At 48.4% G+C, this 72,089-nt stretch overlaps 2 protein-coding genes, 1 long non-coding RNA gene and 1 pseudogene across 8 annotated transcripts; 2 read left to right on the forward strand and 2 right to left on the reverse strand.

Moving 5' to 3' along the window:
• Nucleotides 1–17,901: 17,901 nt before the first annotated feature.
• LOC109768438 (uncharacterized) lies at nt 17,902–24,063 on the forward strand. 6 transcript variants are annotated; one of them, XR_012182030.1, is made up of 12 exons: nt 17,902–18,362; nt 18,568–18,621; nt 18,712–18,932; nt 19,027–19,231; nt 20,192–20,427; nt 21,078–21,149; nt 21,220–21,381; nt 21,659–21,749; nt 22,032–22,818; nt 22,895–23,002; nt 23,086–23,174; nt 23,503–24,063. It is a non-coding gene; the product is annotated as an uncharacterized lncRNA (long non-coding RNA). The 6 variants fall into 6 exon arrangements; XR_012182031.1 differs by having other exon boundaries at nt 18,021–18,474; XR_012182032.1 differs by having other exon boundaries at nt 18,037–18,362; nt 19,027–19,806.
• Nucleotides 24,064–27,164: 3,101 nt separating this feature from the next.
• Nucleotides 27,165–30,318, forward strand: LOC109768436 (uncharacterized; annotated as a pseudogene).
• Nucleotides 30,319–35,953: 5,635 nt separating this feature from the next.
• On the reverse strand, nt 35,954–36,615 carry LOC109768437 (ubiquitin-NEDD8-like protein RUB2). The gene has a single exon (XM_020327161.3). It carries the CDS (start codon nt 36,613–36,615, stop codon nt 36,148–36,150), a length of 468 nt encoding a protein of 155 aa, XP_020182750.1. The 3' UTR covers nt 35,954–36,147.
• A 7,264-nt stretch (nt 36,616–43,879) lies between these two features.
• LOC109768440 (EC protein I/II) lies at nt 43,880–44,494 on the reverse strand. Its single transcript, XM_020327162.4, has one exon. The coding sequence runs from the start codon at nt 44,403–44,405 to the stop codon at nt 44,160–44,162; it is 246 nt and encodes an 81-aa protein (XP_020182751.1). The 5' UTR covers nt 44,406–44,494; the 3' UTR covers nt 43,880–44,159.
• Nucleotides 44,495–72,089: the final 27,595 nt, after the last annotated feature.

Genomic DNA, 72,089 nt, shown 5'->3' on the forward strand with positions numbered 1-72,089 from the left:
CGTAAGGGGCCGAACTAGTATAACCCTCGTGTTCCTTGTCCCATTTAACCCCTTCAAGCTTCCTAGCTGCGATGGCTCCGCGACTAAGTCCTAGCTCAAGGACATCTGCCGTGACAATTCCACGACAGTTGGCGCCCATCGTGGGGCCAGCGCACGGTGGATTTGAGTTCTTGAAGGGCAGCTTCGAAGGGCTCAAGGGATACGCTGTGGGCGGCAAGCTCTACATCGACGATGCAAACTGGGGCCCCGATGCCGGCTCAATTGAGTACGGGTACCGGGTCCCCTTTGGCGGAATTCATGTCTTCATTGGCAAGATTGGTGAGCCGGGCCCTAAGCCTGATCTCTGCGCCGATCTCATCGAGACGGCTCAGCGCGCACGACCCGCCCGGGCCCTACCTGCCTTGAAGCATGCTTTTGTGGGATGTGTCCATGGAGGGCTCTCTGATGGATCTGGATCTGGTGATGGGACGGCCGCCGGCTCTGACGGCGAGTCGTCCACAGATGAGTCAAACTCGTTGTATCAACTTCAAGATGGCAGGCTCAGGGGTTGTTCCGATGGCGACAGTATTCCGGACCCTTTTGAGCCGCCGAGCCGGGTTGGAATCTTCATGGCCGGCGCACAGCCTGTTCAAAACCCTGCCGCTGGGTCAGGAAACCCGGTACCCTCGCCGGCTCAAGTGCTGATGGATCTCACGGACAAGATGACGGCCCTGTTGACCGCCATGGTTGACCCGGCGGATCAAGCTCAGCATGACGCGGAGGTGGCGCAGTTAAAGTCAGATCTAGTGAAAGCCAAGGAGGATCTGGCGGCGGAAGGGATCAGGATGGTTGCGGAGAGGGCGGCTCTCAACGCCCAGACTCAGTTGATTCAGGCGCAGTCCTTCCGGCTCACGATGGATCAGAACGCATCCAATGAGGTCATGAGAAGGAGGCATCAAAAGGCCCAATCTCGACTCCCTCCGGTCTACGATCCTCGAAACCTCTTCAACACGCCAGGTGCAGGGTCTAGTAACCCGCCAGAGATCATAGTGCCCGGGGCTGGGACACCTATTCAGCCACAAGTGATGGGGCCTCCCCGGGTGAACCCTGCCCCGCCTCAGTATGTGCCAATACCACCGGGTCATTATGCTAACCCGCTGGAAAACATGGTTGCCGCGGCAGCACGGCTGGCGGCTCTCCCAATTGATGGCGACTCTCCAACGGCTGTTGAAACCCGCCGGGTCAGAGAGCTCCTTCAGACAGCGCTGGCGCAGCAAGAGGCGTACTCTTACAGCTGGGACAGGATCCACTCAACCCCTTGTCCAGGCCAGAGCCCGAGTTATAGCAGACACATGGTCTCAGCGACCGGCTCAAGTAATGTCCGACGCCATGACTTGCCCCCTGGCCATGGCCCGGCTCATAACGGAGCCTTTCACGCAACAGACCAAGACAGAGCGCGGCAAGAGGCAGAGCAGGTGCCTCAGTTGACGGCTTACCAGACACCCCCGGCTTATCCGACGACTTCCGTCGACGTGGGTATCCCTACGAGGACTGGAGGTGTCCCTTGTTTAGAGCCGGCTCTCCGCAATGAACGTCTACCCAAGGACTTCAAAGGGCCTAGGAAGGTGCCTAATTACACGGCTAATTTACAACCCGGAGCCTGGATCGAGAGTTACGAGATGGCCATGGAATTGCTGGAGGTCAGTGAAGCGGCGATGGCCAAGTACTTCACCATGATGTTAGATGGGACTGCCCGCACTTGGTTGAAAGGGCTACCACCGAATTCCATCGGGTCTTGGGATGAGCTGAAAGCTCGGTTCATCCAAAACTTCAAAGATACCTGTAGGCAGTCTATGTCAATTGTGGATTTGACTAACTGTAAACAGCAGGAGGGTGAGTCTACGACACATTGGGTTCGCCGAGTCAAAGAGATAATACATTCATCTGATAAGATGGATGCCGGCTCTGCACTCTTAATGTTGGAGTAGAATTGTCGTTTCCTGCCCCTGAAGATGAAACTCGGGCGGCTTAAGCGCGACTGCAATGACATGGGTATGCTGATGGCGGCTCTCGTCAAGTACGCCGACTCTGATAGTACCAAGGACCCCGCTTCAGATGATGAAAGGACAGGGAAGGGAAAGAAGAACGGCAATGGCAAGGGTCCTCAGCATAACCCGGGGAACCAAGGAGGTGGCAAGCATAAGGCCGACGGTAGCCTAGAGTTCGTGGCCAACGCCAGCTCACAGGGTAATAACCAGCGACGCAAGGGGAGGCCACCTCCCCGAGCCGGCGGGTCAGGCCTGACGCTGGAGCAGCTGTTGAATGAGCCTTGTCCAAGGCATGGCTCTAGGGAGAAGCCAGCTACTCATCTATGGAAGGATTGCGCAATCATGAAGGCCTTTAAGAATTCCAATGCCTTTAATGGCAACAATGGCCCGGGCGGCGGCTCAGGCGCTGGCGGTTTTCATGGCCCGGGCGGCGGCTCAAATTCTAATCCTCAGAACGGTCAAGGGGGCTTTAATTAGCAGTCTGGCCAGGGTCATCAACAGCAGCAGGGGGTTATCAGACCAATCCAAAGCAGCTTAATGGTGGACAGTATCACATATTTACCACCAGTCTGTGTAAGCGAGATCAGAAGCTTCATAAGAGGGCTGTGAATGCTGTTGAGCCGGCGGTTCCACGCTATTTAAGATGGTCTGAGAAGCCTATTGTGTGGAGTAGGGAGGATCACCCTCCCCGGGTTGATAATCCAGGTCACTTGGCCCTGGTGGTGGCCCCTCAGGTGGGAGGATATAAGTTCACTAAGGTGCTCATGGATGGAGGCAGCAGCATCAACATCCTCTATTATGAGACTTTCCGTCGTATGGGGTTGATTGATAAGAACCTCAGCCAGTCCAATACTATTTTCCATGGTGTGGTGCCTGGTAAGTCGGCTTATCCAGTTGGTAAGATCGAGTTGGAAGTGGCCTTTGGGGACGAGTACAACTACAGGGTGGAAAAATTGACCTTTGAGGTGGTCAAGATAAGAAGTCCGTATCATGCCATATTTGGGCGGCCGGCTTACGCCAAGTTCATGGCATGGCCGTGTTACGTGTATTTGCAGCTTAAGATGTCGGGTCACAATGGGACCATCACGGTTCATGGCAGCCGGAAGGTGGCCTTGGAGTGTGAGGAAGGCGATGCGGCTTATGCAGAATCTGTTTGTGCAACAGAGGAGTTGAAATTTTACAAGGACAATGTCGACCCAACAGATATGACCTCTCTGAAAAATCCGACTACGGAGCATGAGCCGGCAATGAAATTTAAGTCGGCTGATGAGACTAAACTTGTTGATTTTGTTCCAGGTGACTCATCTCAGCAGTTTAGCATCAGTGCCAATTTGGATCCGAAATAGGAAAGCGCGCTCATCGAGTTCATCCGTGAGAACAGGGACATCTTTGCATGGAAGCCTTCTGACATGCCAGGTGTACCTAGAGAACTCGCTGAGCACACTCTCAATGTTGATCCGAAATTTAAGCCGGTCAGGCAATTCCTTCGGCGGTTTAATGAAGAGAGGCGGAAAGCCATTGGTGAAGAGGTGGCCCGGCTCTTGGCGGCCGGGTTTATTGTTGAAGTCTTTCACCCAGAGTGGTTAGCTAACCCGGTGCTCGTACTCAAGAAGAATGGCACCTGGCGGATGTGTGTGGACTACACGGACTTAAACAAAGCATGTCCGGCTGATCCTTTTGCCCTTCCCCGTATTGATCAAATCATTGATGCTACGGCGGGTTGCGAGCGCTTAAGTTTCTTGGATGCTTATTCTGGATACCATCAGATTAAAATGGTAGTTCAGGACCAGGAGAAGACGGCGTTCATCACTCCCTTTGGAGCCTTCTGTTATGTGTCTATGCCTTTTGGACTCAAGAGTGCACAGGCGACTTATCAGCGTTGCGTGCAGAACTGTCTTCATAACCAGATTGGGCGCAATGTTCATGCCTATGTGGATGATATTGTGGTTAAGTCCAGGGAGAAGGAAACCTTGATAGATGATCTGAGGGAAACCTTTGATAATCTCCGGGTCTACAAAATGATGCTTAACCCGGCCAAGTGCGTTTTTGGTGTTCCTGCAGGCAAGCTCTTGGGTTTCTTGGTTTCTAACAGAGGCATTGAAGCTAACCCGGAGAAGATCAAGGCAATCACCTCTCTGGCTAAGCCGGCGTGTATAAACGACGTCCAGCGCCTGGCGGGTCGTATCGCTGCTTTAAGCCGGTTTATAAGCCGTTTGGGTGAGAAGGCCATGCTGTTGTACCAGTTGATGAAGAAAACTGATGACTTTGTCTGGAATGATGCTGCTAATACTGCTTTTGAGGATTTGAAGAGACAGCTGGCTGAGCCCCCAGTCCTTGCTGCTCCGGTTGACAAAGAGCCCTTATTACTGTATGTAGCTGCTAACACACGAGCCGTCAGTGTGGCTGTGGTGGTGGAGCGCAAGGAAGAGGGTAAGGAGCATCCGGTTCAGCGGCCGGTTTATTACGTCAGTGAAGTGCTCATCGAGTCCAAACAGCGGTATCCACATTGGTAGAAGCTTGTTTATGGTGTATTCATGGCAAGCCGGAAGCTTAAGCATTATTTCCAGGGTCACCCTATCACTGTGGTTAGTTCTGCTCCCCTTGGAGATATCATCCAAAACAGAGAAGCCACAGGGAGAGTAGCTAAGTGGGCTATAGAGCTCGGGCCTCATGGTCTGAAATATGTACCACGCACTGCTGTTAAATCTCAAGCCTTGGTGGATTTCATCAACGATTGGACAGAGCTACAAGTGCCCGAAGAAAAGCCGGATAACACATATTGGACTATTCACTTCGATGGGTCCAAGTAATTGGAGGGCTCGGGGGATGGAGTTGTATTGGCTTCCCCTAAAGGTGACAAGTTTCATTATGTGCTACGGTTGATGTTTCCTTGCACTAACAATGCGGCTGAATACGAGGCTTTGCTCCGTGGTCTTCGGATGGCTAAGGAGATGAGCTTGAGCCGGGTAAGGTGCTTCGGCGACTCAGACTTAGTGGCTCAACAAGTATCAGGCAAGTGGGACTCCAAGGACCCTCTCATGGCGGCTTATCGTCGTGAAGTTGATGCCATTGCTGGACACTTTCAGGGTTACCAAGTAGAGCACATCGATCGCAGGAAGAATGAGGCGGCTGATGCATTAAGCCGGCTGGGCTCTCAGCGAAAACCGGTGCCGCCTAATACTTTCCTGGACGTCTTGCATAACCCTTCTGTTAAGGTACCTACAGAGGAAGATTTGGCTGTCCCTGACCCGGAGGCACAGTTGGTGGCGGCTCTCCACATCACCCCAGACTGGACGGTGCCATACTTGGCTTACATGACCCGGGGAGATTTGCCTGAGGATGAAACTTTGGCCAGACAAATAACCCGGCGGTCTAAGTCAATGGTTGTTATCAATGGTGAGCTGCATCGCCGCAGTGTTACGGGAACGTTCCAGCGTTGTGTCTCCCTTGAGGAAGGTCAAGAAATCTTGCGAGAGATTCACGAAGGGGATTGTGGCCATCATGCCGGCTCAAAATCCCTTATGGCCAAGGCTTTTTGTCATGGTTTTTATTGGCTGACGGCTCATGCTGATGCGGAGGACTTGGTCAGTAAATGTGATGGTTGCAAGAGGTTCTCGCGACGGGCTCATGTGCCGGCTCAGGAGCTGAGGATGATACCAATCACTTGGCCATTTGCGGTCTGGGGGCTTGATATGGTTGGGCCTTTTAAAAGGTCCAAGGATAAGAAGACTCACCTTTTGGTGGCAGTTGACAAGTTCACAAAGTGGGTTGAGGCAGAGCCCGTTAGCAAGTGTGACGCAGCCACGGCGGTTCAGTTCATGAAAAGGGTGATTTTTCGCTTTGGTTTTCCGCACAGCATTATAACTGACAATGGGACTAATCTGTCTAAAGGCGCCATGGAGGAGTTTTGTCAACGTGAGCATATTCGACTTGACGTTTCCTCAGTGGCTCACCCTCAATCCAATGGTCAAGCTGAGAGGGCTAATCAGGAGATTTTGAAGGGTATCAAGCCCCGGCTTTTGGTCCCTTTGCAACGGACGCCGGGTTGTTGGGTGGAGGAGTTACCCTCCGTGTTATGGAGCATCAATACTACTCCTAACAGATCTACGGGTTACACACCTTTCTTCATGGTTTATGGAGCGGAAGCAGTCCTCCCCAGTGACATCCGTCATGACTCGCCCCGAGTGGCGGCTTATGTTGAGGCGGATAATGAACAGGCGCGCCAAGATGCTCTTGACTTGTTGGACGAACAACGTGATGTGGCAGCAGCTCGATCAGCGATTTACCAACAAGACCTGTGCCGTTATCACAGTCGCCGGGTTAGATCCCGGGTCTTCCAGGAAGGTGATCTGGTGCTCCGGCTCATCCAGGATCAAACAGATGCACACAAGCTATCCCCGCCTTGGGAAGGGCCCTTTGTGGTCAGCAAGAATTTGCACAACGGGTCATACTACCTTATTGACGTTCGGGAGCATAAGGATTCACGAAAGTCGGAGGAAGAGACCCGTCGGCCGTGGAACATAGCTCAACTTCGGCCTTATTACACTTGAGCCACCGGCTCTCATAATGTACATATTTCTATAGCCATGTATATATTATGATAAGCAATAAAGCAGGACCTCTGTCCTTTTTTCTCCTCCAAAGGTAAATGTGTTGTTTCCATTACAAGATCACATGGTAACTTAGAGGTGGATCCGGCTTATGATCGTATTCGAATCTAGCCGTACGCAATATAGTCACTTGGGGGCTTCCTGTTCAAACATAGGTCGTATTCGAACCAAAGAGAACATAGCTGTCGATACCCATTTGATTGGCAAAGTGCCGAGCTCATTGGGGAGTTTTCTTTGATCATATTTGAATCATAGCTCAACACCCTTTGGGAACCGACGTGGATCGTATTCGAATCAGCGTCGTTAAACAACTCTTAAGGTCATTTGGGGGCTTCCTGTTCAAACATGGGTCGTATTCGAACCAAAGAGAACATAGCTGTCGGTACCCTCTTGATCGGCATCGCCAAACCCACTGGGGGCTATATGATCGCATTCGAATCTTGGCTTAACCCCTTTGGGACGGGTATCTGGTCGTATTTGAACCGGAAGCCCCTAAGTTTTGATTTTCTGATTTACAACAAGTTCCTCTGGTTGTATCAACAGTGTACACGGCGGTTCTTATTCCGCCGGCTTAACTTTCATTCACAGTGCTAGTCGCACATAATCAGCATTATCAAGACTGGTAAACCGGAGTTGAGGTACCAACCTTATTATCCGGGTTATATAAACCGGAAGTGTACTTGAAGGCCTGTAAGTATGTTATTACGGTTATATCAAGGACATAATTGAGGACCAGTCTTTGGTGACTTAGATTCATATTCCGGGTTATATGTATGAGACTATGATTCTCAGTGCGGTAAGCCACCTAGAGACTTGTGACTTGTTTTTCTATGCAGGATAGTTAAAGACAGCTATTTGAGCTTAAGGAAAATAAATGATCAATTATGACCCGGAAGAATATAAGGAAGCAACTTCAATGGAATTAAGCATTCAACACGTGCACGATGGCACGACAAAGTTAAAATGTTGGTCCTATTCTATTACAAGACTCCCTGGGTCCAAAAGGGTGAAGCATTGTTTAACAAGCCGCCTAAAGAGTCAAGATGCTTGCCGGGTCGAAGCTTCCGGCTCATCCCTCTCCGCTCCGCCGGCTGTTCCCAAGACCTAGAAGGTTGACGATTTCCAGTCAATGCCGCTCAAAGCTTCAAATTGAGCTTCCTCGTCAATTAACCCGGTCGGGTCAATTTCCGGGGCAAAGGTGTGCTTACGAGTTGGCGGGACTAAGCTGATGGCTTCATAACGCGGAGTGGGGATCCTCTGATTCTCTGCGTCGTAGCCCGGCTGGTACTTGGTCAGATCGGTGTCATTCCCAATCAGGGTGGCCACCGGGCGTACGATCTTCACACAGGCAGCAAAGTCCTTTTGGTCGAAGGGGGTGCCGTCTTCCTTCAAGCTGGGGTAACCAAGTGCAATGTCAGCCGGGTCTAGCTCTGGAAGGAAAGCCTTGGCCCGGCTCAGAGCAGCTATGGCTCCGGCTCTTGCAGAAGCTCGCCGCAGCTCTTGGAAACGCTGAGGAAGAACGGCAAGCCGGCGAAGCACGTCTGCCAGGTGAGTCGGAACCTCATTGGATAGGGCCACCACGGCCAAGGCGCGCTGTGACCCGGTGTAGAGTTGCTCCACCAGAGTGTACACGGCCTTCAACTTGGTCAGCACATTTTGATTGAGGTTGGCGCTTCTGGGACCTGTTTAACAAAGTAAGATAAGCAGCTGGCAATGATGGGAGTTTTGAGACATAAAGACTATAAACTTGTCGAGAGCTGGCGGAATGACTTACCGAAGATTGCGGCGACCATCTGTGACACGTGGCGCTTTAAGCCAGAGAGTTCGGCGGTTCTCTCCGTCAGAGTCTTCTCCGCCTGTTCGGCCCGGCTTACCAGAGCAGCTTTCTCTTCGACCCAAGTTTTCCTGTCAGCCTCAAACTTCTTCTTCAGCTTCTCTTGAGCAGCAATACTGGAATCAAATTTGGTGTTGGCCTTCCGGGTCTCAGTTTCCTGAGTCTTCAGGCGGTTCTTCAGCTCAGAGATATCAGCCTCAAATTTTTTGCAAGCAGCCTGCACAATTTCCGGGTTATAGTATGAACAATTATTATGCAATTTTAAAGTCCCAAGCACTTTCCAAGCAAAGACACTTGGCACTTGGGGGCTAATGCATGTCGAAAGTTTCTATCTACAAATTACCGGTTCATGGAAGTAAGCCGGAAATTAAGTCTACAACATATTCTATCATAAGTCGTAGACTTGGGGGCTAGTATGGTAAAGATGATTATGCAGTAAGCAGTAGAGTGGTACCTCAGACTTCTGCTGTATCTGCTTCACCATGTCAATCTCCAAGTCCCGGCTGTTGTGCACTTGATTGACATAGCCGGAGATGATCTCTCCAATGCTCAGATTGGCGTAGTTGGTGATGTCCAGCTTGGCCCGGCGGCGCTCTAGCAACTCTTCCTTCGCAGAGCACTTAGCCAGCGCAGTGGGTCTCCCCGGCTCGACAAACTCCGTCCGGGTGGTTACCACGTCCGGGTCATCGGCCGGCTGAGCCGGGCTGGAGATGTCCGGGTTCGTGGAAGTCTCCATGGCTGGCTCGTCGGTTGGAGTGGTGGCTTCAGGAGCAGAGGCAGCTGGCGGCTCTTGGGGCTGAAACCTCCGGCTCAGGCAAGACCGGCTCTTCGACCGGCTTATTCTTCTTCGCTTTCTTACTGAGCTTTGCCTGGGCACTGAAAGAACAAAAGGTTAGTACAAAAACATGAGTAAAGATAGGCACAACAAGAGATGATCATCATTACCCGGGTACGGTCTTGAAAGCCGGCATGTTCGATTGCATCGAGTCACCAGAGGAAGGTGAAGTTTCCTGATAGTTTGAATCAGAAGAATTGAGCGGTTGACGTGTAACACCCGCCAAAGGATGAAAAGGATATAAGTTGGAGATAACCTCGGTCCGGCGCTTCCTCGATGCTTCAGGTAAGCCGGAGGAGAGGTCTGCATCTTTGTTGGTCCGGGTGTGCCGCCGGCTCTCATGAATCTGTTGCTTCAAAAGAAATTGAGGATCTTGATAAGCTAAAGGATGTGAAAATCTTACTTTCCGGGTTACTCTTCGGACTTTCAGCCTTGGCAAGGGCTCCGAGTCGGAGGAAAGTGTCATTACCTCTTCAGTCACCGGGTTACTTGCTCCGGTGTCATCCTGTGGATAGTCAAGTTAATAAGGTGGCCAAAAGACAGCAGAAAAGCGGAAACAAAAACAAGAGCCTACAGATTCAGGGGTTTACCTCTGACTCGGAGCTATCGCTTAGCTGAAGCAGCTCGGAGGCAGTAGGCCTGCTTCCCTTCTTGCGAGGAGCGGCTCTCCTGGCGGCTTTCTTAGCCTTCCTGGCCTTCTTGGCTGCCTCATGGTCATATTTGACCTTCCAGAACTTGTCATTAGCCTGAAATATACAACAAAGATTTCTTAAAGTTCATAGGGAAATTATTCAAAGGAAAACCAAGGTGTTCAGGTCAGGGACTTACCGCCGGAGCCGGGTTAGCTTGGCAGAAGGGATTCAAGCCGGTCCTCCCACAGTCGGCTAGGCTCTCATTCAGGAGAGACTTGGTCATGTCGTCCACAACATCTTCAGGAAGATCATTGGGACTGTGCCGCAGAGGGTCATCCTTCCGGCCCGTATAAGCACACATTAAGCCGGGGCGGCGGCTCAAAGGGATCACCCGCCAGGAGATCCAAACCCGGACCAGATCAATGCCGTTGAGGCCGTTGCCCAGGAGAGCCTTGATCTTGTTGATGGTGGGGATCAGAGGTTGACGCTCCGCCTGAGATAGTTTGTCTGGCAGAGGGTGGTTTGGTTCCAGACGCATGGCACGAAAGCCGGGCAAAGGGCTCTCGTCAGCCGGAGACGTGTCCTGGCAATAAAACCACGTCTGGTTCCAGTCCTTTGGATGGCTGGGCGGCTCAGCGTAAGGAAAGAGGCAGTCTCTCCGGCGTTGAATGGAAATTCCACCAAGTTCCAGGCTCGGTCCGTTGGCGCACTCATTATTGCAGTTCAAATAGAATAGCTCTCTAAAGAGCAGAAGGCTGGGCTCTTCTCCAAGGTAGACTTCGCAGAATACTTGGAAGTTGCATATATTCGACACCGAATTGGGTCCTATGTCTTGTGGCCGCAGATCAAAGAAATTCAGCACATCTCTAAAGAACTTTGAGCCGGGTGGTGCGAAGCCCCGGCTCATGTGATCCGCAAATATCACCACCTCCCCATCCCGTGGTTGCGGTCTCTCCTCTGACGGGTCAGGGGCACGGTAAGACATGACATCCTTCTTGGGCAGATAACCCGTCTTCACGAAGTCCGCTAAGGTTTCGTCAGTAACAGTGGATCTCATCCAGTTGCATGTGATGGGTGCCTTGGGAGCTTTGGGAGGCATGGTGAAAGACGGAAGCCTATGATAAAAGGAAATGTCCGGTTCAATTATAAGCCGGAGGAAGTTTACAGTTCAATGTTTAAAGTGGCGGCTTATGAAGGGGCCTAATGACATATGGTTAAGTGCATCGGGTTATCTAAGCCGCTGGAGGTATCGAGAGTAATTCAAATTATCTGCAGCTTTATCATAAATGAGCCGGAAAATTTTACGGCGCGTGGCTTCTTTAAGCCGGAGATATGAGCTGCCATAGCTAAACAGATGCAATTTTTGACTAAGTGTGGCGCAAACAAGTTTCACAGATCACAGTAATTATTCTGGATCAAACGATCGACTGGAAAGGGAAAGTTTCTAGACCTAAAACAGGCGCAGAAGAAGTTCATAGGTTCGAACGGAGCTTTTATGCAATGAAAAGGGATCTATATACATTGGGAACGGGTGTGAAACAACTACCGCAACAGTTCTATGCAGTCCAAAGATCAAGAAAGGGTGGTAATAATGAAATCTACCAAGAAGCTCGCGATGAACGGCGATGAACACGGGAAGAACAGGAAAGAACCCTAATGCAGATCTATGCTACGGAGTGGCAAGGGCTTACGGGTGCTGGAGAGTTGCGGAGGTCGCCGCCGTTATCTGGTCACGTCAGGTTGATGCAGCGGCCTGAGTTGGTGAAGACAAGAAGACCCGCGGCGGCGGCGGCGGCAGTGGAGCTCGAGCGGGAGCACAGTGGCGAGAGGAAGAAGAAGATGGAGACGACGGGTGACTGGAGGCTCATCGGGCCGGGCTATTTATAAAGGGAGGCTCATAAGTGGGCGCGAGAAACGAGGAGGCCACGGCGTGATTATCTCACCACAAAGGCGCCTCGATTTTTGGGATGACCATTAAAGAAAGATCCGTTGGAGATGCGATAGAATAAAAAATTAACTTAATGGAAGATGACGTCACGGCGGGTTACCCGGAATCCAGAAGATGACATCACAACGGGTTATAGCCTTCACACAATTGTAAGCCGGAAGATTTTCTATCGAAAGGATTGAAGATTGACATGAGCCGGCTCAAATCAATCTGGGGCCTAATGTTGAGGATATAAACCTTAGAGTCACCCGCCAGGAGGGGCCGGGTTACTCATAATGGTCATCGCACGAAGCCCGGCGCCAAGCTTGAAGACGGCGGGCCAAAGATGGGCTTAAGACCCGGAGATGGCTTAAGGCCCGTAGTTACAACCGCCATTATGGTAGAACTTGTAGTGTAAGGCAAGAATAGTTGAGAGTCCGAGCCGGACACTCTTATGAGCCGGCCGGGACTCTGAGAGCTGCTGGGCGTCAACCTCTCTATATAAAGGGACGACCCGGCGGCGGTTTAGGGACAAGTAAGATCTCGTCGAGAGCCAGGCATAGCAGTTAAGCTCCCTGGTCGTCGAAACCCTAATCAATACCACCTCAACTGGACGTAGGCTTTTACCTTCACCGTAAGGGGCCGAACCAGTATAACCCTCGTGTTCCTTGTCCCGTTTAACCCCTTCAAGCTTCCTAGCTGCGATGGCTCCGCGACTAAGTCCTAGCTCGAGGACATCTGCCGTGACAATTCCACGACAGTACTCCTCCTCTTCTAGGGTCCTCCTCGATGGAGTGCCAGGTCCACCGATCAAACATGGATGTGGTCTGCGATAAGGAGATCCACTATCACCGCTACTGTTTGGCATCGCCATTGATCCCCTACAGCGGCTTCTGAACACCACCACCACAAAGGGCCTACTACACAATATTCGTGGATGGAGGCCCTCTATGCATACCTCACTCTATGCGGATGACGCGACAGTCCTCATGGCGCCCATCAAGAGGGACATTGATCGGCTCTCTCAGATTTTACACTGCTTTGGCGAGGTCACAGGTCTTGCAACCAACTTTCAGAAGAGTTTGGTCGTACCCATCAGATGCGGCAACATAAGCTTAGCTCCCATCCTTCGTAACCTGCTAGCCAAAAGACCCTCCTTCCCAATGAGATACCTGGGACTCCCACTCTCGGTATGGCAACTGAAAAAAGTGGACTTCCAATTCCTGGAGGACAAGGTGGCAGCTAAGCTCACTCCTTGGGATGGAGGCAACATCAGTGCAATTGGATGCATCGCCCTTGTCAAATCAGTTCTCCTCCCAAGTGTTATACTACATCACACCTCTCATCGTTCCCTTGAGCACCCTACATAGCACCAACAAATTGGAAAGAGCTTTCCTCTGTGCTGGCTCGGACAAGACAATAGAGGAGTGAAATGCAAGGTGAATTGGGACTTGGTTTGGAGGTTGTACGAACATGGAGGCCTTGGAGTACTCAACACATACAAGTTTGCGCGAGGTTTGAGACTTAGATGGCCATGGTCTGAATGGAAATAGCCTACGAAGTTGTGAGTTGGCATGGGCAACCCCTGCGATGAACATGACCTCAACCTCTTCTACGCATCCACCACCATCACCGTTGGGAACAAAGCATTGATCTTTTTCATTGTGTCATCCTTGCGGTTGTATACCACGACAACCTAAATGCCTGAAGGTAACACGGTGAATTAAGTTTGCTTCGGTCCATGTCCTCTGACACCGCTGAGGATGTAGAGTGAGGGTAAACACCGGGTGGCATATGAAAAATAAGGTACCATGATACCATTGTATGGCACTGGCACAAATCATGTGTACAATCGAAGCACATACAAGAAAAGAATGAATCATTAGGTAATATCAGGAAGCACCAGGAAGCACAAAAGTATGCTATCACAACCGATGTGAGACGGAATAGAAACATGAAAATTTTGAATTCCGAAACAGGAAATGGTTGTCGCGGAGATTTGGATACAAAAATAAAGGAATCATGAGGCAAATTTTGTAGCAAACATTCTGTACAATAGAAACAAATGTATTATCCCTGTAGGAAAAGATTGAAGGAAATGTATGAATTAAACAAGCAAAATTAGCATTGTGTGGCGCAAATCCTGTGTACAATAGAAGCACATGTGAGACTTGATGATGCATGGATGGAATCATGCAGACATGAATTCGTAAATTGGCATGCTTGAAACCAAGATCTAGGTACCAAAAGAGATCAACTACCGCGAGAGTATACTTTCTAGTTTTCTTGGTGCTGGATTCTGTAAAACTCTTCTCAATGAATGAATAGGGCAAAGTTTTTGCCCTCGTTGCGAAAAAATGATGCTATCAATTATAATTTATTCGCCATAAAGATCAAGATGAATTTTGATACTATGATGCTATCTCATCAAATTACTCTCCTACAAGCATCTGTACAAAGACAAGGTAATGAATCTCATGCCCGGATTTCACTGTTTTGAAACAATATGGCAATCTGGCCGTTGTGCAGGGAGTTACCGCTGGAGGAGGTGGAAGCCGCGGGCAATTTGAGAAAATGCCACATCTTTCCTGGGACTTTGCTCGTATAGCACACCTTTCTTTTTATTGGATTATATACCACACCTTTGATCAATAGCTTGAGAAAATACCACAAATTGATTTTTTCCTTCTTTTGCACGTCCAGGCAGTCACCTCATATTTGTTAGGACGAATTTGCCCTCAGCTCGTTTCCTGGTCATAAGAGGTGATCACAGAACGAAGCACGGCGCCGCCTCGTTGTGCCCACTCCCGGCGCCGCCGCCTTGCCGTGCGACATCCCCGGCGAGCCGCCGGCTCGCCGTGCCTCCTTTCCCGCACCACCACCTTGCCGTTCCTCCTCTCCCACTTGTCGCCCGTACCAGTGCAGCCCGTCCGCCGTCTATACGTAGCTGCTCGTTGCAGTACTGGCTGGTTGGAGAAGTTCTGGCTGTACATGCGGCTGCTCCATCAGTTTGCAGCTGCTCTTCCCATCTCAAGAAATGATGTGAGCAATTTCCAGTAGTTATCAATCCTCTCAACTGATTCAAAATTCTTGTCCTTGCACAAAATATGGACCTCCTGCCCACTCCCCCAAACAACTTTGGACCCAATGAGTTCTATCAGTTTTTCAACAGTAAAACATTTCATGTTAACCTCAAACTCCACATCATGCTGGGAAACTTGATGCTCGCTGCCATCGTCAAGCTTTGCGACAAATCGAAGAACTCTAACAATTAGTTTATAAATGACAACGTGCAACTCCGCACCTTCTTCCCTACAAAATTACATGATTTTTCAAATAGAAACAATGCGTAGGCATAAGTATTCGTCAATATGCAGTTGACAATTCACAAAACCCTTCAATTCAAAAACTTAGGTTGATCGACTAACCGTTCCAGAGCTGCGCCCTCTATCTCTAACCGTTCCGGAGCTGCACCCTCTGGCTCCATCTCCGCGAACAACACGTTCTACTCGTACCTGTGAAGCTGCCCGCTAGTTCTCCTCCTCTTCCAGCCTAATCTCCATGGCCTAGGGTTTTTCAGTACACAGTTCAGATCAAATGAGAGAGGGAGGGAGGGAGGGAGGGGGGAGAGCGAGAGGGAGGGAGAGAGGAACCTGTCAGGGCGGCGGCAGAACCTATGTGCGGACCGTCCGGGAGTACAGGATGCAAGACGAGGCGACGGCAGGATGAATCACGTCGAGGTGGCGGAACGCCTGGAAGGAAGGAAGGAAGGGCGAGGCGTCAGTTCGGGGAAGGAGGCACGGCGAGGTGGCGGCTCGCCATGGCGGAGGCACAGCAAGGTGGCGGCGCTGGGAGGAGAACCGAGGCGGTGGCAGCGGCGCTGTGCTTCGTTCTGTGTCTCGTATCGATCGTTTCGTATGACCAGGAAATAGCTGAGGGCAAATTCGTCCTAGCAAAAATGAAGTGTGGGCCTGGACGTGCAAAAGAAGGAAAAAAAATCAATTTGTGGTATTTTGCCAAGCTATTGATCAAAGGTGTGGTATATAATTCAATAAAAAGAAAGGTGTGCTATAGGAGCAAAGTCCCAGGAAAGATGTGGCATTTTCTCAAATTACTCGGAAGCCAGGGAGGGAGGCCGAAGTCGGTGGAGATGCGATCATCAGGTTGATCAAATTGACTGTCGAGTGCAGTCGCTGCACTAAGAGCAACTCCAATGGGGTGACCCATTTCGTCCACCGCCGTCCGTTTGAGTCGGCGCGGACAGAAAAGTCGGTCCAACGCGCCGACCCAAACGGACGCGCGTCCGCTTTTGTCCGCTTGCCGACCCATTCCTGGCTCATTTTTTAGCCGGATTTGTGTCGGTGCAGACACAAGTCAGAAACGCGCGCTCGCCCTCTCTCCTCCCCGGGCCCGCTGGTCGGTGGCACATTGGCCTCTCCACATCCAACAGCACACCCTCGCCCGCCTGCTTCGTCGCCGACGCCGCCGGCCATTTTTCCCAAATAGAAAAAGGATACATAGATAGTTCTAGCGTACACAGATAAAAAAGATCAACTATTCATCGTTTTCCGACTCTGACTCAGTAATGTCCTCCTCCGACGTCTGAATGTAGGCGTCAGCATGCCGCTCGTCCTCGAAGTCCCACCCCGACGTTTCTCGTAGCTTCAGTTTCAATTGAGCGGCCTGCTTCCGCGCACGCTTGTCCTCCCGATAGGCGGCTCGCTCCGTCCTCCTCGCCTCCCTCTCCGTCCTCCTTTGCTTGTAGAGCTGGCGCTCGTCGACGATGTCCTGCGGGAAGCGTTCGCGCCACACCATCATGGCTTCCACATCCATCTCGACGATGGTGAGGCGACGCTGCCGCCTCCGGTGGACACGACGATCCTCGTCGGTGAAAAGCCGCGGGAGAGGCGCGAGATCCTGCGACCGCTGGCTCGACACGTCGGGGAAATTCATCTCCCGACGAGGCCTCAGGAGGCGCCACGCCGCCGCATCGTGCGCGCGGGCCGCCTCCTCTGCGGTACCAAAGGTGCCGAGGATGAGGCGTTTCTCATAAACCAGATCTCGGAGGAGAAGGCGCCGGAGTGGCGCTCGCAGACTCCGCGAAAATCCGAAGCACCCAGGCGGCGCATCGACATGGTGGTGCAGAGGCGGCGAGGCTAGTGAGAGGGGACGAGACGAGTGGGCGGCGGACAAAGTGTGGAGGGAGCGCCTTCTTATAACGAGCGCCGACCACGGCGCGCCAAAACAAGCGCGCGAACCTTTCCCGCGCGCTGGAGCGCCAAACCAGCGCGCGCTAGGCCGATTTTCACCCGCGCGCGAACCTTTCTCGCGTGCTGGAGCGCCAAAACCAGAACAACGACATGACTTCTGGCATAATCTAAAGCGCACGCGGTCATGAAATGGGTCGATGCGTTGGGCGCACTGCCGACCCAAATCTAAAAGAGAACAGACGCCGAGCGGACAACCGATCCAAACAGACAAAAAACGGATAAAAGCGCCGTCCGTTTGGGACAGCCCCGTGGAGTTGTTCTAACCATGCGCCCAAGCAAACGAGGACTCGCCGACAGGAAGGAGCCATCGGTGGAACATGGCCGCCGCGGGGAGGGGTTGGCCTAATCGCCACATGGCCAGGATGTCGGGCAATCGTGGGTTTTTTTCCGTAACTGTTGGGAATTTGATAATTAAAAGGATATAAAAAATAAGTGCCGTCAGATGGAGAAACAAATCAATGGTCGCCGAGAAGTCTCATTGAACATATAAAGCCTCCTAGAGTACCTGCTAAACCAGCGCCATCGCGGTTTTAAACCGATCCTGCTCGCACGATATGCATCGGTGTCCACTGTCGATGTACCTTCCATCGCTGTGGTGAAAATCTGGGCGTTCGTTTTTGCGTACGCTACGTAATCAGGCCAGAGTTGATGACAGATAGGCCAGCCTTGCCCGCGGGCCAGCCTCGCAGCCACACGGTGTGTGTGTGTGTGCCTGTGTTCCGATAGAAAAAAGCAGCGGCGATAGAACGTGGGTTGGCAGGAGCGATCGCGGGTTCGCAGTGCATTTTTTACCGTTCTTCTTGCACCCAGCGGCAGCCCTTCCGCTTCAGCCGCGCCGGGCCCATCTGTCGGTCTCGTGGGTGGGCGTCGCTTTTTGTCCTGCTTGCTCCTCTTTCCCCCCAATTCGCTGCCTCCTCTTTCCCCGGTCTCCCCCAATCCCCGCCTCCTCTCCTCCTCCTCAATCTGTTGCCTCTCCCCCAAGCTGCCGCCTCTCCCCTAGGCCGCCGCCCTCTCTCCTTCTCCCCCGTCTTCGGCCCCGCCCTCGCCAACTCCCAACGCTTTGCCGAGTGGAGAACCAGGAAGGAGGAGGGACGTGAAGTGGAGAAGAGGGGGTGCGATGGAGAAGGAGCCAAGCCCGCAGGAGAGCACGGAGCTCCGGCGCGCCCTGCCAGTCGCGGCTGCTCGTGGAGCTCCGGCATGTGCTGCACCATGGAGGCGCTCGTGGAGGTACTCTCACCTTCGGAACCACCTCGATCCGTGTCTGGAACCATCCTGCTCGTCTCCAACTTTTCCAGCTCACCGATGAGGACCTCGTCTCGGCCTCCTACCAGCCCCATCCGTTGGAGCACAACGCTGCCTTCTGCCTCCCCATGCGAGATCCTTGTTCGGGTTCCTTCCTCTCTTGATTAATTTCATTCTATTTCATTTCTAGGGTTTGATGTCGAGGAGGTTCCTACACCAATGGTGACAGCGGGCTCTGCTACAGGTATGCTTATCCTCTCCGCCACTCTTTTCCATCTCTCTCCTAATGATTCATTTTTTTGTGCTCATGGAGTGCTTGATGAATTGCTTGCAGGAAGCAGGGTCTAATGATGTACAATTTGCAGCTGCTGGTTTAATTGTTCAAATGGGAGCTTCTGTAGGGGCGTGTCCTCAATTCCATTACCTTTCTAGATTATTGTTTCGTGGTTGATGCAATACTCAGTTTGGTGGTTTCCTTTTGTTTTTGCTGCAGAGGGTGGAAGTTTTAGAATGGTGCGGACAGGTTGAGAGCAATAGATGTTTTTTAAGACCTAGGTGAGCACTCCAGGTTCTATGAATTTTTCCTTCACATTACTGCAGTATTTTCATACTTCAAGGAAATATAAATGATATGGTTTCTCTCTCCCAGATTGTTACTACCGAGAATGGAATTCAAGAAGAGATACTTTTGGTCTTATCTTATTACCTCTCGTATCTGATAGATAACACAAAGTTATCAGTTTAGTTGGAAAAAGAAAAAGTCCAGATCAATTGTGAGGATATGATCATTGGCATACTTACCCCCGGATGATGCCTCATTTCTTCAGAATTTGAGGCTGTTCTTGATATGCCAGGTAGGTCCGGCTATCGAGTCAATAATTATATTTTGTAGTGTGTGATGATACATTAATAATCACACTTGAATGTGTTACCTAAACCTGTCTTGCTTTTGTATTTCATCCTTCTTTGAACCGTCCAATGACTTGTGCACTATAGATGATAAGTGTGAGGTGTACAGAAACCTGCACCTTGTATTCCTATCTTGCTTTTGTATTATATCCCCCTTTGAACCATCCGACGACTTGTGCACTACAAATGAGAAGTGTGAGGTGTACAGAGACCTACACTTCATATTTCTTACATTCCTGCTTTATTTAATGTTTGAGCCTCTTTATATTGCTTACATCTGTGATTTATCTAATCACTGAGCAAGTGTGACTGTGTATAATTGAGTTAATAAGCCCAGTTGTTTGAAGAAGCAATTTGCATTCCAGATTTTAGGATTGTACTAATTCTTCTATCCATTTTGATTTGCCCATGCCATTGTAGAAGTATGAGTGGGTTGACTTTTCTTGATGTGTATTTTATACAACGAGCAACTACCTTGCGCCGTCTTCCAGCCGCCAACAATCCCATGACCCTGCATCAGGTCAGAAAAAAATATTCAATAATTATTTCTTATGCAGGGTCATTGGATTGTTGGCTTCAGACATACTGTACTGTTGGGCTTCAAGCATACTTCAGTTCTAAACTTATTCCGTTTTCCCTTCATTTTCTAAGACTGTACTTTTGGGCATTAAGTAGGAGTAGGTACTTATACTAAGGAGCAGATATGGACATGTTAATTTCACTTATTTTTGGAACGAAGATCTCACTTCATTTATATTAGTCCTTGACGTCTGTGTTCTTTATTGTGCAAAATTGTTCCTTTCTGGGTAGATAAAAGTGCAGATTCCACCAAAGGAAGATTTAGTAGGCTTTCTGTTACATGTTGCTAAAAGTAAATGAATTGCATTCTTTCTGTTTTGGTTCAGGACAATTTGATTTTTGGAGGACAAAGGTTAGACAAGGATGAGAATGGGATACCAGATTACAGCGATGGAGGCTCGGACATGGATCTGCTCATGCTCTCAGCAGGAATACTGGATGTTCTCGAAGCTTTGCCATACACACATGCTACTTTTGGCACTTGCGTGGGCTCCAGTTTGTGTCAATGCAATTTGCATCTGTCAGCGGATTATGGCGATCAGGCTTGGTTATTGGCCTACAGGTATGTTTGTGTATGGATGTCACAAAATTGTTATGCAGAAAATAAGTGCGTAGTACATTTCATAGATACAAGTGATCTTGTTCAGTTTAGTCAGAGCACATGCAAACAAGTAGTTCCCTAGGGTGGAGGCCTTCCACTTGCTTTTGCTAGCTGTATGAAATAGACTGAACCTGAACCTAACTACGATTGGATGTCTAAGCTGAATTGTTGCATCCGTAGACATGGAATTATGGATCAATTTTAGCTCTTAAGAACTACATACTTATGGTCCTATGTAATCCCAATTTATTCAGGCAAGCATCCCAAAAGTTCACTAATGAACAAAGCAACATCACACAGAATCTAAGTTTTAGGCCAGGTTACTGTAATGTATTTTTAAAGATGTACATTAGAGAAATTGTTTAGCCAACAATCCAATTAAATTTACATGCAGCTATATATATTTACTAATCAATCTTTTCCCTTCTCTCTATCTAATTTTAACATTGCACAATGATTTATTCCCTGTTTGTAGCTTACACTGAAATCTAAGCTCGTGTGCATGTATGTATTATGAACCAGCCCCGTCCATTGCCTTACTGGATGCATAAGTCTCTCCATTGCTGTTGTCGGATGGGTTTATGTTTGCTGTTATTTTCTGTTTTGGTTAGGAACCAGGTGCTATAATGCACCAATGCTGCTTTCTGATGATGACGGCAATGCCAAACGCACCATCACCTGAGGTAGCTCATGTCTATATCTCATTTACTTATCATGATATGTACCTGGAAGTCATTCATATTGGTTTATTAGGACCGCCTTCAAGAGAATGCTGAAGAATCACAACAAAAACTCCCCCAGTGATAGTGCCACTCCATGGGACATCCATATCAAACTGAAACTCAATTTCCTCGCATTAGCCAAAGCATGCCATCACATATTCTTTGTTGTTGTTTTGGAGCTATTTCAGTATGGGTAAGTTCTTTTTTTAAGTGTACTCTATATGTTGGTGACTTATTTCTTAAATTGATTGTTCTTTTACAAAATTGAGCAAAAAGAAAAGAACAAAGAAAAATTGTTTAGCTAGATAGGCAAAGCCGCTGATGTTTACTTGTTGTTTGTTCTAGACCCTTGATGGGCCATGCTTTTCTCTGCTTTTTGCGTTCCTGGACTGTAAGAAATCTTGCGGATGTGCTCTCTATTTTCCTGTTACTTTCTCCCCCACTCACATTTAAATTTGCTAATATATTAGTTTTCAAACATGACGTATGCATATCCAAGGATGAAGAGAAGAAGAAGAATTGGGATTGTCAATTGTGTATTTGCAATTGTACAGATCCGAGGTGCTATACTTATCTGCATTTAAATTTGCTTTTTCTTGGAACTATTGGCATGTAGAGGAGGCTGTGTTTTATTTGATGGTCCGTTAGGCACATAAGTAACTGATTTTGCCTTTTTCACAAAACAAGCTGAGCTTCTGGTGTATATGGGCCCAGCTCCATGTTTTTATTGCCAAAAAAATCAAGTACAATGTTAAATGTGCTGGTTCACATGCCAATTGGTCCTATTCTTGAGGCCTTAATCTTACTATCCTATCTGAATATTCCTTTTATGACAATTCATAGGTCTATGCGATTGGCGGGGATGGAACCATGAGAGGAGCAGTGGCGATATTCAAAGAGTTTAAACGGCATGGTTTGAGGATATCCATTACATGGATCCCAAAAACTGTGGACATTGGCATCATAGACAGGTCGTTTGTGTTTCAAACTGCAGTGGAGATTACTTAGCATGCGATCAACCGGCACATGTGGAGGCTGTGAGCGCTGTGAATGGCATTGGTTTTGTCAAACTTACGGGAAGGAGCACATGACACATTACTCTTCATGCCACCCTGAGCAGCCGAGATGTTGACTTCTGTGAATCTTGAGATTGATTTCCACGTTGAAGGGAAGGGAAGCCTGTTTGAGTTCCTGTATGGAAGGATAAAGAAGAAGGGGCATATGTTGTGGTCGTTGTTGCTGAATGCGCTGATCAGGAGTTAATACCCCGGACTGATGACCCAACAGAGTTAACTTAATCTGAACCTCCTCTGTTTCCGCTATATATCCCTATTTTTCTGAACTTAACAACCGAACAGCATTATATATTAGATCAGCACACAAGTGAACTGGAAATCATTTTATTCAGATTGTTGGTACCCTCAGTGTAAAATTATTCCTTATTGGTTGGGGATTTGGAGACGTAGTATCTGGTTGATGAAGGATTTTTTTATCTCCTAAGCTCCACACATTCTCTTCCATCTAACACAACCGGCACGGTCAAGTGGTGTAGCAGTTGACGGTCGACAGCTAAAATCAAGGCACCGCCTTAATTTAGGCGGAAAGACCACAGCTCTTCCATCTACACCAGGTTTGTTTGTTTCAGCCCTAACATGTTTACTCATATAGCTGTCGACAAACCCTGACATGATTCTGCTACAACACAGAAGGATTGGGAAAATATTAAATTTGGTGTGAAGACGGTGTTGATTTCTATGATGTTTCGTTCGTGAAGGATGCCAATGTTATTCATGAACTCAAGGACTTCAGGAAAAGTAATGCTTCTGTCATCTATGGAAGTCTTGGAAATCTATAATGGGAGCTTACTCAATATTTAATTTGTTATTTTAATATCCAGGTGCTAATGCGGATATACATTTCATTCTTGAAATCGAGAGGGCTGATTCAACTCCAAACCCGTGGTCAATTATTGCTGCTTCGGATGGGGTAAGGCCCTTAACATTGCCTGTACTGTTAGTTCATTCATGTTAAATCAAGTAGCAACTCCTTCCCACATGGAAATTACCTTAGGTCCCCTGTTTCATGAGAACTAAGGTCAAGAAATGATTTATTAAGGAGCTTTGGTTGTAACTGAAATTCACTGCAAAACTGCATATGGAAACATACAATATTTTTCTCTCTCTTAACTCACCACAAAGTAAAGGACTTCTGGAGATAAAATTATTGATTGGTAGGGCCTTGGTTTATTAACTATTATATATTTTTAGAAGCTGAAACCCAAATCATATGTTGTTTCTTCTTTGGGATGAAACAGACCATACGTGTGGCGTCGACTAAGACCGTAGTCTGATCATACAAGGCCTTATTGATTGTTGATTCTACTTCCATAGTCTGATATATTTGAGGGACAGCCAAGATCAGGCAAGAGGACGATGTTTTGATTGTTTCGACAGAAATTCTACTGGCTGAAGCTCAAAGACCGAAGCCCCTATCCCAGTGTTGAAAACTTCAATCAACCCGTAGCTAAAGCTAGAATCAAGTAGAGGAGTGGCTACTCTGAAAACTCTTGTTCTGATCACTTCCAGGTAATTGTCTAGGATTCGTATCGTCCCTTTCCGGCTATGACGGATGGTATACTGCATACTAATGAGGATAGATGATTTATGTTGATGAACTATTTTAGATAGTGACACCGAAGTGTTATTCTATGGATAGCCTTCAGATGTTCTTTTGCATTTTTCCTGTGCAAAGATATATATTAACGAACAAACAGTGCGTACATGTTACCCTTTTGTCGGCGAAGGCGTATTAGCATGCCTAGCTGCCAAGTATAAATAGTATGTGCATCACTCAGTAATAGAGCATCCTGGTGAAATAGAGTATCTCAGAAAAATAAATGCTGATGTGTGCTGATACGTTGCTAAACCTACATGATATGGACTCACTTCTCTTTATTAATTGTTGGTTTACTTCGATGCCCTGCAATGGCACTCCTAGGAATGTTAGAGCAACTCCAACACGCCGACCCAAACTGTCCACGCGTGTTCGTTTGGATCGTAACTAGTACAATTCGCGGCTCGACGCGCCGACGCAAACGGACGAGCGTCCGCTCTTTGTCCGTGCGCGACCCATTTCAGACCCAAATTCGGGCCGGATTTGCGTCGGTGCGGACACATAGTGTATGCATGCGACGCCCGCCCTTGTCCAGCCCCTTGGACCACCAGTCGATGGCACATCCACCCCAATTTCCCTTCCTTTCCCAGGAAACCTCCCGCTCGCTTGCTCTCCCGGCCGCTTGCCATGGGTGATTCGCCTCCACCATGAACATGCCCTACACTGTCTGCAAAAAGGTGGCGCCGCCCAAGAAGGTGCTGATGTATGCGCGACGGGTCGTTCCACCAAGAGGGCTGGCCGCCGACATGAACTATGGGCACTGGCATGACCGCTGGCATGAATTTAATGGAAAATAAGTATTTATTAAGTTGGTTCTTAATCAATCTCATATGCATGGTTTAAATACTTGCTCACTCCCGCCTTTTGTGCCATGGGTGCCACGAGTCATCTAGCATGAACAAAGGGCAAGCATATGCTTTCGCCTTCAAATGCACTTTCAAGGGATTGAGCCTGATCGTCTACTCAATATAAGCAAGTTGCAAGAGCCCCTTATTATATAACTTAATATTAGTATAAATGCCTACCAAGACTTCTGTGTTTATCATCCTTTTGGATCTTTTGCAATCCCCTAAGACCATCATGTGCATTTAACTGTCGGTTATTTGTTGTTTAGACTGTTATTTAACTATCACTCTTACAATACTTGGTTTACACTCGGCCTTTGCGCCATTGGCGCAACGGGTCATCTAATGAAAAGAAAAGATCAGATCAGATTACTGACGTATAGAGTTTCCCATAAATAAACTCCAGTCAGACTACAACTCCAATCAAGTACGTATCCAAGAACGTGTGTGTATTGTTAGACGTGATTTCGGTGCTTCCATGGCCATATATACACATCCCTTTGGCCTCTTCTACTACCGTACTCTCTCACAACAGGCGAACAACCGACGTATTGTGCATCTCTGTTTCGAAACAGAGAACACCCTGATCGACGGATTATGGCTGACGAAAAGCAGAACACAGGTAAGCTCGTCCACGGAACTTGTGCTGTAAATTTCAGGTTATCTCATTCTACATAATATTTATGGAAAATTGCAGCTTTCATATCTCTAGCACCTATATGAATTGCAACTGGTTTAAATTTGGCTGATCGTCTTCTTTTCATTCTGGAGCTATATTTTGAGTATGCTAAGTTGGTCTCATCAGTTAACAAGTTTGAATTTACGTGGAGATCCATGCAAACATTTTTTGTCTTTTTTGTCTTTTCTAGTTTAATTAAGTCATTTAGACGTGCAATAACTAGAGCAGAGGGTGTGTGCCCGTGTATTGTGTTGTATATTAGTATAAAATAAAACATGAAAAACCAGCGCATCAATATACCCAAAGTAAATGCGAGCGATCGAGTTGTGGAAAGAGAAGCCAATGAAGTTGCCCACCATTGTGCAAAACAGGCCACAAGGGAAAGGAGGTGATATCTTTGGATTAAGGCCCTCTTCGGGATCGTCAAGCTCTGCGGAATACGGGGGCGGACAGAGCGCCACTTTGGCGACTCCCGGAAAATATGATGCGGGTCGCTCCGCTCCACCGCTCGAGAAGCGGAGCTGCGGTGTCGGAGAGCTGCCGAACAGGCTCTAATTACATGCTAACCTAGCTGACTGTATTGAGCTTCGCTGTAATTCCCCTGGTATTTTTTTTGACAGTTTGTAATCCCCCTGTTTGAGTAACATAAAGTTCTTGCCGAGCCAAGTTCAAAAAAGAAAAAGAAAGAAGCTCTTGCCGAGCCAGAAACGCGAGCGCCGTCCCCAACCAACCGCCCCCCACCCACAATTCCCGTCGAGCGAGGCGAAGCCGCCGCCGCCGCCTCCTCCACCATCCCCAGCTGCCTCCGTGACCTGATCCACCGCGCCGCCGCCAGCCCTAGCTGCCGCCTTGACCCATGTCCGCCCCGCATACCCCCGCGATCTCCTCTGAACTCCTCTAGGTCTAGGGCATAGCCTCCTCCGGCGCCGCCTGCCCCTGTGCCGAATCAATGGGCCGTCATCGTCCTGGTCAGGATGCCCCACCACCACCTCCACCACCTCCTCCTCGTCTGGCCCCCCTTCCAACGCATTGCCAGGTACAATCTCAGCCACCCCAACCGAGCCCCAGTGTGCCTAGCCAGAGAGATACACTTCCTTCTGATTCGGTTGAAATCGGAAAGAGCCCTCAGAGTTATCTTTATGATCCCTCTACTGAATCTCGAGTGATAGTGACACCACAACCAAGACTGGTGTAAGCAAACGTCGTCATCGATTTCATAATTCGTGCTTTCTGACAAGGGTTTCTGGCAAAATAAACAATTTCTTAACTTCTGTTACTGTATGCTGTTTTTACCAGGGTTTCGAGCACTGGTCGCTTTTCATTGGAGTCACAGTCGGATTTTAGCTCAAATAGGTGCTATATATGTTGGCACGAGGATGGCAAATTTAGTTTGCAAATTTAGATTTTACACATGGCAAATCAAACGTTTTTCATGGCAATCTATGTTGGCGCGAGGATGGCAAATTTAGTCAAATTTAGTTTGCAAGCACGGCAATTTCCTGGCAAAAAAAAATGAACTGGGGTGAATTTGCCATGCTCGCCAGCTAAACTTGCCATCCTCGGCAAACATAATTTGCCATGAAAAACGTTCGATTTGCCATGCCTAAAAATCTGATGTTCCCTAGATATCTCATATCTGGGTCCATGTATAATGGGTGAAGTACTACCAAGTAGTCGCTTTATATTTAACAAAAAGATAAAGATTTGTCCATAATTCTCTTGTAAAAATATTGTACTCGTTTATCAATAGGGTGCTTATATGATTGATTATTCTCCTAAAATTGTTCAAAATCATTTGCAATCTGTTTCAGTTGTAATGATGGTAGTGACGATGATGTGGATATTGGAGATCCTTTTCTTACCGATAGATTTGGAAATTTGACAAGTTGGAGGTTGAGTGATTTGGAGGCAGCAGCAGATAATTATCTTGAAAATGAAGAAAGTGAAACAGAGCTAGAAAAAAAAGAAATATTCCGAAAAGGAAATGCTAAAGCGTGATGCTGACCGTAAGAAACAGTGCATGGAATATGCTTTACAGAAATATAACAATGACGAGGATCTTGCTGGGGTTTGTGCTCTTTCCTTATAAATTCATAACTCTTTATTTCGAGCACATTTCCATGTTTTAATCTGAGAAATATTTTCAGGAGATGCGTTTTGTGTTTGATGAAAGTAAAGACAAAGTTATCATTATTGAAGGAAACATGAACTCCTATGAACACTTCAACTTTACAGCTAAGAAGGCTGGTTCCACCGTTCTATTTTTTGCTGAAGTGACCCGAGACAAAGGACAACTGTGTAATGTTCTTTGCTGCAAGCCTTTGGATTCTGATGACAATGGTATGCTTTCTTTATTGTACGTGACTACTAGTCATATAGTAGTGCTATATAATGGGTTGCCTGAAATATGCTGCTTTGCATTTACTAATATGTTAGGAACTGTTATTTGATGAACTGCTTTGCCTCTAGTTTGCATTTCAATCTATTTATATGTACTTGCCGTGCTTGGATTGGATTTGTTAATCTTAAATATGTAAAGCCATACAAAGTGACTCCTTAAGTAGTAGTATTACTATAATTCGATTAATATGAATAGCTGAGCAAGTTTTTGTGTGTAAATTTACTACTGTTGTCTGATGTTTTGTCATGTGGGGATCAACATACAGCAGGTGTGGCGTAGATGGTTAGGTCTCCTAGATCTGTCACCTTACCGGTTGTTGTTTTCATATCTAGTCAGGATTTGTAGCTGATTGGTACTCTACATGATTTGTTCTTAGGCAAGAGCCTTACATAACATTGAATCCCTGTGTGTGTCAAAAAAAATAGATACAGTTATGTTTGTATTCGAATTGAGTCTTGCCTTAAGCCATCCTTCACATAAGGAGGCAATCACCATGGTTTGAGTCTGTTATCTTCCGGGTTCTGCTTGCTGGTGATGACACTTCCGCTAGCGTCTGGTCGGTCCTCAAGCTCCTACTAGCGTGGGGTAGGCTCTCAAATGAAGGAGCCATAACACCATGGCATTGGAGAGCATTATGTCTTGGCTTTGTGTTACAATGATCCGTGGACGTCGCATGGAGCTCTGGCAGAAGTAACAGTAGGGTACCGCCCCTCAGCATCAACAGCAGGTGCAGGAGCGCATCGGCTATTTGGTCACCTGGATGGCACACTTCGGAGTCCATTGCCCAATGTTCCAGTTCACCGTGCACCGGGCTTGAATAAGGCTGTTCCCCTGAATCCAGTTGACCTTTGCACTGTTCCAACATCTCGAGGCAAAAGGGCATTCAAAATACAAATGGTCACGTGTCTCAAGTATCCCCAAGCTGCAAAGAACACAATTAGAAATTTAGAATTGGAGTCTAGGTGCCAATATCCCCTCTGATAATTATAAATATCTGGTGCGCAATCTGTCCATAATCAAAGCCAGGCAAAAACCTTATGCTTGGGCAAGCACTTGCTCTTCCAAATCTTGGGGAAAATTGGGTCTGCTTGAAGACCATCAAACAGAAATTTATAGAAGTTAGCTGCAGGACTTAGCAAAACTAACCCTGAGCCCTGTAGCCTTAGCGAAATCCTCCAAAGTATTCATGAGAATCTGCATCCGACCAGATGAACCATTCATGATAACCAAGGTATCGTCTGCATATTGAACTATAGGAAAATCATGGCCGGGGATGTGAAGAGGAGCAGAGAGATGGCCACTCCTAAAATGATTATGTATCATAGATTATTTTGTTTATTCGTTGGAAGCATGTATTTCGTTTTCCAACTTCCTTTACCAGCTGGTGAAACGGGCTAGCTAAATCAGGACTCCAGTTCTAGTTAACATTCCGGTAATAGTGGAGAACACAGAGTTATATCCTGTTATTCTTATTAACATTCTGGTAATACCATGAATGAATACCATGCATATGTGCGTGTTCTCTTACTTTTAGGAAATAAATAGTACTCCCTCCGTCCCAAAATATAAGAACGTTTTTGACACTATGCTAGTGTCAAAAACGTTCTTATATTTTGGGACGGAGGGAGTAATATGCATTGGGAAGTCTAGGGTTTTACAGTTCGAAAACCTAAGCATCCACCATACAATATATGAAGATGCTATGTATTTAGCGAGATAAGCAAGAGCAATCAATATGTTTTCTCTGGCTATTCTCATTTCAGCTCGCTGCCCAATTGTGTAGTCATGCCGTCTATCTTCACACAGTAGTTATGATGATGTAGATGAAAGTTTGGTAGCATATTACTAAGTCATAAACTTAATATATTATTAAGATTTATATGCTTCAAATCATTCTCTTTTGTCATGATATTGAAAAATGAAGTCAATATTTTTGTTTTTGAAGGACATTGCTTTGGTTGTAAGAATCAAGGTTATGTGGACTTGAGGCATCCAGCTGGCGAAAGTTTGTATGTTGGAGGTCATGTGGATTGCGAGTTCCCATTTATGTGGGATAGTATCAGTGAGGTACTGTGAATCAAGTGACATCTTTTTTTCCTGCTGTTTTCTTGCTACAGTTTTTCTATATACTGCATATATTTTGGTTGTATATGTAGGACATGTATAATACGTCTATGCATTTGATTGTATTTCACATTTGCAGGATGACTCTGATTGAGAGGGACGATGTCCTAGATGGCCATAAAGAATGTCTGATGGGGACGTTGATCTTCTTCTGTATTCTCATTTTAACGTCTATGTGGTGCCACACTTATTTTGAATTGGAGGGCGTGTATAATACGTTACACTAGCTATAATTATACTTTCATAAAGCACAAACGTTCTGTCTTGCAGCGTGACTGGGCCGCACACCGTCCGATTTGTTTGAGGCAGCATATGCAACCATTCATACTAGATCCTTTCTCTTGTCTTGTGGTGGTATTCTGTGACAACCAGCAATTATTTTAAATATTTTAATATTTGCACTGGAAATTTCTGAATCACATTCAGAGTTGTCTTAGGAAGTATAGTACTAGAGTATTTTAATGTAAAGATGCGACTACGCAGCGGCGCCGCACCAGCGCCTTCTCATCTGGCGGTTCTTCCACATTTATGTATGCAAACCAATGCATCAGCCTGACATCAACAAAGATCACTTTAATTTTAAATTTTAAGAGTAAATCCTAAATTCAGTTGATGATCTACTTTTATTGTTAGCCTTCTCGTAACAAGATTTTTGAAACTAGATCCCATTTTAACATGTTTCATCAAAAAAATTCGTTGATAGTTGCCAGATTATGAGTCACTTGGTTAGATTAAATTAACTCAGTTCCCAACCTTTTTTACATTCTAGTTGTCACTTTTTAATTGTGCCTGAGTTGCCATTTTTATTTCATATAGGTTGCCAAAACAATTATACACCAGTTGTCATTTTAATTCTGTCTGAGTTGGCATATTCATTTCATATAGCTTGTAAAAACAAATACACACTAGTTGTCAATTTTAATTGGCCAACTTGCTATTTTTATTTCATACTAGCAAACATGCTCGTGTGTTGAAAAATATTACATCTCCTAGCCTCATACTTGATGACATTAGCAAACTCCTTAAAATCCTTCACACCGCCACATGAGAAAACAACATGATAAGTAGGTTGTAGTACTGCACTGCACTCTTGCGCGTTTGAGTCCGACCCGACAATATGAAAGGCATACCAAGTTGCGGGAGCAAAGCGAAGGCTCACCACACATGGTGTGGGCGGCGCGACGGTGAGAGTGGAGAGGGCTCGCCAGAAGATAGCAGCGGGGGGTGGGTTGGTCGTGGCCTTGAGGAGGGAGGGTTTGGGCAAGGGCTGCTTGCAATTTGGGTGTGAATTTGATCCACATAATCAGGGAGAATTTGATCCACATAATCAGGGAGCGCAGGAAGGTTCGCCTGCTTGGTAGAACATTTAATCTTAACCCTTAGATTAGATCGCAGGCCATCAGAGTAATTTGGACTGTTCGATCTCATTACGTGGAGAAGTTCATGCGGTGTTGGTTAATTCGTGTACATAAAGTTTGGGTGGCTGTAGAAAAGAAAATGTTCGCTTTTTCAATAGTAGTGAAGATATGGCTAAATGGGGCATGACGGGATCATTCAGGATACTAATCGTAGTTGGTTGTGTTGAAGATGCGCTCTCTCTGTAATTTGATGCAGTTTCATAATTTTCATCCCACTTTTTCATATGGAAATGCCCCACACTATATGTAACGACGGAGCCATATAAGAAACCGAAGTACAATGCTAGCAACATAATTATGCCTGCATCACTTTGAGATAGCAATTCTAATGTCTTCCAGCCATATCAGTGACCTTATAAACAATATGCCGATTTATTAAATTTGTCTATGTAAGTAGAAACATGAGAACACCCGCAAAAAATTGTGAGTAGAAACATGAGAAGAAAGCCATGAACTCGACTCAGCTTCGTTCAGATTACTTTATATTTATAGGTAGCTCTCACCCTTTAGATAAGAAGTTCAAATTACTATTTTTTTAAAAAAGTTCAAATTACTCAATGAAAACTGTTATATTTAATAGAAACTATTATCTTTAGCTCTGTTGTGCAGATTGATGAGGTTACCAGCTCATACATGTTTCCCTCTTCTTCGGGCGTCCCTTCGGGGACGGCCCCGAACCCTTCGCCTCGCATGACGGCCGCCCTAGTTGAGATCCGCGGCCGCACTCGCTCTCGCACCGCTGCCCTCCGCGCCCAGAGCGCCTCTCGTGTCTTGGGGTCAAGCAGCCCCCCGATGGATGAGTGATGCGGACCCTCTTCTGGAACATCCGCGGTTTCGGTCAAGATGGCCGACACCGCCAACTAATCGAATACATGCGAACTGAGCGAATCGACATTGTGGCCATTCAAGAAACCATGCGTACGGAATTTTCCCTGTCGGAGCTCGAGCACTTGAGCTCCGACCTATTTGCTTGGCACTGGCTCCCTTCAAGTGGGAGTGCGGGCCACTCGGGTGGCATCCTCCTAGGGGTGAAGGATGCCACCTTTGAGGTAGGCAGCATGGATCGGGGCGAGTTCTACGTGAGCATGGAGATCTTCGAGCGAGCACTGAACTTCAAATGGGAAATTATTGCGGTCTATGGGCCGGCCGACCACCGCCGTTCGGAGGCTTTCCTCGGTGAGCTCAGTAGGAAGGTTGCAGCTGCTCAGCTCCCGGTAGTGGTGGGAGGTGATTTCAACCTCATCCGGTCGGAAGAAGACAAGAGCAATAACTTCGTGAATTTCCCGCGGATGCAGATGTTCAATGACTGCATTGCGGACATGGGGCTTCGTGAGCTCGATCGTGTCGGGGCCAGGTTCACTTGGACAAACCGACAGGTTGATCCGACTCGCTCCGTTCTCGACAGGGTCTTCGCTTCCCCTGAGTGGGACATTCGTTGCCCCCTAGCTTCGCTCCGGGCGATTACGCGGATTGGCTCAGATCACGTCCCCCTTCTCCTCTCTTCGGAGAATGAGCGTCCTCCCCTTCCGCCCCGATTTCGTTTCGAGACCTTCTGGTTGCGCCAGCCTGGGTTTTCTGCCGTGGTGGGCGCGCGATGGCGCGAAGCGCGTGAGGCCCCCCATCGATCCCTTTCGGCCGTGGACAACTGGCACTTCTGCGCCAAGCGGTCACGACAATTCATGAAGGGTTAGGGCGCAAACGTAGGCCGCGACATCCAGGAGCGTAAAAAAGCTCTCCTTCATGACATCCAGGCGCTAGACCTTCGGGCTGACGCCGCTGGCCTCTCGGCTGACGAGTGGATGCTTAGATATGATTTGGAGGACCAGCTCACGGTCATCTACTCAGACGAGGAGGCCTACTGGCGTCTGAGAGGTACTCAAAATTGGGTCCTTAAAGGGGACGCCAATACCGCCTACTTTCAGGCCATTGCGAACGGCCGCCGTCGCCAGAACTCCATCCCCTTCTTTCGGACGGGGAGCACCTCCTACAGAGTCCCGAGGACATCCGGGCTCATGTAGACGGCTTTTACAGAGACATATTCTCTGCTTCCCCTCGGGGAGGTCTTGCCCTGGCGCACGATATTTGGCCTGCCCACAGTTGTGTTTCGCCTGCGGACAACGAGGCCCTCACGGCTCCGTTTTCCGAGGCGGAAGTCTGGGCGGCTATTAAGAGCATGAACCCATCCTCGGCCCCGGGTCCTGATGGGCTCCTTGTGAAGTTCTTACAGACCTTCTGGGAGGTGATCAAGCCTGAGGTGATGGCACTATTTGACGAGTTCTTCGTCGGGTCCATCGACCTCGCCCGGCTCAACTTTGGTGTAATCACCCTCATCCCCAAAGTGGCGGGGGCCTCGGAGATCCGCCAATTTCGCCCGATTACGGTGATTAACGTCATCTTCCGCATCCTCGCAAAGGGGTACGCCATTAGGGTGGCCCCTATTGCCGACCAGATCACTCACCCGGATCAGTCAGCCTTCATCCAGGGCTGTTATATCCTTGACGGAGTCCTGGTGTTTCACGAAGCACTCCATGAGGTTCACTCCAAACACCTCAAGGCTGTCTTCCTGAAACTAGAATTCCACAAGGCGTATGACACGGTTAGTTGGTCTTTCCTTCGGGAATGTCTTCTCCGAAAGGGCTTCGATGATCGGTGGGTGACTAGGGTGATGCAGATGGTTTCCTCAGGCCGGACCGCGGTGAACATTAATGGGGAGATCGGCCCCTTCTTCCCCACCCTCTGTGGGGTGCGTCAGGGCGACCCCTTCTCCCCGTTCCTGTTCAACATGGTTGCCCTAGCCGCCATCTTGGATAAGGCCAAGGCGGCAGGCCACATTAAGGGGATAGTCCCGCATCTTGTTGGGGAGCACGGGATCTCCCTTCTCCAGTATGCGGATGACACCATCATCATGGTGGAGGGCTCGGAGAGTGATATTTCAAACCTCAAGTTCCTTCTGCTGTGCTTCCAACAGATGTCTGGCCTCAAGGTCAACTTCGACAAGAGCGAGGTGATGGTCTTCGGATACTGCCAAGACGAACGCCAGAGTATAGCGGATCGGCTTAACTGCCAGCTTGGGAGCTTCCCCACGACTTATCTGGGGATACCCATTAGTGATTCTAGGCTCACGGTGGCTGAACTGCGCCCCACGGTGGGGAAGCTTCAGCACCGTATCGAGCCTTGGCAAGGTCGGTGTCTCTCCAAAGCATGTCGTACGGTGCTCAGCAACTCGTCCCTCTCCAGCCTGCTCTTGTTCATCATGAGCTTCTACAGCCTTCCGGAGACGCTTCATCACGAGATCGCCACTGTTCAGGGCCGTTTCTTTTGGACCGGTGAGGGAGACAAGCAGAAGTACCACATGGTTAGGTGGTCTGAAATCTGCAAGCCTCGCGACCAGGGCGGCCTCGGGATCATGTCTTCCAAGCGCATGAACATTGCCCTCCTGACTCGGTGGCTTTGGCGGATTGCCAACGGAGATGGTGGCCTGTGGCTTCCATCATTCAGCAGAAATACCTCTGAGGCCAGCCTCTCGCCTTCTGCCAGCGGTCTGGGGGTCCCAGTTCTGGCAATCCGTCATCCAGCTCCTCCGTGTCCTCCGGATTGGGACTTCGATTGAGGTCGGATCAGGCACCGCGACCTTGTTCTGGTTCGACAGATGGACTGGCGACTTACCCCTTGCGGCCCGCTTTCCCGACCTATTCTCCATTGCGGTGGCCCCTCAGATATCGGTCGCGGCAGCCCTTATTGACTTAGGGCAGCTCGCGTTCCGGAGGCCCTTTGGTCCGGCTGAAACAGCCGATTGGCAGGAGCTGCTTGACTGCATTGCGTTGCACGCGCCTGATCTTACGACCGAAGATGACAGCTCCAGATGGCGTCTAGAGCCTTTTGGACAATTCTCCACCAAGTCCCTGACCAGGCCATTGCTCCCTCGCCTGGCCATGAGGCGCTCACCCTCATCTGGGAGATTCACCTTCCCCTGAAGATTAGGATTTTCTTGTGGCAATGGATCCGCGGCCGCCTCCCATCTGGCGTCGAGGTCCTGAAGCGCAATGGTCCGGGTGATGGGCGATGCCCGCTCTGCGGGCCGGAAGAGGATTCGAATCATATCTTCTTCACCTGCGTGTCCGCGCAGTTCCTATGGAGCTGTTTCCGCGAGATAGTGGGTGGAAGCTGGGACCACAACAACTTCCCCGCTCTCTTCGCCGAACTCCAGGCAATCCTACCCGCAGTGCGCCACATTAGGTGGCTGGCCATTGGGGTGCTGGCCTGGACGTTGTGGACTGTTAGGAATAAACTTGTGATTCAGTGCATCCCTCTGTGTCGTGCTACTGACGCTTTGTTCAAATGGTCTGGTTACTTGCAGCTTTGGCGGCCGCTTAGCCGCCCCAGGGAGAGAGACGCCATCACCTCCATCATCACCCAGCTTCGCGCGATGGCTCTCCGGATGGCTCCATCGCTTCCCCCTCCACCCCCGGAACCAGATTAGATCGTCGTCGCCATCGCCATCGCCACCGCCTTGCCGTTTTGTTTGTTGTCTAGTCGTGTGCTCGTGCTGGGCTTGTTGTGCTGTGCCCATAGCGGAACTTGGGTCTCTTTGTCTGTGTGTTTGTGTTTGTGTTGGACCGTGCCTGCGGTGGCTTTGAGTGAGTGTGTGTGGTGTGTTGGTGTGACATTGATAACTTTGTGCTTGGTGGTTGCTTTATTTATAAAGCGGGGCGAAAGCTTTTTCGGTAAGTGTCCTGACCAACAGAAAAAATAACTGATCTTTTAAAGTACCAAAATATTAACGTAACAAAAACGGTAGCTATACCCTATGACTAGTCGGCTAGCAAGAGCCACCGCCCCTGAGGGCGAGGACGAGGTGCAGCACGTCACCGCCCTTGATGTTGTAGTCCTTGGCAGTCTTGTCGTCGGCGAGCTGCTTGCCGGCGAAGATGAGCCTCTGCTGCACGGGCGGGATGCCCTCCTTCTCCTCGACGCGCTCCTTGATGCGGTCCACCGTGTCGGTGGGGTCGATGTCGATCTCAATCTCCTTGCCGGTGAGCGTCTTGACCTTGATGGTGGTGCCGCCGCGGAGGCGGAGCACCAAGTGCAGCGTGGACTCCTTCTGCACGTTGTAGTCAGCAAGCGTGCGGCCGTCCTCGAGCTGCTTCCCGGCGAAGATGAGCCGCTGCTGGTCCGGCGGGATGCCCTCCTTGTCCTGGATCTTGGCCTTGACGTTGTCAATGGTGTCGCTGCTCTCCACCTCCAGCATGATGGTCTTATCCGTCAAGGTCTTCACGAAGATCTGCATCTCTCTCTCCTGTTTTGGCGAGTCCTCACGATCGTCCGTTTCGCTCGGTTGCTTTGGAACGATGGGGCTGTGCTGCTCGGGTCGTGGATATTTATATCGATCGATCGAATAGGCTTTCGAGTCGGGTCGGGAGTCCGGCCCGCGATGACACGCCGTGGCATGATCCGTCACGGACTCCGCCGTGGTCATGCCGTATTCTCAAATCAGGTAGTGTTCCGATCGGGTTCCCATAAACAAAGTTGTGTATTGGCGCTACAACTACAATATACTCCCTGCATATATACCCTTGCCTCCGCCGCGCTCCTACCGTACTACTACCTCTAATAGCATCACGACGATGGCCGAACAACCCGACTGGCTGAAGCTCCCGTCGGACCTCCTGGAACCCATCGGCCGGAGGACGCGCGATGCCGTCATGGGAGTCGCCACCTTCCGCTCCGTCTGCCGGGCGTGGCGTCGTCGGCGGCCGCTCTTTCCTATTTTGGCGAGTCCTCACGATCGTGTGTTTCGCTCGGTTGCTTTGGAACGATGGGGCTGTGCTGCTCGGTCGTGGATATTTATATCGAATCGATCGATCGAGGCGTTCGAGTCGGGTCGGCAGTCCGGCCGGTCCGCGGCGACATCGCATGATCCGTCACGGACTCCGCCGCACACAACGTGCTGTTCGTGGTCATCTCGTATTCTCGAAACAAGTAGTGTTCCGATCGGGTTCCCATAAATAATAAGTTGTACTGGAGCTACAAACATACTACTTCCGTGCATATATACCTTTGCCTCCGCGGTGCTCCTGCCGTACGTCCCCTACTAGCAGCACCACGACGATGGCCGAACAACCCGACTGGCTGAAGCTCCCGTTGGACCTCCTGGAACCCATCGGCCGGAGGACGCGCGATGCCGTCATGGGAGTCGCCATCTTCCGCTCCGTCTGCCGGGCGTGGCGCGCTGCCGTGAGACCAACGCCGCGCCTCCTGCTTCCCGCCGCCCAGGACAGCGCCGCTCCTCGCGGCGGCTCGGAGTACGCGCTCGTCTACCCCTTGTCACGTGGCTGGTCCATCGTCGTCGATACCCGCGACGTCTCCTGTCACCTCAAGCACCTGCCCACGGCCGCTACGGCCGCGCTGCCCAATCTCAACGCCGTCCGTGACAGCAGCGCCACGTCCGAGATCACGCATCTGGGTTATGAGCACGCTCCCGATCGTGAAGAACCCAAACTCAGCGCCGTTCATGACGGCAGCGCCGCGTCCGAGGTCACGTATCTGGGTTACGAGCAGGCCCCTGATCATGAAGAGCCCAATCTCAACGCCGTTCATGACGGCAGCGCCCCGTCCGAGGTCACGCATCTGGGTGACGAGCACGCTCCCGATCATGAAGAGGCGCCTACAGACATGGGTGATGGTGTGCACGAAGATGACTGGTATCGGACGTTCAAGATCAAGATGACTGCCTTAGACCCTGTTACTTTGTTCTTGAAAACGTACCTCGAATTATCACACTACTTCACATTTGCCGCCCATGTACCGCCTACTACCCCGGCAGCGAGCACGGACGGGGTGGTGATCATGGCGTACCACGCTGTGCATGGACATACGGGGATGGTTTTCTGCCGACCAGGAGACGCGGCCTGGACGAAGGTAGCTAACCCCAATTCAGAATACGTAGCCTTCGCTGACTTTGCCTACTCCGAGTCCGAGGGCAAGATGCTCGCCTTGGACAACAAAGGCGTCACGGTGGTGTTCGATGCCGAGACACTCGAGGTCCTCTACCAGGTCGACCTGCCGCCGGCGACCTCGAACTTTAGGTACAAGCATTCCGGCGGCGATGCTACGGATGAATTCAGTTGCCTCCGCCTTGTTGCAGTGCCGAGCAAGGTGCTTTTGGTCAAAATATGCATCAAGTCCTCTAGGCCGGAGGGGTTCCAAATCTTTGAGTTATCGTCCGGGTCGGAGAAAGGTGACGGACGGCCGGTCTGGCGCAAGGTGGCCGGCGGCGACATCGGTGGCGACCACGAGCTATTCCTTGATGGCTACCATGCCACCTTTGGCGACGATCGTGACGGCGGTGGGACACGGATTTATTATTTTCATGATGATTACTCGTCTGCAGTAACTAGTTGCGCTGCGGCGTACTGCTACATTATGAAGGATAATATGCTGGAGCGCGTGTACATGCCATCTCGGGAGAACGGTGACATATATACAACTAGGCCTAGTTGGTTTGTCCCTAGCTAAGACGATAAATCACAAGTGGACATGCAGCCACGCGAGGTCGGAATCAAAACCACCCATTCCCACGAGATTCGTGCAGCTTTAATACATCAAGTGTGTATATTGAATTCCATCCCCGTATAGAAATGGTATAGCTCGCTTATTACATCTGACAACGCCAGGAGATGGCCCACAAGGAAGCCTCATGCATTGAAACGAGACGCTTGTTGATTGCATGTGAATTCCAACAGCATTGAATACCTCTTATTCATCCATGCAAACTGGCGAGAAGAGGAATGCCATGCGCACAAGCCAACCATCAAAAACTCCTTCAGCCTGACCCCATTCGTTTAATGAGTCACAAATTAATTAATTCCATTTAAATGGATGGCAGGACATCAAGGCACCCAACATCTTTTAACGAAACCTGTAGACCATCCCTTATCCATCCGGCAGCTCCTCTCTAAGGCCTTGTTTGGTTAGAGGGACTAGACTAGAAAAAGTCCCTTTTAGTTCCTATGTAACCAAACAGGAGGGATTTTTTCTTTAGAGACTAGAAAAAAAACTCTATTAGAGAGTCTTTTTTCTTTAGTCCCTGGGACAAAAAAAGTCTAGTCCCTAGCAACCAAACACCCCCTAATTCATCCCGCTTCTCTAGTTCTTTCACTTTGTTCATGTGCATAGCTAGCTAGAACTCATCCATGGAGATGTGGAGCTCCTTTCGGAAGAAAAAATGAAGATGTAGAATTTTAGTTGTACAGATGTTCATATCTCTCTCAAAAAAATTGAAGATGTAGAATTGTAGTTATACAGAAGTTCATCTCTCTCTTGAAAAAAACAATGAAGATGTAGAATTGTAGTTGTACAACTGCTCCTAATGTAATAGCTTAGCTTTGCAATGTTGAGCTTTGCAAAATTGTCAAACAGCAAGACACAGTCGAATGAGTGCATGCTACACCGTAGTTATACGGACGCAAAAGAAGCTTACGCAAAACAAACTACAGCAAAAACGGCAGGCCCACACTTGTTAAGTGCCATCAAGGCGTACAGGTGAGTCAGACACGTTTAAACGCCGACCAATGCCTAGACCACCATCCCATTTAAGATACCTATCGCATACACATATTCATCAAATTAACTCACCGTATCATTTTGGTATTCATTAATTCGCTATATTAAGTGCTAATCTCATAGCATGCATGGACTGCCCAGATTTCAACCTCGCGTGGCACCATGTCCCAAAAATCCGCGTCCCTAGCTAAGATAGCTAGTTTGTTGTGCAAAGAAATGACCTTTGAAGCCACGTTTTAGTTGTTAATTCATAATAATTGTCAAATCAAATATTACGTAGTTGGTGAGTGAGCACTCGGTTTCTGATTGTCTTTTTAAAGGAGGATAACCCCGGGCTCTGCATCAGAACGATGCATGTGACCAATTATTTTTTTGAATTGACTTGAGGTACATCTTTGTGTTTTCCTTTATCCATCGATGAGAACGACAATGCACACCACTAGAACAGAACCATCGTCCAGTGGCTGGAAGGAGATGAGCTCTCGCGACCCTGGCAACCTGCCCGCGCGCAATCCCCCCTCCCCCCTCCCGCCACGCCCATGGGCAGTGCCCAAATCCTACCCGGCAAGGCATGGGTAGATTTTGTGTTCATGGGTATGCCCACCTTACCTCGGTTGTCACATGTGTAATAAATACTAAGCTACCGAGTCTTTGTATGTAATTAGCTTTGTTTCTCACCCCATCCCCCTCTCAACAACCAATTTCTCAACCATAGAAATCTCTCGGTGGCTGGAGTCTCCACCATACAATGGACTGACAATTACGCCACCACCCATCGACATTGTGTTGAGCAGCCTGATGGGTACCCATTTGGTATGGGCATGAGCATGGGCATGATATTTACCACGTGACTGCCACGCTGGTGTACATGTTAAACTTTTTAAAATGAACTCTACGTGATTTGAACCCACGCCCTTGGGTGTAGCAAAGGGCTCGCTAACCAGTAGGACATTAAGATAGTTATATAAAATGATGAAGCAGATATTATATATTACAAGATAAAGATTCAGTTCATTAGGGCCTCAAGAAAAAAGATTCAGCTAATTCTTTTAAAAGTGTGTTCAAAAAAATATGGAAAGGGAGCATCGCACGCTGACCATTATCTATATCTATATCTATATACTTACATCCATATATACCTATACCTAATAATAAAGAGGCTATTGCTTCTGGCGGTACGTCACGAAAATTGCCACAAAATTGTAAAATATTACCCACCAATGCCATCTATAATTTTTTTTTGAGTCTAAACACACTCGACTTTATTGATTATAAAAGTTCATAGAAATACAATGTAGATCCGGCGGATTAAGGAGCCATACATGACGTCCTAAAAAAAGGCCTAGAGTATGTTTAGCGAGGCTATGTGCCTCAAGATTAGTTTCTCTTCCTTCGAAGATGAAGGAACAGCGAGAGAACTGCTGAGATGTAAGATTGATCTCCTTAATAATGCTAGAATGTAGCCCATCCATATTTTCATGGATATCTTTGATCACACCTTGACAGTCTAAACCTATCTGTATGTCTTTAAGTGATAAGTCAAGAGCAAGTGAGAGCGCTTCTCGATAAACCAATGACATCTATAAGTGATAAAAAAATGTTTTACACAAGGCAATCCACGCCTGGGCCAGCCCATGCAGTAGGGACCTCCTATACTGCGCTCTGGCGCTGGGAGAAGACGCAGCGCCTGTTTGGGCCAGCCCATGTCTGGACGGTCTTTTTAAATTTCGTTTATTAGTATTATTTTTTATTTTTCTAATTTAAATATTTGGGACCTAAAAAATGTTCCAAAAATTAAATTTAATTTTTAAATAAAATGTTTGTCGATTCAAAAAATGTTTGCGATTTTGTAAAAAATGTTTGCTTATTCAAAAAATGATTGTAATTTCAAAAACAAATGTTCGGGAAATCAAAAAAGTTCATGATTTTTATAAATTTCTTGTATTAAAGACTGTTAATGAAATTGAACAAAATTTTGTAAATTCAAAAATATTCATGAATGGAAAAATATCCTAAAAATTCAAAAACTATTCACGACTTACGAAATAGTTTATTCATTAATAAAATGTTCACTGATTCAAAAAATGATCTTGCATTTCAAAAAGTGTTCGTTAAACAAGAAAAATGTTTGTTATATCAGGAAAATATTTGTGAGTTTCAAAAATTATTCCACCAATTTCAAAAAAAATCGTAGATTCTAGAAATGTTCGCTATTCAAGAAAATTATTTTAAAAAATGTTCACATTTTTTTAAATTTTTTTTGAAATAGTATAATTTTGTTATGAATTCAAAATGTGTTCTTTATTTTAGAAAATGTTCAAAAATTTGTAAAATTGTTCACGAATTTAAAAAATATTCATGATTTCAAATATGTGCACGAGTTTAAAAAAATGTTCCTGATTTCACAAAATTGAGAGTGATAGTGTATCTTGGTGATGCATCAAAATGTGGTCATGACCATTGGAAATTGTAAGGCAGATTTTAGAACCCCAAGGATTCAATGGTATATGGATATGGAAAATATAAGATTTCCAATCCTAGTGGGGAAAGGCGGGGAACAAATACCCAATAGGATAGGATCCTTGGTAGGAACTTTTGGTAATAGTTTTCTAGCAAGGGTATGCTGATATGGCAGCCACGTCGTCAGTTTTTTACCTTCCGGGTCGGCTTTGGCAAGTCCCATTCATAGCGTTGTATTTTATTTTATTTTTCCTCCATAAAAAACCAGCCACTTTGTAAAAAGGTCCCCATAAATAAGTTAGTTAGCGAGCAAGCAAAGGGTACGCTAACATGGCAGCCACGTCATCGGCTTTTTACCTTCCGGATCGATTTTGACCTTCTTTGATCAAATTAATGAGTTACTGGACTAAATCCGATCCCTTTTTGAGTTGTTGGCCTAAAATGTGCAACCAATTACTCACTCTTTCAAAACCAATCTTATGTCTTCTTTTGTTTTGAAATAATTAAAGTTTTAGAATTATCCTAAGTCAAACTTCATTGAATTTGATTAAGTCTCAGAAATAGAAGCTTACAGCTCGCCAAATAGTGGGATCATCGGTGATATAAAACGTCTTCTCCACTAGGATGGAAACTTTACCATCTCGACCATATGTCTCTCGTGCAACGGTGTAGCTCATGATCTTCTTTTTTTCTTTTCCAAAAATGATCCAGTCTATTATTAAAGTTCATCAGAAGTATAAAGCACCTTAAACATAATAAAAACTACATCAAAATTCAAGAAAAAAAATGACCATTGCCGCTCTCAGAACAAGCTGCCGATGCGTCATTGCCACCGCTTCCTGAGACCACCGAACGACCACTACCGTCGCCAGAACGAACCGCCGACATGCCACTGCCGCCACTATCGGAGCCGGTTTGATCCTGTTGATGACAGCTGGGAGGTCTTCGTGTACGTGCCCCTAAGGACCAATATCTTGAAGCCGCAATTGTTGAACCCTTAAACTTATTTAAAGTATCTGATACCAAATCTTGTCACATAACAAGAAACCCAAATCTCACCGCTCTAAGAAGACTACACGAATCTACGCCGGGCCGCCATCCGTAAACTAAAAACTCATAACCTAAACCAGGCAACCGGGTTCTTCTCCTCGCCGGAGCAACAGAGAGAAGACGAATTCATGGGTCGCCGACAAAGAGAGGTGGCTCATGGTTTTCCTCAGCTTGGTTATCACAACAATGATGTGGTTTATGGTCTTGTGTGGCTTATGGTCCTGCTCAGCTTGGCTTATGGTCCTGCTCAGCTTGGGTATCACAACAAGCGCACTACGGTGTGGCTTAGATCCGGGTCCCTCATTCGCTGTAGTCTAACCACAATGGTTAAGCAATGGAATCTTTTATTCTTGCATTTTCTATTAAGTCTATATAAAAATATAGACATCTATAACATCAAATTTACTGTGAGAATATATTTTCATATTATATATATTTTATATTGTAGACCTCAATAGATTTTTCTTTAGACATGGTCATTTTTCTTAAGAAAATCGTAGAACTATAATTATTTTGCAACAAGTAAAACTTGTAACAAGCCAAAAGACTTCAAGTACATTTAGGAAAGGAGAAAATAGCACACATAAACTATTTATTCGTTCTTACACACTGATGCGAGTACGTAGGTAAATACACACGACACGTCCACATATGACTGATCACGGCACAGCGGCACTTATTTATGGCTAACTCGGTAGCTAGCTCTACTACTTGTGCATCAGCTCACGACTAGTGGCGCGTCGACGCGTCGGCCATCGATCAGGCGGTCGCCGAGCCGCATGAAGCGCAGTTGCAGGCCGCGCCGCAGGAGCAGTTGGCCCTCCTGTTCGCCCGCCCGGACGGCGTCCCCTCGCGCCCGCACGCGCACGGGTTGCATCCACAGTGCTCGCCGCACCCGCACGTCGTGTGCTCCCCCGCCGCCGCGCCGCTCCTCGCCGAGGTGCACCTGCAGCCCGTGCCGCCGGGGCACGGCACGGCGCACCCGCACTTGTCGTCGCAGCCCATCTCGATCTCCGGCGTGCCTTGTTCGCAGTAGCTCTTCTCAGTTCACCACTATGACCACACTGTATGTATGCCAGAGCACGGGGCTGTAGGGGGTGCGCTGCGCGACTATATGAAGAGTGGGCTTAAGCGGCGGCATGTCTTTCGGACGTCGGAGCTGCCGGCGTGTGGCAGTGGGCGAGGACACGTGGGTTACACGGCAGGAACTAGGGATGATGCGGTGGCAGTGGCACCTACGTACGTCCGCCACGGCCGGAGACGTGTACAATACCTATGAAAACGGCCAAGCCACGGGCATATATACAAAAATGCTACACGTACGGCCTTTTACGGGACTGCTACAAACCCTTCCATAAAATCTCTCAAGCGGTCAAGCCCCCCTGATTTTCACCCGTGTGGGGCCCCTCACATCCCCATCATCCAATTAAAATATGCCAAATCAGAGATCAGCCTGTAAACTTAAGTAAGCTTCCGTATGTCTAGCAAAACTCGGCATATATATCCGGTAGATGGATGGAGCAGTGGTTATGAAAACCTGGACCCTCGTCGTAATCGTTGGAGCTGGTACCACGGACGATAAGGAAGAAGAGCTCAATTCGTGAGCTCAAAAGATACACCCACATGAACAACGAAATTTTTAAAAAATATCAGGGAAATAACAGACTGGGCCACAAACCAACTAGGTTCGTACAACTTTGACTTTTTGTCTGTAAACATCAATATATTATGTCGAGATTAAAGCATCTCTCTTCCCAGTATAAGAAACCGACGAACCCGGCTAGGTAGGAAAAAAACTAACTAGGGCACAAACCAACTAGGCTTAGTTGAATAATAATCGTTGTAGTCATCCTCCGGTGGCTCGTATATGCACTCCATCTTGTTATCATGCATGTTGTAGCAGTATCCCCAAACACACCTTGCAGTGCCGAAGAGCTCGTTATCAACATGATATATTCGAGTACCGCTCCCATCATCGCTGTTGCTAAAGGTGGCATGGTAAGCATCCATGAATATATCGTAGTTGCCTATACCTTCGTCCTCTGTCACCTTGCGCCAAGCGAGCCTGTTATCTTCCTCAGACTCGGACGCCAACTCAAAGACACGGAACTCGTATGATTCCATCAAAACCTTGACCAAAAGCAGCTTGTGTGGTAGTGCAACAAGGTGGAGGCACTCAAGCTTCTCTGGGATGATACCACCGCACAACCTGAATGCAAAGTTTGACGTCGCTAGTGGCACATCGATTTGATAGAAGATCTTGAGAATCATGGCATCGAACACTGTCGTGACACAATTTCTGTCCATGGCAAACATCTTTCCATCAAAATAGGCAAAGTCGACGAAGCAGTTGTTGATTGAATTATCGTTACCTATTATTGTCCAGGCCGTGTCCCCGGGTCGGCAGAAAACAACGCCATTACTCACGTGCAACCAGTGATACATCATGATCACCATGCCTTCCGTGCTACATGCCGGCGTACCAGGCGGCACATGAACGGCAAAGCGAAAGTAATTTGAAAGTTCGATGTAGTTGGAGTACTCAACAGGACCGTATCGGGAATGGATCTTGATCTTAAACTGCTGATAATGATACCGGGGACGCGGACACGGTTTGTAGAAACTCAAGTAGAAACTACACATGTCGGAAGAATGCGCTTCATCATCCGTCAAGTAACTGCCCTCCTCGGAAGAAGGCACTTCTTGATCATCTATGGGATTATCGTTGGGTTCTTCGCAAACGTGCTTCTCATCGGAAGAAGGCAATTCCACGTCCGACAAATACTTGTTTGGATCTTCGCACGAGCTGCCCTCGTCGAATGAAGGCGCTTCTGTATCTGTCAAGTACTCCTCGTTTTGGTCTTGATCTGTGGGTTGATCGACGACTGAAGGACGCGTTTTCCGATCGGAGTTCTTTACGGGATCTTCGGAATAAAAAAGCAATTCCAGGCCAGAGAGGTGCTCATAAACCAGATGCGTAATCCCGGACGCGGCGCTACCATCAAAGACGGCGTTGAGCTTGGGCAGCGCGGCCGTGGCGCCCGTCGCGAGGTGCGAGAGGTGGCTAGAGACATCGCGGGCGTCGACCACGATGGACCACCCACGCGGCAAGGGGAACACGAGCATGTAGTCCGAGCCATCCTCAATGCCCGCGATGTTCTGAGGGGAAGGAGGCAGGAGGCGAGGCGTTGGTCCCACGGCGGCGCGTCACGTCCGGCAGACTGAGCGGAACGCGGTGAGCCCCTCGACGGGGTCGCGGGTCTTGTGCGCGATGAGATTCAGGACGTCGAAGGGGAGCTTGCAGAGCCAGTCGGGCTGCTCCTGGTCGGCCATCGTCGTGTTGCTTTCGCTTCCGATCGAGAGGCTGAGTTTCTTATTTATCGACTGATCGAAGGGACGCGAGTCGGAAAACTTGATCAGAGGAACCGATCGAAATTTAGTACTCCTACCAGATATATACGTACGTGTGTGTATTTTTTTTTTGAAACGGAGACAAAAGACTTGCCTCATATATTAATTATAAGAGAAGAATAGAGTTTGTTGAAGATACAACACCCCAAGATAAAAAAAATTACTCTCGTGGCATGATTGAACCCAATTTTTTTGAACCGGCGGCCACCCATAGAGCCGCGTCTTTCTTGATATTCTGGAGTATGACCATTGATGGCATGCACTTGTGGTGGAAGACGCGAGCATTCCGCTCGTTCCAAATGGCCCATGAGATTAGCATTGCAAGCGAGGCCATGGCCCTCCTGTTAGGAACAACAGTGTCAGAGAAGCCAATCCATCATTCCTTCGTGGATCGTAGTTGTAGCCATGTGGAAGTATCAAGGTCTTCCCAGTTGCAGCCAAGCCTTGACCATGCCCCAGAGCCTGAGCGTGAACCTGCACTGAAAAATTAGATGATCCACTAATTCCTGCACTTGTTTGCAGAGAGGGTGTAACGCCCACGATGCGGCTATATCTTCCGCGTGTCGAGGCACGACTTAGAGGCATAACCGCATAGTGGTTTTGTCGCAAGAAGGGTCATCTTCACACAATCCCATGTAATGAACAAGAATGGGATAAAGAGTTGGCTTACAATCACCACTTCACACAATACATAAATATCATCATGCATCATCCAAAATACAATCATATAGACCGACTACGGTCAAAATCCAGATGAAAATAAGACAACCCCAAATGCTAGATCCCCGATCGTCCCAACTGGGTTCCACTACTGATCATCAGGAAAAGACACATAGTAACGACCACGTTCCTCGTCGAACTCCCACTTGAGATCGACGCCATCATCTGCACTGGCATCGTCGGCACCTGCAACTGTTTTGGTAGAATCTGTGAGTCACGGGGACTCAGCAATCTCACACCCGCGAGATCAAGACTATTTAAGCTTATAGAAAAAGGAGGTGCAAAGCGGTGGATCTGCAGCGGCAAAAGCATATATGGTGGCTAACTTGCGCAAATGAGAGCGAGAAGAGAAGCAACGGAACGGACGTCATCTAGCAATGACCAAGAAGAGGTCCTGAACACCTACTTACGTCATACATAACTCAGACCGTGTTCACTTCCCGGACTCCGCCGAGAAGAGACCATCACGGCTACACACGCAGTTGATGTATTTTAATTGGGTCAAGTGACAAGTTATCTACAACCGGACATTAACAAATTCCCATCTGCCTCATAACCGCGGGCACGGCTTTCGAAAGATAATACCCTGCAGGGGTGTCCCAACTTAGCCCATACTAAGCTCTCACGGTCAACGAAGGATAAACCTTCTCCCGAAAAGACCCGATCAGTCTCGGAATCCCGGTTTACAAGACATCTCGACAATGGTAAAACAAGACCAGCAAAGCCACCCGAATGTGCCGACAAATCCCGATAGGAGCTGCACATATCTCGTTCTCAGGGCACACCGGATGAGACATCCTACGAGTAAAACCAGACCTCGAGTTTCCAGGAGGGGGCCCCGCAGTCTGCTCAGTTCGGACCAACACTCGAAGGAGCACTGGCCCGGGGGGGTTAAAATAAGATGACCCTCGGGCTCGCGAAAACCCGGGGGAAAAGGCTTAGGTAGCAAATAGTAAAACCAAGGTTGGGCCTTGCTGGAGGAGTTTTATTCAAAGCGAACTGTCAAGGGGGTCCCATAAATCACCCGACCGTGTAAGGAACGCAAACTCAAGGAACATAATCCCGGTATAACAGTAACTAGGGCGGCAAGAGTGGAACAAAACACCAGGCATAAGGCCGAGCCTTCCACCCTTTACCAAAATATATAGATGCATTAATTAAATAAGAGATAATGTGATATCCCAACATATCCATGTTCCGACATGGAACAAACTTCAACTTCACCTGCAACTAGCAACGCTATAAGAGGGGCTGAGCAAAAGCGGTAACATAGCCAAACAACGGTTTGCTAGGAAAGGATGGTTAGGGCTGACATGGCTAAAATGGGAGACATGATATAGCAAGTGATAGGTAGCGGAGCATGGCAATAGAGCGAACAACTAGCAAAGCAAAGATAGAAGTGATTTCGAGGGGTGGTCATCTTGCCTGCAAGGTTCTCAGAGTTGTCGAAAGCTTGATCCTCGTAAGCGTACTCGACATGTTCCTCGTTCACGAACTCGTCTCCCGGCTCTACCCAAGACAAGAACACAAACAAACGGAACCACAATCAACAACGAGGAATGCGCAAGCAACATGATGCAAAACATGTATGATATGCAAGATATGATATGCGATGCATATGCGTGCTCCGGAAGGAAAATGATGAACATGGCAGTAACTTGGCAAACCAAGCATGCCACTGGAAAGATGAGATGATTTCGGTCGAAATCGATATAAAGATCACCGGAATCGGATGCACGGTTTGCAAATGGCAAGCAAAACAAGAATGACACGAATCTGCAATTAACAGCATGATTCCACTTAAAATGCAACAAGTAGCAATGCAGCAGCACCCTAACATAGCAACAAAGCACATGGCAGTAATCTACAGGAGATGCTTGACAAAAGATGAACACTGAGCTATGGCTAGTTCACAACATATCAAGCTCAAACAAGCATGGAAAAAGTGCAAAAGATTACAGGTTCACAGACTTGGTGAAAAACTGGACATGGCAGAAATCAGCATCAGGTAGCTATGTTCAGAGCACGAAATCAACATGCTACAGGAACTTAATATAGCAAAACAAGGCATGGTAGTGTTCTACTAAATGCACATGACAAAAGTCCCTTACTGACCATAAGCCAAAAAGGACCAGACGATATGATGTCAAGCATGTAAACATAGCAAGTTTCGTTATCAGGTTTCAGACTTAGCAGAAAACAGAGCATGGCAGAAATATTAATATGTAGGCCTCTTTGTGAGCTTGATGCACTAACTACAGAGCAATGCATGACAAACAAAGCATACTTACAGCAAGACGACATGTTTATGAAGCTATCCATGGCAATAACAAATGCATAGCATGTATGGATCAACTACAATAAGCTTGGCAAAAATGCATGTCATGTTAAGAATCTGCCAGAAATATTTTATAGCAAAAGTAGAGCAAGATTGAGTCATGCTATGGCACTCCATAATTGCAAACAATTGCAGGAATGGATCAGTTATAGCGATAAAAAAAATACATGAACTACACCACTGGAAATATGACGGGGCCTACTTTGCATGCTTGTGCTAGTCACCACAGGGATCACAAAAATACATGGACTACACCACTGAAAAGATGGCATGGCATACTTCAAAACACATGTAGAGTTCATGCTCAAAAGATGCACAGAATAAATGATACAAAAATGACAAATCTCCAAGTTCTGATAAGAACCAGAGATTAACAGCAACTAGCCCTCTTCCAACGAAGATTTGGGCGTCAAGATGACCTCTAAAGAACCTGGTGCAATTGAACAAAATGAAGAGCATCACGAGACGAACAACTTGACATATTACACGCGCGACAGAGCTACATGCAAGGAGTTATGGCATCGGGAACAGGAGCACATGCGGATAAAATTTCCAGACTTAGAAAAAAAGGAGGGGCGAGGTCAACGCGTACTGTAGCTCTGGATCGGGATCTGGCCGTCCTCGAGGGAGCTCGAGCTCGCCGACGGGCTACTGGAGAGGGGAGGCGACGGTGGCGGGTCGCCGGAGGGAGGAGGAGGCGGGGCCGGCGGCGTCGGAGGAGGAGGCCGACGGCGGGCACGGGCGGCGGAGGAGGGGCGCCGGCGGCGGCCTCGGGAGGCGCGTCGGGCGGCGGTGGAGATGGCGGGGCCGGCCGGCGGCGATGGCGGCGGCGGCGGGTCGCCGGACGTCGGTGGCGCGGGCGGGCGCGGAGGCGGCGGCCGGCTCGGGCCCGGGAGGGCCGGCGATGGGCCTGCGGGCTGGCGGCGCGGTGGAGATGCCGGCGGGACACGTGGCGCTCCATGATTGGACGGGGCGCGGCGGCGGACGTTGTCCGGCGCGGGCGGACGCATCCGGCGCGGCGCGGAGGGAGGAGCTAGGGTTCGTCTGCAATTGTAATTTCGGGATGCCCATCAATTTATAGGTAGAGGGAGCTAGGAGGCTCCAAATGAGGTGCGGTTTTTGCCCACACGATCGTGATCGAACGACCTAGAGCATGGAAGAGAGTTTGGTGGGTTTTGGGCTGGTTTTAGAGGGGTTTTTTGCTGGACACTCAAATGGACTTTGCGGATGCCCGGTTAACCGTTGGAGTACCAAACGACCTCCGAATGGAAAGAAACTTGACCGGTAGTCTCCGGGTGGTATAAGAAGACCACTTGACAAGCCTCGGTCCATTCCGAGAAAGTTTGACACACGCACACGAAAGAAAACAAGAGGGGTGCACCGGAGGAGATAGGAGCGCCGGATTGCAAAACGGACAATGGGGAAAATGCTCGGATGCATGAGACGAACACGTATGCGAATGCAATGCACATGATGACATGATAAGAAAAGGCATGACATGACAAAATACAAAACGAAAGACAAAACCCGACAACGGAGGAAATAACATAACACATAGCCGGAAATGGCAAGAGTCGGAGTTACAAATATGGCAAGTTACATGCTGGGTGTTACAACACTCCACCACTACGAGAGGATCTCGTCCCGAGCTCTAGGACTGAAAGAACTCCGGATATTCGGAACGGAGATGGTCCTCGCGTTCCCAGGTGGCTTCCCGGTCGGAATGGTGCGACCACTTCACTTTCAGGAATTTGATTGACTTGTTGCGAGTCTTGCGCTCAGTTTCTTCAAGAATAGCAACGGGGTGCTCATGATAAGACAAATCTTCCTGGAGGTCAATCTCTTCGAAGTTGATAGTGCGCTCAGGCGTCTTGAAGCACTTGCGGAGCTGTGACACGTGGAACACATCGTGCACGTTCGCGAAGTTGGAAGGAAGCTCAAGTTGATAGGCGAGGTCGCCTCTTTTGCCAATGATCTTGAAAGGACCCACGTATCTAGGGGCAAGCTTCCCTTTGATACCGAAGCGACGAGTGCCTTTCATTGGAGAGACGCGGAGGTAGACATGGTCTCCGATCTCGAAAGCCAAATCACGATGCTTACTATCATAGTAACTCTTCTGACGCGATTGCGCGGCTTTGAGATTATCACGGATGACTTTACACATTTCTTCAGCTTCAGTGATTAAGTCATTGCCAAGAAGTTGGCGTTCACCAGTCTCTGACCAATTGAGAGGGGTACGACACTTTCTGCCATAGAGAATCTCGAATGGGGCCTTGCCCGAACTCGCTTGGAAGCTGTTGTTGTACGAGAATTCAGCATAAGGAATACAATCTTCCCATTTCATGCCAAAAGAAATGACACAAGCCCTGAGCATATCTTCAAGAATTTGATTGACTCGCTCGACTTGGCCACTAGTTTGAGGGTGAAAAGCTGTGCTGAAGCGAATATTTGTGCCCATGGCCTTCTGGAAGGAGTCCTAGAACTTAGAGGTGAAGATGCTTCCACGATCTGAAGAAATCAATTGTGGAATGCCGTGCAAAGAGACAATTCTGGAGGTGTAGAGCTCTGCCAGCTGAGCTGCTGTGATGGATTCTTTGATAGGAAGGAAATGAGCCACTTTAGAGAGCTTGTCAATGACAACGAAGATAGCGTCATTTCCGCACTTGGACTTGGGAAATCCAGTCACGAAGTCCATTTCGATATGATCAAACTTCCATTCTGGGATAGCAAGAGGTTGGAGGAGACCAGCTAGTCGTTGGTGTTCTGCTTTCACTCTTCTGCAGACATCACATTCATTCACGAATTGAGCAATTTCTCGCTTCATTCGAGTCCACCAATACGACTGCTTGAGGTCATGATACATCTTCGTACTTCCAGGATGAATGGAAAGGAGAGAATTGTGCGCTTCGTTCATTATGACTTTCCTTAGATCACCTTTCGGAACCACAATCCGGTCCTCGAAGAACAAAGTGTCTCTGTCATCAATTCGATAGCACTTGTATTTGGAAAGACCCTTGTCGATACCACGTTTCACCTTCTTCACCATGGCATCAAGGAGTTGTGCCTCACGAATTTGATCTTCCAAAGTAGGAGATACTATGAGGTTGGCAAGAACGCCTTGAGGAACAACTTGGAGATTCAACTTGCGGAAAGCTTCACAAAGATCCGGTTGGAAAGGCTTGAGGATTAAGCTGTTGCAATAAGCCTTCCTGCTTAAAGCATCTGCAATGACATTTGCTTTGCCTGGAGTATATTCGATACTCGGATTGTACTCTTGAATCATTTCGACCCATCGAGTCTGCCTGAGGTTGAGGTTGGGCTGAGTGAAGATATACTTGAGACTCTTGTGATCAGTGAAAATGTCCACTTGTCTTCCCAACAAGAGATGTCTCCACGTAATCAATGCATGGACAACTGCCGCCAACTCAAGATCGTGAGTGGGGTAGTTCTTCTCGTTGGGCTTCAACTGCCGAGAGGTATAGGCCACAACTTTCTTCTCTTGCATTAACACAGCACCGAGACCTTGAAGAGAAGCATCACAGAAAACTTCATACGGCTTGGATTCATCAGGAGGAGTCAAGACAGGAGCTGTGACTAGTTTCTCTTTGAGAGTGTTGAAAGCAACGTCACACTCAGGAGACCAGATATATTTCACATGCTTCTATAGGAGGTTTGAAAGAGGCTTTGCAATCTTGGAGAAATTCTCAACGAATCTTCGGCAATAGCTTGCAAGACCCAGAAAACTGCGGAGCTGCTTGACATTTTGTGGAGGTTCCCAATCCAGAACTGCGGACACCTTCTCGGGGTTAACAGCGATTCCCTTGGCAGAGATGATGTGACCAAGGAAAAGAACTTCATCGAGCCAAAACTCACATTTGGAGAACTTCGCATAGAATTGATACTCTCTGAGCTTGTCGAGCACCAATCGCAAATGTTTGGCATGATCCTGCTTGTTCTTGGAAAAGACCAAGATATCATCGAGATACACCAGAATGAATTCATTGGTATAGGGGTTGAAGATGAAATTCATCATCCGAGAGAACACTGGAGGAGCATTGACAAGGCCGAAAGACACGACAGTATATTCATAAGAACCAAAGCTTGTTCTGAATGCTGTCTTGGGAATATCTTCTTCACGAATGCGAATCTGATGATAACCATACGAAGGTCAAGCTTCGAGAATACTTTAGCACCTTTAAGTTGCTCAAATAGCTCATTGATGTTGGGAAGTGGATACTTGTTCTTGATTGTCTTCTTGTTCAATGGACGGTAGTCGACACAAAGTCGGTCCGTGCCATCCTTCTTCTTGACAAAAAGAACACCACAACCCCATGGAGAAGAACTCGGTCTGATCAAACCCAGACGTTCTTGTTCATCGAGCTGCTTCTTCAATTCCTTCAGCTCGTTGGGTCCAAGCTTGTATGGACGCTTGCAAACGGGTTCAGTGCCAGGCTCTAGTTCGATAACGAACTCAACTGGCCGATGAGGAGGCATACCCGGAAGCTCTTCTGGAAAGACATCTTGATACTCGCAAACGACTGGAATTTGAGAGATGGCATTCAATTCGCCCTTCTCATTGAGAGAGAAAAACCGAATGGTTTCATCACGAGCGGCAAAAACAATCACATCCTCAGACGAGTGTGTCAACTGAATTTCCCTGGCAGCACAATCAAGTTGAGCCTTGTGCTTAGAAAGCCAGTCCATCCCGAGAATTAGATCAATATCCGAGTCACCAAGAACAATTGGAGAAGACTGGAATCTATAGTCGCCCATCTTGATGGAGACATCGGGAGCAACCAAACTAGAAGACAAAAGCTTACCCGGGAAACAACTTGCATAACTTTGGATAAAATCTCTGTGTCAACATTGTGCTTCGATGCAAATGGGTATGACAAGAAAGAATGCGATGCACCAGTATCAAAAAGAACTTTTGCAGGAATATCATTAACAGGAAGATTACCCATTATCACATCAGTAGATTCCTCCGCTTGAGCTGCATTCATCATGTTCACCTTTGCAAACTTTGGATTTTGCTTGACCACTGCATTGCTGGAAGATCTGACAGGAGGAGGAGGAGGAGGAAGACGTCTCTGGTTGAAGCACTTGTTAGCATAGTGACCTTTCTGCTGACATTTGTTGCAAGTCACCTCTGAGAGTGGACGGTGATAAGGAGCATTAGACTTGGGAGCTTGAATCTGAGACTTGTTCTGATAGCCAGAATTGGAAGAGTTGGAAGAACTATGACCACCTTTGTTCTTCTGCTGGTAAGGCTGACGGAACGGAGGAGGAGGAGGCAACCAGAACTTCTGTTGCTTAGCTGTCACAAGTGAGGAAGCAGAAGACTGAACTGCGTCTCTGACTCTCTTCTTAGAAGCCTCACACTTGAGCTGAGCAGCCTCTTGCTTCAGTGCCATATTGTAGAATTGATCAAACTGAGTAGGCTCAACAAGAACGAGAGCTAACTGCAGATCCTCTTTAAGGCCACCTCTGAAGTGATAAATCATACTCTTCTCATCAGGAACGTCTTGTTTAGCGAAGCGAGCAAGTTTCTGAAACTGAATGTTGTATTGATACACAGACATGTTCCCTTGCTTGAGATTGCGGAACTCCTCACGCTTGCTCTCAACAACACTTTGTGGAATGTGGTGCGCTTTGAAGTCCCGACAGAAGTCAGTCCAAGTGATCACACGACCTCCTCTGGAATCTTTTTTTGTTGATACCAATCAACAGCTTGGTCCTTGAGCTGGAAAGAAGCGAACTTGACAAAGTCCTCAGGCCTGACATTGCTACATTCAAAATGCTTGTTGATGTCCACGAGCCAATCATCGGCATCCGTGGCTTCGGCACAGTAGCTGAAAGACTTGGGCTGATTTGCGAGAAACTGGTTGAGAGTGGCAAAGTGAAACTGATTGTTGCCTTGACCTTGATTGCCTTGATTGCCTTGCCCTTGATTACGTTCTTGCAAGAGTTGCAGAATCATCTGAGCATTGGCGTTGGTGGCTGCCATGATTGCTTGCCATGCCTCCGGAGGTGGAGGTGGTGGCGGAGGGTTCGCTTGACTCCCTTCATTGCGATCCGGATTCTGACGCATTGGCGGAGCCATCCTGAAGAGGGTGACATCCGTTAGCATCTTGATAGACAAAAAGATAAGTAGAATCAACGGACAGAAATTGCAACATATAGTCTTCACAATAAACATTCGAACGAAGATGAACGAATGAATTCCGTAGTAAATCATCACACTTCCATAAGTTGAGAAGCCACTTGAAAAAGATATGGAATGGACAAATGAATTCGAAGTAACTCGAGTACCACAATACAAAATAAAACAAAGTATTGGCTTGCAGAATAAGCCGGAACAAACATATGATAGATATTTCGTCCGAAGTTTTCGTGGTGGGGCCCACACGGGCTCAATCGTGCAGCACCATCATGTACAAGGCTGTGCACATGACATACGAAGCGTCCCCGAGTCGGCAAAGCCAAGGACTCTTTAAGACATAACGAGACCACTGTAAAATCAACCGTGGAAAGGCGGACCACTAGACGTCGAACCCCAATCTCATATCATGCGTCTGTCGGAAAGATATCCTAAGGCTACTTGAATTCCCACTTATAAACTCCTGAAACTTTCTGGTTATGCAATCTGGTGTAGGGGATACAGGGGACACAAAATATATCACCCAAACTAACAATCCCTAGATCCAGCTGTATCCATCCGTCAACACATAACCAAGAAATCTTCGGAAATCGTTTACCTCAACCTTCGAAAAACATCCGTTATACAAGTTATGGCAATACTCCCGAACTCCCGCCCCAGTACTGGGTGGCGTCGAGGTGATCTCACCAACAACTGCATAAAAGAGATTTCGATGTCGGCGAAACTCAGGTATTCCAGAACTGCAACGATAAAATTGTGACGACAACACCTCGGAGCTCAACTCCCCGGGACACTGCCACAACCCCTAAATGTCAGGAGGCACCAAGAACAATGTTCTCGTCACAAATCCATCGGAACGATTCCAAGATACCCGCGTGATCCTAAATTTTTTTTAGTGAAATTTGAGGAGAGAGTAGTCAAAACTTCTACGTCAGGAGACCTCACCAGAGCGACGAAGGGACTGAGGAGTAAAAAGAATCCTACTCTCCGATATATATAATCCTAAGACTCAAAACATTTTTTTCTAGACTCAACAACGCCAGCGATTCGATCAAGCAGGGGGCTCCTAAGTCGGGGATGGCTCTGATTACCAACTTGTAACGCCCACGATGCGGCTATATCTCCCACGTGTCGAGGCACGACTTAGAGGCATAACCGCATAGTGGTTTTGTCGCAAGAAGGGTCATCTTCACACAATCCCATGTAATGAACAAGAATGGGATAAAGAGTTGGCTTACAATCGCCACTTCACACAATACATAAATATCATCATGCATCATCCAAAATACAATCATATAGACCGACTACGGTCAAAATCCAGATGAAAATAAGACAACCCCAAATGCTAGATCCCCGATCGTCCCAACTGGGTTCCACTACTGATCATCAGGAAAAGACACATAGTAACGACCACGTTCCTCGTCGAACTCCCACTTGAGATCGACGCCATCATCTGCACTGGCATCGTCGGCACCTGCAACTGTTTTGGTAGAATCTGTGAGTCACGGGGACTTAGCAATCTCACACCCGCGAGATCAAGACTATTTAAGCTTATAGAAAAAGGAGGTGCAAAGCGGTGGATCTGCAGGGGCAAAAGCATATATGGTGGCTAACTTGCGCAAATGAGAGCGAGAAGAGAAGCAACGGAACGGACGTCATCTAGCAATGACCAAGAAGAGGTCCTGAACACCTACTTACGTCATACATAACTCAGACCGTGTTCACTTCCCGGACTCCGCCGAGAAGAGACCATCACGGCTACACACGCAGTTGATGTATTTTAATTGGGTCAAGTGACAAGTTATCTACAACCGGACATTAACAAATTCCCATCTGCCTCATAACCGCGGGCACGGCTTTCGAAAGATAATACCCTGCAGGGGTGTCCCAACTTAGCCCATACTAAGCTCTCACGGTCAACGAAGGATAAACCTTCTCCCGGAAAGACCCGATCAGTCTCGGAATCCCGGTTTACAAGACATCTCGACAATGGTAAAACAAGACCAGCAAAGCCACCCGAATGTGCCGACAAATCCCGATAGTAGCTGCACATATCTCGTTCTCAGGGCACACCGGATGAGACATCCTACGAGTAAAACCAGACCTCGAGTTTCCAGGAGGGGGCCCCGCAGTCTGCTCAGTTCGGACCAACACTCGAAGGAGCACTGGCCCGGGGGGGTTAAAATAAGATGACCCTCGGGCTCGCGAAAACCCGGGGGAAAAGGCTTAGGTAGCAAATAGTAAAACCAAGGTTGGGCCTTGCTGGAGGAGTTTTATTCAAAGCGAACTGTCAAGGGGGTCCCATAAATCACCCGACCGTGTAAGGAACGCAAACTCAAGGAACATAATCCCGGTATAACAGTAACTAGGGCGGCAAGAGTGGAACAAAACACCAGGCATAAGGCCGAGCCTTCCACCCTTTACCAAAATATATAGATGCATTAATTAAATAAGAGATAATGTGATATCCCAACATATCCATGTTCCGACATGGAACAAACTTCAACTTCACCTGCAACTAGCAACGCTATAAGAGGGGCTGAGCAAAAGCGGTAACATAGCCAAACAACGGTTTGCTAGGAAAGGATGGTTAGGGCTGACATGGCTAAAATGGGAGACATGATATAGCAAGTGATAGGTAGCGGAGCATGGCAATAGAGCGAACAACTAGCAAAGCAAAGATAGAAGTGATTTCGAGGGGTGGTCATCTTGCCTGCAAGGTTCTCAGAGTTGTCGAAAGCTTGATCCTCGTAAGCGTACTCGACATGTTCCTCGTTCACGAACTCGTCTCCCGGCTCTACCCAAGACAAGAACACAAACAAACGGAACCACAATCAACAACGAGGAATGCGCAAGCAACATGATGCAAAACATGTATGATATGCAAGATATGATATGCGATGCATATGCGTGCTCCGGAAGGAAAATGATGAACATGGCAGTAACTTGGCAAACCAAGCATGCCACTGGAAAGATGAGATGATTTCGGTCGAAATCGATATAAAGATCACCGGAATCGGATGCACGGTTTGCAAATGGCAAGCAAAACAAGAATGACACGAATCTGCAATTAACAGCATGATTCCACTTAAAATGCAACAAGTAGCAATGCAGCAGCACCCTAACATAGCAACAAAGCACATGGCAGTAATCTACAGGAGATGCTTGACAAAAGATGAACACTGAGCTATGGCTAGTTCACAACATATCAAGCTCAAACAAGCATGGAAAAAGTGCAAAAGATTACAGGTTCACAGACTTGGTGAAAAACTGGACATGGCAGAAATCAGCATCAGGTAGCTATGTTCAGAGCACGAAATCAACATGCTACAGGAACTTAATATAGCAAAACAAGGCATGGTAGTGTTCTACTAAATGCACATGACAAAAGTCCCTTACTGACCATAAGCCAAAAAGGACCAGACGATATGATGTCAAGCATGTAAACATAGCAAGTTTCGTTATCAGGTTTCAGACTTAGCAGAAAACAGAGCATGGCAGAAATATTAATATGTAGGCCTCTTTGTGAGCTTGATGCACTAACTACAGAGCAATGCATGACAAACAAAGCATACTTACAGCAAGACGACATGTTTATGAAGCTATCCATGGCAATAACAAATGCATAGCATGTATGGATCAACTACAATAAGCTTGGCAAAAATGCATGTCATGTTAAGAATCTGCCAGAAATATTTTATAGCAAAAGTAGAGCAAGATTGAGTCATGCTATGGCACTCCATAATTGCAAACAATTGCAGGAATGGATCAGTTATAGCGATAAAAAAAATACATGAACTACACCACTGGAAATATGACGGGGCCTACTTTGCATGCTTGTGCTAGTCACCATAGCGATAAAAAAAATACATGAACTACACCACTGGAAAGATGGCATGGCATACTTCAAAACACATGTAGAGCTAATGCTCAAAAGATGCACAGAATAAATGATACAAAAATGACAAATCTCCAAGTTCTGATAAGAACCAGAGATTAACAGCAACTAGCCCTCTTCCAACGAAGATTTGAGCATCAAGATGACCTCTAAAGAACCTCGTGCAAATGAACAAAATGAAGAGCATCACGAGACGAACAATTTGACATATTACACGCGCGAATCGAAGCTACATGCAAGAAGTTATGGCATCGGGAACAGGAGCACATGCGGATAAAATTTCCAGACAGAAAAAAAGAGGGGCGAGGTCAACGCGTACTGTAGCTCTGGATCAGGATCTGGCCGTCCTCGAGGGAGCTCGAGCTCGCCGACGGGCTACTGGAGAGGGGAGGCGACGGCGGCGGGTCGCCGGAGGGAGGAGGAGGCGGGGCCGGCGGCGTCGGAGGAGGAGGCCGGCGGCGGGCACGGGCGGCGGAGGAGGGGCGCCGGCGGCGGCCTCGGGAGGCGCGTCGAGCGGCGGCGGAGATGGCGGGGCCGGCCGGCGGCGATGGCGGCGGCGGCGGGTCGCCGGACGTCGGTGGCGCGGGCGGGCGCGGAGGCGGCGGCCGGCTCGGGCCCGGGAGGGCCGGCGATGGGCCTGCGGGCCGGCGGCGCGGTGGAGAGGCCGGCGGGACACGTGGCGCTCCACGATTGGACGGGGAACGTCCGCCGCGGGCGGACCCGTCCGGCGCGGCGCGGAGGGAGGAGCTAGGGTTCGTCTGCAGTTGTAATTTCGGAATGCCCACCAATTTATAGTCCGCCCACATGATCGTGATCGAACGACCTAGAGCATTGAAGAGAGTTTGGTGGGTTTTGGGCTGGTTTTAGAGGGGGTTTTTGCTGGACACTCAAATGGACTTTGCGGATGCCCGGTTAACCGTTGGAGTACCAAACGACCTCCGAATGGAACGAAACTTGACCGGTAGTCTCCGGGTGGTATAAGAAGACCACTTGACAAGCCTCGGTCCATTCCGAGAAAGTTTGACACACGCACACGAAAGAAAACAAGAGGGGTGCACCGGAGGAGATAGGAGCGCCGGATTGCAAAACGGACAACGGGGAAATGCTCGGATGCATGAGACGAACACGTATGCGAATGCAATGCACATGATGACATGATAAGAAAAGGCATGACATGACAAAATACAAAACGAAAGACAAAACCCGACAACGGAGGGAATAACATAACACATAGCCGGAAATGGCAAGAGTCGGAGTTACAAATATGGCAAGTTACATGCGGGGTGTTACAGAGGGCATAGCCCACAGTTTGGCCATCCCCTCTTAGCCAATCTATCCGCAGTCCACACCCGATTTTGCATTGCCAACCAAGCAAAGAATTTGACCTTAGGCGGTGCCCAGACCTTTCAAACCGTGCATAGCATTGGGGACTGTACCAAACCCAGGAATTGAGCCATATAGGCGGAAGCCGCCGAGTAAAGGTCGTTGGTGGTGTGTTTCCAGGTGATGTCGTCCTCCATGTCTCCATGAAGCTGGAAGTCACGCAGAGTGGCCAAAAGCTTCAGAAACTCCGTGAAGTGCGTGATGGTGAAGTTGGCTGTCATGTTGATTCTAGATATCCAAGCATCATCCTTCAAAGCCTCTCTAATTTTCCAATTTTTCCGCTTGGATGCCTTGAAAATTAACGGTGCAATGTCTTTGGGCTTCCGACCCATCGCCCAAGGGGCTTCCCAGAAGGGCGTGCGAGCACTGTTTTCAACTGTAATGGTCGAGGAGGCATAGAAAAAGGTACGATCAGCTTCGTCGCATGGGTTACCCAACCCGATCCATAGTTTCCCCGGCTCCTTCCACTGAAGCCATAACCATCGCAACCTGAGCGCCCTTGCAAACTTGTCCGTGTTGAGCACGCCAAGCCCACCATATTCAAGTGGGCGGCAGACAGTGTCCCAGTTCACCTTACATTTGGTACCCGTTGTTTTGTCCTTGCCCGCCCAAAAAAAGGCCCGCTGAAGCTTGTTAAGGCTTTGGATGGTGCATGGGGGAACAACAAGGGGGGTGATAAAGAACGTTGCTTGGGAAGAGAGCACAAACGTGTGTGTATTTTTGAGGGGCTAGCTACACGTGTGTTTGTTGGACGAAGACTACGGACTCTAATTGATGTCCGGCATCGGCCACACATCTGGATTCTGGATCGAGAGTTCTTTTATTACTCTTGACATCACTTTTGCCCTATGTACGTGATAAAACCTTATTGAGTACTGTATTTTTTTCTAAAAAGAAAAATCTTAATTATACATCGGTTGATGTACACAATTGCTATTTGCGTCAAAATTCGTGGGGCAGAGGATGTGGTTACGAAGGAAGAGGAAGGGGGTGTGTCGTGGAATTGTCACGGCAGATGTCCTCGAGCTAGGACTTAGTCGTGGAGCCATCGCAACCAGGAAGCTTGAAGGGGTTATGCGGGACAAGGAACACGAGGGTTTATACTGGTTCGGCCCCTTACGGTGAAGGTAAAAGCCTACGTCCAGTTTGAGGTGTTTACTGATTAGGGTTACGATCGCCAGGGAGCTAAACAACTATGCCCGGCTCTCGATGAGATTGTTGTCGCCCTCTAACCGCTGCCGGGTCGTCCCTTTATATAGGGAGGCTGACGCCCAGCAGCTCTTAGAGTCCCGGCCGGCTCATAAGAACGTCCGGCTCGGACTCTAAACTATACTTGCCTTATACTACAAGTCTACTATAATAATGATTGTCACTACAGGCCCTAAGCCATATCCGGGTCTCAGCCCATCTCTGGCCCATCGTCTTGAAACTTGGCTCCGGGCTTCTGGCAATGACCATCCGAAGAGTAACCCGGCCCCTCGTGGCGGGTGACTCTAAGGTCTATATCCTCAACATTAGGCCCCAGATTGACTTGAGCCGGCTCGTGTCAATCTTCAACTCTGCCGACAGAGAAAATCTCCGGCTTACCATTCATGTGAAGGCCATAACCCGGAGTGACGTCATCCTCTGGACTCCGGATAATCCGCCGTGACGTCATCCTCCATTAAGTTCGTCTTTTACTCCGCCAGATCCGCAACGGATCTTTGCTTTTACTGTCGTTCCGAAAATCGAGGCGTCGTGAGGGGGAGATAAGCACGCCGTGGCCTCCTTGAATCTCGCGCCCACTTATGACTCTGCCTTATAAATAGGCCGGCCCAACGCTCTCTTCTCACGCTCTCCTTCTTCCTCCTCGCGCTGTCGCTCCTCTGCCCGAGCTCCGTCACTGCCGCTGCATCACCCTGATTCGGACCAGATTCACGGCAGCGACCTCCGCTCTTTCCAACTCCGGTGAGTCTCCTTTGCCCTGTCAGATAGATCGACTGTAGGGTTCATCTTGTGTTCTTCGCGTTCATCACCATTGCCGCAAACCTCAGTAGCTCTTGTAGTCACCGCACTCGGTTGATCTTTAACCTCGCATAGAGTCAGTGCAGTAGATGTTTGAGATCCATTTCACCTGCAAAAAACCCTCTTTTTACTGCATAAGAACCATGTTCAATCCTCAAGAACTTCTCCTGCTTCTGTTTTTTAGGTCTAGAAAATTTTCATTTCACCCGACCATCTTGATCCAAAAAAGTTACTGCAATGTGTGAAACCTGTTTTACCACACTTAGTAAAAACTGCAGCCCTTGAATCTTGGCGGCTTACATCTCCGGTTTAAAGAAAACTACGCTCCGTAGAATCCTCCGGCTTAACTGTGGTAAGCCGTAGATGACCAACTTACTCTGAATGCTCCTACGGCTTAAATAATCCACCATATCTGAATATATATCATTAGTCCCCTTCATAAGCCGCCACCTTAGTTTGAATGATAGAACTCTGGCTTATAATTAACCCGGATACTTTTCTCTTTATCATAGACCCCCAACCTTCACCATGCCTCCCAAGGCTCCCATCACTTGCAACTGGATGAGATCCAACGTCACTGACGAGACCCTGGCCAACTTCGTTAAGTCCGGATATCTGCCCAAGAAGGAAGTGATGTCCTACCGTGCCCCTGATCCGTCAGAAGAAAGACCACAGCCGAGGGACGGGGAGGTAGTGATCTTTGCGGACCATATGAGCCGGGGCTTCGCACCGCCCGGCTCAAAATTCTTCCGGGACGTGCTCAACTTCTTTGACCTTCGGCCTCAGGATATAGGACCCAACTCCGTATCCAACATCTGCAACTTCCAAGTCTTTTGCGAAGTGTACCTTGGAGAGGATCCCAGTTTGCTGCTTTTCAGAGAACTGTTCTACTTAAACCGCCAAAACGAGTGTGCGAACGGGCCAAGTCTGGAATTAGGCGGCATCTCCATCCAACGGCGTAGGGACTGTCTATTCCCTTACGCAGAGCCGCCAAGCCACCCCAAGGAATGGAATATGACTTGGTTCTACTGCCAAGATACGTCCCCGGCTGACGAGAACCCGCTGCCCGGCTTTCGCCCAACACGCCTAGAGCCGACTCATCCGCTATCCGACAAACTGACTGCTGCGGAACGCCAGCCTCTGCTTCCAACGATCAATAAGATCAAGGCCCTGCTAGGCAACGGTCTGAACGGAATTGACCTGGTCCGGGTCTGGATCTCATGGCGGGTGATCCCATTGAGCCGCCGCCCCGGCTTAATGTGTGAGTACACCGGGCGAAAGGATGACCCGCAGAGGCACAGTCGCAATGATCTTCCAGAAGACGTTGCTGAAGAAGAGACCAAGGCTCTGTTAAACGAGAGCCTGGCAGACTGTGGAAGGACCGGGCTAGCCCCGTTCTGCAAGACCAATCCAGCCCCAGCGGTAAGCCGCTGACTTTAACCTTTCAACTTCTTTTGCATGTCACCTTGCTCTGAACCATTTTAAGAATTCATTACTGTATTTCTCAGGCTGATGATAAATTCTGGCGGGTCAAGTATGACCATGAGGCGGCCAAGAAGGCCAGGAAGGCGAAGAAAGCCGCCAAGAAAGCCGCCCCTCGCAAAAAGGGAAGCAGACCCACTGCTTCGGAGCTACTGCAATTAAGCGACAGCTCCGAGTCAGAGGTAACCCTTAAACCTTTGAACTCTTACCATATTTGTTGTTTGTTGCTGTCCGCCTTATCAACATTTTGCTTATTGACAGGATGACACCGGCGCCAGTAACCCGGTGGTTGAAGAGGTAATGTCACTTTCCTCCGACTCGGAGCCTTTGCCATAGCTGAAAGTCCGAAGAGTAACCCGGAAAGTAAGCTTTTCACATCCATTAGCTCATCAAGACCCTCAATTTCTTTTGAAGCAGCAGGTTCACGAAAGCCGGCGTCACACCCGGGCCCGCAAGGACACCGACCTCTCCGCCGGGTTACCCGACGCAACAAGGAAGCGTCGCACTGAGGTTTTTTCTCACCTGTACCCTTTTCATCCGTTGGCGGGTGTCATCCGTCAGCCACTCAACTCTTCTGACTCTAATTATCAGGAGACCTCCCCCTCTTCGGGTGACTCCATGTAGTCAAGTCTGCCGGCCTTCAAAACTGCACCCGGGTAATAACAATCTCCTTACATTATCTATCTGTATTTACTCTTTGTATGCCTAACACTTCTGCCTTTTCAGTGCCCAGGCAAAGCTCACCAAAAGAGCAAAGAAGACCAGGTCAGCCGGAGTGCCGGACTTGCCTGAGTCGGAGGCGACGGCTCAAGAGCCGCCAGCTGCCTCCACCCCCGAAGCCACCACTCCAATGGACACGGCGCCTGAGGCCCGTTCCCCGACTACCAAGACAACAACCGAAGCTTCGGCTAACCCGGAGGCCTCCGGCTCAGCTCCACCAGCAGACGACCCGGACGTGGTAATCACCTGGACGGAATTCGTTGAGCCGGGGAGACCGACCGCGTTGGCCAAATGTTCCGCGAAGGGGGAGTTACTGCAGCCCCACCGGGTGAACCTGGACCTCTCCGGCTACACCGACTTGAGCATTGGAGAGCTCGTTTCTGGCTACATCAACCAAGTCCACAAGAGCCGGGACGCCGAGGTCGCCATGGTCAACCAGATCCAACAAAAGTCCGAGGTACCCTTCTGCTGTCTTTTTACTTTCCTGCCTAGTTACCTTTGCCATGCTAGCCCCCAAGTCGATGACTTATACTTGGATATGTTGTAGACTTTAAGTTCCGGCTTACGCAACTGAGCCAGTAGTACGTAGATAGATACGTTCAATATGCATTAGCCCCCAAGTGCCAAGTGCCTTTCCTTGGAAAGCGCTTGGGACTTATATAACAACTGTTACTTAACCCGGAAACACATGCAGGCTGTTGGCAAGAAACTAGAGGCGGACCTTGCAGATCTTAAGAGCCGGCTGAAGACACAGGAGATGGAGACCCGGAAGGCAAACGCCAAGTTTGTCTCCAGCATCGCCGCTCAAGAGAAGCTAAAGACCGAATTTGATGCTGAGCGGAAGGCCTGGGCTGAGGAGAAGGCCGCACTGGTGACCCGGGCGGAACAGGCGGAGAAGGCGCTCTCTGAGAAAACCGCCGAGCTCTCCGGCCTAAAGCGCCAGGTTTCCCAAATGGTAGCCGCCATCTTTGGTAAGTCGCCTCACCGGCTTTCATCAAGTCTGTATATGTCATGATTCATCCTTGTCACCGGGTTATCTGATCTTGTTAAACAGGTCCCAGGAGTGCCAACCTCAATCAGAGCGTGGTCACCAAGTTAAAGGCCGTGTACACCCTGGTGGAACAACTCTACACCGGGTCACAGCGCGCCTTAGCTGTGGTGGCCCTATCCAACGAGGTGCCAACCCATCTGGCCGAAGTCCTGCGCCGGCTCGCTGTTCTGCCACAGTGGATCCAGGAGCTACGCCGAGCCTCCGCAAGAGCCGGAGCAATTGCCGCGCTGAGCCGGGCCAAAGCATTCCTGCCGGAGCTAGACCCGGCAGACATCGCCCTGGGTTACCCAAGCCTGAAGGAAGACGGCTCAGCCTTCGACCAGAAGGACTTCGCGGCATGTGTGAAGGCTGTACGCCCAGTGGCCACCATCATCGGGAATGACACTGACTTAACCAAGTATCAGCCGGGGTACAACGCGGAGAATCAGAGGATTCCAACCCCTCGCTATGAAGCTCTCAATCTGATTCCTCCGGCTCGTCAGCACACCTTCGCCCCGGAGATTGACCCGGCCGGGTTAATTGACGAAGAAGCCCAGTTCAAAGCTCTCAGCGGCATCAACTGGAAGTCGCCAACCTTCGAGGTCTTGGGATCAGCCGGAGCAGAAGACAGGAACGAGCCGAGGACTTCAACGCAGCAGGCATCATAAAGCGGCTGGCGGTTCACCGAACTACGCTCCATCCTTGGGACTTGATGAATTTTGTAATAGAATAGGTGCAACATTTTATCTCTGCCGTGCCATCGTGCACGCAATGAATGCTGAAATCCCTTGAAGTTATCCTTTTGGTGTTCCACCGGGTCGTAATTATCCCTTTGTCCTTCTCAACCTTAAAAGGTGCCTTTAAGTATCTGCATAGAAAGGTAAATCACAAGTCTCAAGGCAGCTTACCACCCTAAGAACCAGGTGCTTGAGATGGATAACCCAGAATATGAATCAAAAAAGACCGGTCCTTGGTTACACTCTGAACATAGCCGTGATAACACACTTAACGGCCTGTAAGCATACTTCCGGTTTAAATAACCCGGGTAGCACGGCTGGCATCTTAACTCTAATTTACTTGCCTTGATGACACCCATGATGTTCAAATTAACAAAATAAACCCAAAATTAAGCCGGCAAGTGAGACCCGGCCATGCACACTGTCATAATCAGAGAAAACTTGTGATAAATCAGAACTTAGGGGCTTCCAGTTCGAATACGACCAGAGACCCGGCCCAAAAGGGGTTAAGCCAAGATTCGGATACGATCATATAGCCCCCAGTGGGTGTGGCGATGCCAATCAAGAGGGTACCGACAGCTATGTTCTCTTTGGTTCAAATACGACCCATGTTTGAACAGGAAGCCCCCAAATGATTCTTAAAATTGTTTAACGACGCCGATTCGAATACGATCCACGTCGGTTCTCAGAGGGGTTAAAACTGAGATTCAAATATGACCAAAGTTAACTTCCCAATGAGCTCGGCACTTTGCCAATCAAATGGGTATCGACAGCTATGTTCTCTTTGGTTCGAATACGACCCATGTTTGAACAGGAAGCCCCCAAGTGACCTTACTGCTTACAGCTAGGCTCGAATACGATCATAAGCCGGATCCTCCTTTAAATCAGCATGTAAAAAATAACCCACGCATAATTGGAGGAGAAAAAAGGACAGAGGTCCTGCTTTATTGCTTATCATAATATATACATGTCTGAGATAAATATGTACACCACGAGAGCCGGTAGCTCAAGTGTAGTAAGGCCGAAGCTGAGCTATATTCCACGGCCGACGGGTCTCCTCCTCAGATTTACGCGAATCTTTATGTTCCCGAATATCAATGAGGTAATATGACCCGTTGTGTAAGTTCTTACTGACCACAAAAGGCCCTTCCCAAGGTGGGGATAACTTGTGTGCATCTGTTTGATCCTGGACAAGCCGGAGCACAAGGTCGCCTTCCTGGAAGACCCGGGATTTGATCCGGCGGCTATGATAACGGCGCAGGTCTTGTTGGTAAATCGCCGAACGGGCTGCTGCCACATCACGCTGTTCGTCCAACAAGTCCAGAGCATCTTGGCGCGCCTGTTCATTATCCATCTCAACATAAGCCGCCACACGAGGTGAATCGTGACGGATGTCACTGGGGAGGACTGCTTCTGCTCCATAAACCATGAAAAAAGGCGTGAAGCCTGTAGACCTGTTAGGAGTAGTGTTGATGCTTCATAAGACGGAAGGCAACTCCTCCACCCAACAACCCGGCGTCCGTTGCAAAGGGACCAAAAGCCGGGGCTTGATGCCCTTCAGAATCTCCTGGTTAGCTCTCTCAGCTTGACCATTGGATTGGGGATGAGCCACTGAGGAAACATCAAGTCGGATATGCTCTCGTTGACAAAACTCTTCCATAGCGCCCTTGGATAGATTGGTGCCATTGTCAGTTATGATGCTGTGCGGAAAGCCGAAGCGGAAAATCACCTTTTTCATAAATTGAACCGCCGTGGCTGCATCGCACTTGCTAACTGGCTCAGCCTCCACCCACTTCGTGAATTTGTCAACGGCCACCAAGAGGTGGGTCTTCTTATCCTTGGACCGTTTAAAAGGCCCAACCATATCAAGCCCCCAGACCACAAAGGGCCAAGTGATTGGGATCATCCTCAACTCCTGAGCCGGCACATGAGCCCGTCGTGAGAACCTTTGGCAACCATCACACCTACTGACCAACTCCTCTGCATCAGCGTGAGCCGTCAGCCAATAAAAACCATGACGGAAAGCCTTGGCTACAAGGGATTTTGAGCCGGCATGATGACCACAATCCCCTTCATGGATCTCCCGCAAGATCTCTTGGCTTTCCTCAGGGGAGATACAACGTTGAAATGCCCCCGAAACACTGCGATGATGTAACTCGCCATCGATGACGATCATTGACTTAGCCCGCCGGGTGATTTGCCTGGCCAAAGTTTCATCCTCAGGCAACTCTCCCCGGGTTATATAAGCCAGATATGGCATTGTCCAGTCTGGTGTGACATGAAGAGCCACCACCAGTCATGCCTCCGGGTCAGGGATAGCCAAGTCCTCTTCTGTAGGCAACTTAACCGAGGGGTTATACAGGACATCCAGGAAAGTGTTAGGCGGCACCGGCTTTCGTTGAGAACCTAGCCGGCTTAAAGCATCAGCCGCCTCGTTCTTCCTGCGATCAATGTGCTCCACTTGGTATCCCTGGAAATGCCCAGCAATGGCATCAACCTCGCGGCGATAAGCCGCCATGAGAGGATCCTTAGAATCCCAGGTGCCCGATACTTGTTGAGCCACCAAGTCTGAGTCACCAAAGCACCTTACCCGGCTTAAGCTCATCTCCTTAGCCACCCAAAGACCGTGGAGCAAAGCCTCGTATTCAGCCGCATTGTTAGTGCAAGGAAACATCAACCGTAGCACATAATGGAACTTGTCACCTTTAGGGGAAGCCAATACAACACCAGCCCCCGAGCCCTCCAACTGTCTGGACCCATCGAAGTGGATAGTCCAATAAGTGTTATCCGGCTTTTGCTCAAGACTCCGTCCAATCATTGATGAAGTCCACCAAAGCCTGAGATTTAACAGCAGTGCGTGGCACATATTTGAGGCCATGAGGTCCGAGTTCTATAGCCCACTTAGCAATTCTCCCTGTAGCCTCTCTGTTCTGGATAATATCACCAAGAGGGGCAGAACTGACCACAGTGATGGGATGACCCTGGAAATAATGTTTGAGCTTCCGGCTCGCCAAGAACACACCGTATACGAGCTTCTTCCAATGCGGGTACCGCTGCTTGGACTCAATGAGCACCTCGCTGACATAATAAACCGGCCGCTGAACCGGATGCTCCTTACCCGCCTCCTTACGCTCCACTACAATAGCCACGCTGACGGCTCGTGCGTTTGCCGCTACATATAGTAGCAAGGGCTCCTTATCAACCGGAGCAGCAAGGACGGGGGGCTCTGCCAGTTGCTTTTTCAAATCCTCAAAAGCGGTATTAGCTGCATCATTCTAGATAAAGTTATCAGTTTTCTTCATCAACTGATATAAGGGCATAGCCTTCTCACCCAAACGGCTTATAAACCGGCTTAAAGCAGCGATGCGACCCGCCAAACGTTGAACGTCATTTATACATGCCGGCTTAGCTAGGGAGGTGATAGCCTTGATCTTCTCCGGGTTAGCCTCAATGCCCCTGTCAGAAACCAAGAAGCCCAATAGTTTGCCCGCAGGAACACCAAAAACACACTTGGCCGGGTTAAGCATCATCTTGTAGACCCGGAGATTATCGAAGGTTTCCCTTAAGTCATCTATCAGGGCTTCCTCCTTGATGGATTTAACCACAATATCATCCACGTAAGCGTGAACATTGCGCCCGATCTGTTTATGAAGACAATTCTGTACACAACGCTGGTAAGTCGCCTGTGCACACTTGAGTCCAAAGGGCATAGATACATAGCAGAAGGCTCCAAAGGGAGTGATGAACGCCGTCTTCTGCTGGTCCTTAACTGCCATCTTAATCTGATGATACCCGGAATAGGCATCCAAGAAACTTAAGCGTGCACAACCTGCCGTAGCATCAATGATTTGATCAATACGGGGGAGGGCAAAAGGATCAGCCGGACACGCCTTGTTCAAGTCCGTGTAGTCCACACACATCCGCCAGGTGCCGTTCTTATTGAGTACGAGCACCGGGTTGGCCAACCACTCCGGGTGAAAAACCTCAACAATGAACCCGGCTGCCAAGAGCCGGGCCACCTCTTCACCAATAGCTTTCCGCCTCTCTTCGTTAAACCGTCGAAGGAACTGTCTGACCGGCTTAAATTTTGGATCAACATTGAGAGTGTGCTCAGCGAGTTCTCTAGGTACACCTGGCATGTCAGAAGGTTTCCACGCGAAGATGTCCCTATTCTCACGGATGAACTCGATGAGCGCGCCTTCCTATTTCGGGTCCAGATTTGCACTGATGCTAAACTGCTGAGACGAGTCACCTGGAACAAAATCAACAAGTTTAGTCTCATCAGCTGATTTAAATTTCATTGCTGGTTCATTCTCCGTGGTTGGCTTTTTCAGAGAGGTCATATCCGTTGGGTCAACATTGTCTTTGTAAAACTTCAACTCCTCTGTGGCGCAAACAGACTCTGCATAAGCCGCATCGCCTTCCCCGCACTCCAGAGCCACCTTTCGGCTGCCATGAACCGTAATAGTCCCGTTGTGACCCGGCATTTTGAGCTGTAAGTACACGTAGCACGGCCGTGCCATGAACTTGGCATAAGCCGGCCGTCCAAATATAGCATGGTATGGACTTCTTATCTTGACCACCTCAAAGGTCAGCTTCTCCACCCTGTAGTTGTTCTCATCACCAAAAGCCACTTCCAATTCGATCTTGCCGACTGGATAAGCCGACTTACCGGGTACCACACCATGGAAGATAGTGTTTGACTGGCTGAGGTTCTTATCGACTAGCCCCATACGACGGAAAGTCTCATAATAGAGGATATTGATGCTGCTGCCTCCATCCATGAGTACCTTTGTGAACTTATAG

Source organism: Aegilops tauschii, chromosome 1 (assembly GCF_002575655.3).
Source record: "Aegilops tauschii subsp. strangulata cultivar AL8/78 chromosome 1, Aet v6.0, whole genome shotgun sequence".
Taxonomy (NCBI): domain Eukaryota; kingdom Viridiplantae; phylum Streptophyta; class Magnoliopsida; order Poales; family Poaceae; genus Aegilops; species Aegilops tauschii.

Excerpts from the sequence above, each read along its gene's own strand:
- LOC109768440 (XM_020327162.4), bottom strand. The coding sequence starts at position 44,405 with ATGGGCTGCGACGACAAGTGCGGGTGCGCCGTGCCGTGCCCCGGCGGC.
- LOC109768437 (XM_020327161.3), bottom strand. The coding sequence starts at position 36,615 with ATGCAGATCTTCGTGAAGACCTTGACGGATAAGACCATCATGCTGGAG.